The sequence below is a fragment of the Lagenorhynchus albirostris genome, chromosome 10 (genome assembly GCF_949774975.1).
Source record: "Lagenorhynchus albirostris chromosome 10, mLagAlb1.1, whole genome shotgun sequence".
Lineage (NCBI taxonomy): Eukaryota > Metazoa > Chordata > Mammalia > Artiodactyla > Delphinidae > Lagenorhynchus > Lagenorhynchus albirostris.
In genome coordinates, this window is record NC_083104.1 from 39,834,283 (window position 1) to 39,895,230 (window position 60,948).

Below are 60,948 nucleotides of genomic sequence, written 5' to 3' on the forward strand. Positions count from 1 at the left end.
ATTGAAAAATGGCAGTTTGGTATTCGTTGGGATTTTCCTAGTAGTTTTGTGTGGCAGTTCCTGGATATATAATCTATTGTATATATTGTACCCTTTTTACTGAGAAAGATCCTCTTTGGTGGTGGTGCATATAGGAGCCTTTTCCCATTTTCCATTCTATTAAACACTTGGAATAAATTTCATGTATGACTAGGATGTCAAAGAGTATAGTGTTATGTAAATTATGATTTTTCCTATTTGCTTTTTGTGTTTCCTTCTGACTGGTATTTGTTGAATAGACTGTGAGACTTGTGATAATACAAAAAATCTGGAGTTGGAGATATCTTGCCTGTGAGTCATATTAGGACCTAGACTTTCCAGAATCTATCCCCTCTGTGGTTCCATGTTAGCATTCACCAACAACTCACCTGTGTGTGATTTTAAAGCAGATGCAGAGAAGACATTCTTCAGATCATGGAGCCTGCGCACTGGGAGAGAGGCAGATACGTAGGAGCTTCAAGGACACCATCTCCCAGCTTATTTTCCAGATTCTGTGTCCTTGTAGTCAAGAGTGTCCTCAACACCACCAACAAATGTTAGATTTCCATTTTTATAGACATGTAGTCTCCCCTGACATCTTCACAGCTTACACATCAAATATCCATCAGAGTTTGAATTTTTTCTGTAAGGCTTCTTGTGTCCACTTTGAAAGTTATTTCAGTATTTTATGGTTGGAAATATTCTCTGACTCCACTCCTCTCTGGATTATATCTAGTGTCTAATATGTGTAGGAAACACTTTATGTTGTTAATAATACTAGTAAGTATGTGTTCCTGACTCACCCCGACATTCACAATGGTGCCGCTAATAAGAATGGCATGGGAGTTTGTTTCTCTGCTGCACTGTTCAGTGGCATTGGTGATCCATTGTTTCCAAGTGACAATAAGCACCTCCTTCTGTCAAGATGGCTGTGGGTGTTTCCTGTTGCTTGTAGCTGAATATAATCCCCCGATATGTTTTTTATTGTATTTTATTTTACATGATTAAAACTGTTTGAGTTTTTTGTGAAACAGTAGTTTTTGTAGTCTTTTCAAATATTTTACCAACTCTTTTTGAAGCTTTCATTAGCTAACAAATGTTGTTTTTCATTTCCTCAAAGAATATATTAAAGTACCCATTTTATGTACGAATATTCACGAAAAATATATATATATAATGCAGCCTTGATTATATCCATCTTTACATGAATGCAGTTATAAAATGTAATTTTTAATACTTTTCTGTGGATGAATGGGTCCACGAAGGTGAAAGTGCCTAGGACCCATGAAAGTGACAATGTAGCCCTCTGTCTCCCCTGCCAGCTTCCTGTCCTGCTCTGGCTGAGGTGACACAGAGGCAGAGTGACACACAGGAGAACAGGGGGCTGCAAGTAGGACCCCAGGGACCAGGGCAGCCCTGACCCTCGGGCTGAGGCTAGAGAGACCATGGGGGCTGAGGGACGAGACTTTTGGGCTCTGACTGGCAGGGGCATTGCCGAGTCAGAGCACAGGCAGTCTGGAGGGTACCCCGCCCTACTGTGCCAGCTGCTACCTTCTAATGGCCACATGGGAAAGGCTAGTGCAGAAGGGCCAGTTCGGTGCCCTCAGGGAAGTCCACTGTGTGCATGGGCTGCATTTAATTCATCTCCTCCTGCTCTGATGGGGATTCCAAGTGTCTCTCTGGGTCCCTGCACTGACAGACGAGTCGGCACTGTGCCCTGAGACTAACACACTCTAACTATTGTCTCCTGACTCTCTCACCCTCTGAGATTCACATTTGGCCCCTATGAGGTCCTTGAACTTCCTTCTCTACCTAAATGACAGACCAACCCCTTAAAGGAGATAATGTTGTTCCCAATTACAGGTAGAGAGACAGAGGCCCAGAAAGATCAATTCTCCTGCTCAGGGCCACACGGGCAGGAGAGCAATTCCTTTCAGACATCTAGACCCCTCAGAATTCTCTCCCTCTGCCCCACTGAGGCTGACCTGGAGTCCCCTGTCCCGTCTCGGGGGCCCCCAAACTAACTCCTGAGACCTCACTGGTGGGGCTCAAGGGCAGGGTCCACAAGGACCTTGCCTGATTACAGCCCAGATTCCCTCCTTGGCACAGCAGGGGTCTGGGGGATGGAGAAGCCCCTCCTTGTCCTCACTCATTCCCTCCCTCTTCCTTACCTCTTGCTCTCCTCCACTCGCTGTGTTTGGCTTCTGTGCTGCCCCCCACTGAAGTTAGTGGCCTTCACATCTGCACAAACAATAGGAAAATATTAGGAGTCATCTCCCTGGACCTCGTGGGCTCCTGTCCTACTCTGGCCACTTTGTAAAATCCTCAATGCCCCTTGGCTTACAGCACCACGCCCACCCCACTCCCCTCCTGCACCACCACCCTGGACGCCTCGGGCTCTTCTCTCTTCTCTCCACATCAGGCCCCGCGCCTGACCCACCTGGGCCGAGTGGGTGAACTCTGCACAGCTCCACCACCATCACAGGCCACGTTCCCTAGAAGCAGGGCCTCAGCTGGGAAGTGAGAGGCATCTGATTTATTGAGGAGTATTGTCCGGAGGAGGGAGGCGGAGGGGAGCAGGATAGGGCAGAGGAAGGAGCTGAGCAGGGACGTGCTCTACCCTGAGATGAGCTTCAGCCTCACCCACAAAAGCCTGGAACCCCTGCTTTAGGACTGACTGAGGCGGGGGCTGGGCTTTGATGTCGCCTCATAGTCAGTCCCCATCCACAGGCTGAGGGCAGAGGGGACACAACCCCCCAGGCATCTCCTGGGAGGCTGTGAAGGCAGCTGTGAAGGGGGCACCTGTGAGCCATTAGCATCCATATTGCACATTTCAAACAGATGGGGGACGGGGCGGGGTGGGGGGGCAGCCGCCCAGTGAGGGGGATCTGGGCAGGGCGCTCACAGCACCTGTTGCCCAGTGCCCCACCCAGGGAAACTGGCATTTCATGCCCCTGGCATTTCAGAACCAATGTGGTCAAAACTGAACAGTCACCTCCCCCACACTCATCTCATATCTACACCAGGACTCTGACCAGCCCATGATCACATTCTCAGAACCCACCCCTCGCATTGTTCAACCTGTCAGGGAGTAAACCTGCCTCATCCCCTCTGCAGTGACTCCATCCCAGTCAGCCCCACACTCTCTCAGCTTCTGTGACAACCCTCCTTCTATTCTCCCTTCCCTCCTCTCCCCTTGGCCATTGCCCTGGGGCGACACGTCCTTGCGGCTCCCTGATGATTCACCCCTCGTGAATACACATACACACACACATACACACACACACACACACACGCACACGCACGCACACATACACACACACACACTGAAGCCAGGGTGTTGGCTAACGTGGACAAGGATCTGCTCTCCCCTCTAAAATCATCCGGCTCGTTATTGCTTTTCCAGACCTGGGTCTGTCCATCTCTCCAGTCCCATCCTGACCCACCCCCTTGCATGCCTCCCTTGAGCACTGAACTGAGTGTCACTTCTCACTCTACCATGCCAGTCCCTCTGCTTGTCCTAAGCAGTTTTCTCCCCAGAGCACCCTCTTTCCCCCTTGCTGGGCTCAGGTCCCCTCCATTGCACACCCATCACACTGTAGCCATCACATGCAAATGGAACTCACCATCCAGAGTTTTACTCTCAGGGAAGACTGACAATGCTCTATGCCATTCATGAAAGTCTGTTACCTGTTTTCTCAGGGGTAAGAGGTCTAATGATCAAACAGCAGACTCTCTCACCAGTCAGTCACTGTAGAAGGCACTGACAAGGCCTCTATGCCTCCCTGCCTGTTTTGTCTCCTTCTCAAAGGTTGCAATGGAAAAAATGTTTGTGTCATCTCCTTTCTGCTATCAGTGGTCATGTATGCATGTTGAGGGCCTGGTCCCAGGCAAGGGACATATGGCCAACTCCGATGTAAAATATGAAAGGGCAAGACAGGGCTGAGGCTATAGGTGGGTTGCCATGGAAGCAGGATGGGCAGTCACGGGAGGAAATTGGAAACAGATGTGATCAGCACAGGCCCATATCATCCTGATGAGTGATCTGTCTCTCAGGTTGGGCAGTGATGTACCAGCTATGACAAAACTGATGGGTAACATTTGCTGATTTCCATGGTGGAAATACTTTCACCAAGGCCAATTTCAAGCTACCAAGAGTTTAACAACCAGCTCAGAAAAATCCTGACCACTTAACTATCCTCTGGCACAGACACAACACAGCTCCCTGGGTGTCCTCTGTAAAGTTTCCTCCCCCAACTTGCATTGATGTAGAGTGAGAAGCATGAGGTTCCTCTAACCTGCCTGAGATCAGCCCCACCTGCTCACCAAGAGAAGACAAGCCTGACAGGTAGCAAAGTAAATGCTCTGTGAGATCCTGTCCTCTGTCCCTCTCAGAGAGGGGAATCTGTGTCTTGGTACGGTTGGCCCACAAGCAGACCTAAGACAAGCATTTAGTGGAAGTAGTTTGTTTGGGAGGTGATTCCAGAAAGCACCAGCACGAGTGTAGAGAAGGGAGACAGGGCAGGACCTGAGTCAGAAGAGGACGTGTCAATGAACAGGTCACAGAAGTGGGCGACAGGGGCTTAAGCCAGCTGGGGACCTCAGGAGGAGGTGTGACATGTCTGGGAGTGGACCCCCCAAGAAGTGAGGAAGAGGAGGTATTTTTCTACCAAGTCCCCCCAATAATTGGTTGAGGCTGCTCCCTGGGTTCAAACTCCCCAATGTTTCCAGTCTGCCCCAGAGCAAAGGTCAGCTAGAGAATGGGGAGTGGGCAAGACATGGACAGTGTCTGAAACAGCCAGGCAAACAGATATGTGACCTGTGTGTCACTCTTTGTATCTCTCACACTCATGCAGAGCTCTTCACCCCAATGAGCAGGATGCTTCTTTTTAATGGTAAAAAAACATTTATATACCTTTGATCCCTAAACACAAGCTCACAGGGACTTCCCAGGTGGTCCAGTGGTTAAGAAGCCGCCTTCCAATGCAGGGCACGTGGCTTCGATCCCTGGTTGAGGAACTAAGAGCCCACCTGCCGTGGGGCAACTAAACCCGCGTGCCGCAACTAGAGAGAAGCCCACGACAAAGAGCCTGAGCACCACAACAATGACCCAGTGCAGCCAAAAATAAAAATAAACACAAGCTCACAACTGAAATCTGGGACCCAGCTGAAGAAACAGTGATGTGTCTCAATGCCAAAGGAAAAGCAAGGAGGGGTGGGCTTTCCAGAGTTAAGATTGTCAAGGGCAAGTGAAACGCTATGGGCATTGTACCTGTAGGCTTAACCCTGAGACTGAACTGCGTCTCTGTGAGTGTTTAACAAAAGCCTGGCCCCTCCAGACTGTCACCTCCATGTGAGCAGGGACAACATCCCCACCAGCACTACACACAGAGCAGGTCTCCTTAAGTCCCTACTGGGTGTTGGAGGAGGAGGGCAGAGGTGTGTGAAGGGCATGGGAGGGACCCGAGAATGGACCTCTTGGCCCTGGCCTCTCCCCATGCCCTCCTGGAAGGAACAGGGGCCTCACCCATGACTGTGTTTACAGGAGTGATCTCTCTCTCTCTCTCTCTCTCTCTCTCTCTCTCTCTCTCTCTCTCTCTCTCTCACACACACACACACACACACACACACACACACACACACACACACAAAAGAGGCTACCCGGAGCTAAGGACTCGGTCCTGGTAAGTGGGAGGAGGGGAGACAAATGAAATTGACGCCTGGAGTAAGTTGCTTTCACAAGAATTTATTTCTCAGAGTCTAGAAGTCTGAACCAGGTCAGGCAGACCCTTAGGTCTTTTCCCTGGGCTCACAATTCACCCAATTAATCTGATTATTGGGACGATAATTGGGCCATACTTCTTCCAACCTCTTAGTATCTTCCTACCCAGGCTTCTCAGTCCTCTGACACTCTGGGGCTATGCAACAGGAAGAAACAAGTTACTATGGAAAATGGGCCCAGGGTAAGACCAGAATCCTCCCCATGTGGACATCCCCACTAACTGGGTGACTTCAGGAGACTTTGGGCCCCAGTTCACTTTCTGGCTGTGACCTTTGGAGCATGTGGTTGAAACCCTACATCCACAGACAGATGAGGAAACTGGGGTCCACAGATGGCAAGGGGTTTCCCAGGGTCACAAGCCCATCCCAGCAAAGCTAGACGGGAGTAGGGGCTGAAAGCACATTACTCTAGTCAGTGCCTCTCAGAATTCAGCACAGTCGGAATCCCCTGGAGGCCTCGTGAAAATACAAATGGCTGGGCCCCAGCCCAGAGTCTGATTCAGGAGGTCTGAGTGTGGCCTGGGAATCTGCCTTTCTGTCAAGTTCCCGGGTGGGACCCCACTTAGAGAACCACTGCTCTAAGGGATGGCAGAGCCAGTCCTGGAGGCCTGGGGCTCGGGTGAGAGAGGGGCCAGGTAGGAGGGCCTTTCTCTGCCCTGGAAGGGGCAGTGGGTATTTGGTCCAAAGGATGTTCCTCAACGCACCCTGTTATTAGCTCCACAACACAGAACGGGCCACTCACCACAGTGCAAGTGATATCGAAGTTGTCCCTGATCTGAGCCAGGGTGACTGTCCCCACACACTCTTTCACCAGCTGTAAGGGGGAGGTTCGAGTTCAAACTGGAACCCCCGGACCATTGCCTCCCAGCCTCAGCCCAGGGGCTAGAAATCTTCCCCAAAGCCCCCTATTCAGCTCCCTGGGAAGCATCCACCAGCACTCTAAGCCCCCAGCCTCACCCCATTCTCCTTGAAGTCACACTGCTCCGGGGGCTGCTGGGTTGTCCTGGGGCACACGGTCTCCTTCACCGTGAAGCTCACAGGCTTTGGGGTGTCCAGGTTCTCATCCTGGTCAAGGATCAAAGTGGGGTGACTGGGCTCAAGCTCATGCTTCCTTCTCTGATCTGTCTCCCTGCCCCTCACCTAGACGGCAGCCTCTTCAGCCCCTCCTGTGTGCCTGGCCCTGGGTTTGGTGCTGGGTGCACAGGGGAAGGGGACAGAGCCCACTCCTGGACTCATGGGCACACAGAGAGCAGGAGGGGACCTCAGACCAGCTCTGATGAGAACACCTTCCCCACGGAGGGGCTGAGGCAAGTCAGGGACCACCTGCAGGGAAAGACCTTGTCACTGGAATCTCCAAGCTGAGCAGAGCCCTCCCTGGTAGGAAGACAATGAGGAACAGATGGGACTTAAAGCAGGGAAGTCACATCACAGACCGAGTAACCATCCCCCCTACCCTGGAGCTCCCAGAAAGCCCTGGAGCCCAGGGCACCTGTTCCCACAGTAGAGATGCTAAGGCAGGAAGCTCTCATGCTGGGAGGGGACCCAGCTCTGGGAAGGTTTCCTGGAAGAGGTGGGAGCCCACCTAGAGGGAGAAGTCCCTTCCTGACAGGAGGTACAGCCTGAGCAGAGGCGGTGACAGCGTGGCCAGGGCTAGCGGGAGACAGCCCCCTCCCCAGGGTCCTCCTGACTCACGGCCTTGGGAGGCGGGTCCAGCTCCAGGAGGCGGTAGAGATTAGCTTCTGAGGACCGCTCGTTGAGACGATCCACAGCATGAAGCACAGCTTCCCTGTAGCTGAGGGCCTGGGCGCTGGCCGAGGGCACCACTAGTCCCAGCAGCGGTAGCCACAGTGACCACCGCCCCAGGGCGAGGCTGGCCCTCTGAGTCTCCATGGTCCCCAAGTCGGCCTCCTCCCAGCACACAGGACCCTCCTTTATGCCCCTCCTGGGCCTGATGCAATGGCCCAACCACGCGTCTTCCTGACCTGCCCCATCCCTGATCTCCTCCCCGGCTGTGAGCTGGACTTGCCTCAGCCCCTGCTGTTGCCTCACGGGATTGCTGGGCAGTGGGAGCGGGAGGCCTCCTGTGGAAGGTGAAGAAATGGTTTCTCCATCTCCCTGACAACGTCTTGGCCTCTCCTGGGGCCCATGGGGAGTGTCATAGGCAGGGTTGCTCAAGAGCATTGAGTCCTCCAGGAGAGGGAAGACCAGGCTCTGTCTTACGTCCCCTCTGCCTCCACACTCTGGTCTCCTCAGGAATAGGGTAAAGGAGTGTATTCAGCACTCAATCTCCTCCTCTAGGCACTGTCTGGCACAGAGTAGTCATCAGTTAATGTCGATGAGTGGATGACTGTACCAGCTCCTTCTAGAGCCTTACACACCTAGCCAAACCCTAGGCAGACAGTCAACCCCACACCATCTTGTCTTTTGGGCCCAGCCCTCAGCCAGTCAGGGGCTTGGCTCCATTTGTCCCCTCTCCTGGATTCTTCTCCACTGACTTTCTCACTCTAAAAATGTCCCATCCTAAGTCCCTGCCAGCCATGGCCTATTGCCCTGGCCCCTCCCAACCAAGCCTTAAGAATAGTCATGTAGAATTTTAAAAGTTCAATCTGGGATTCCTTATGAAAAGTTCCAGCAAAGCAGACTTAAAGGAGCCTATATGGTCAGTCACTTTTTCTTGCTGTACTCATATAAATAATCAAGCCAAGTTTATTGAAACTAGACTTAATTTGCAAGCAAATTAGTCATAAGTTGGTTATCTTTGATAAAAATGGGGGTAATTTTAGACAGAAAAATTATGTTTCAGTAGAAAATTTAATATGTACTTGAGGATATTAAATACTAGTTCTGTTAATTGTCATTGAGGTTTTGTTGTCTACCTATAAACTGGTCTGCATACTGATTTCTCCTCATCTCCTCTAATATCTGGCTACAACTCTCCAAACTAATGTTTCAAATTTTTCTCCCATCCTCCTGACTTGGAATCATTGAGAACTAAAACTGCCCTTTTCCTGAAGCTATGCAGGCTAAAATAGGACACTTAATATAAATTTCAGAGAAATCACCGTAACAGCTCATGTATGGACAATCTTCATGTCTGTTGCTGCGTGGGCCACTCAGAAGCATCACCAGAGATTCAAACTGTGACCCGGGAAAATCTATTAGATTGCCACTGTCTGCCCTCACTCCATTTGAAGAGGATTTAAGCCCAACACCTAGAAATCTGGCTGCCTTCAGAAGTCAGAAATTGGGATTACAATCTGCTCCAGTCACACACCTTTGTTTTTTTTTAAATTTTTTTGTTTTGATTGTTTCCATAGAAATGCCTCTCATTAAATACCTGATTGCTTGTACTCTGTAGGCCTAACTTGGGGAACCCACCTGCATCACTGCTTCCGAAAACGAGGCACAACCTTTTAACTAAACTGATCTATTCTCAGGACTAAGAGACTGGTTTGATGAGATATGGAGCAACCTACCAACTCTGGACAGGCTCAGACCTATTTCACAGGATGGTGCCAAATATTAACATTTTCCACAATATTATGCAAATCCTTGAACAAATTCCTAGGACCCTCAAGATCACTGACCTATTATCATGGCTGAAACCTTCAAGTTTGGGCCAATGGCTCTAAACTGTATTTCAGACTATTGCCTGTATAATTATTATAAGATTTGCTACTACAGTCACTGAGGAAAACAGTATGGAGGTCCCTTAAAAAAAAAACAAAAACTACCATACGACCCAGCAATCCCACTACTGGGCATATACCCAGAGAAAACCATACTTCAAAAAGATACATGTGGGCTTCCCTGGTGGTGCAGTGGTTAAGAATCCGCCTGCCAATGCAGGCGGCACGGGTTCGAGCCCTGGTCCGGGAAGATCCCACATGTCGTGGAGCAACTAAGCCCGTGTGCCACAACTACTTAGCCTGCGCTCTAGAGCCCACAAGCCACAACTACTGAGCCCACATGCCACAACTATTGAGGCCCGCATGCCTAGAGCCTGTGCTCTGCAACAAGAGAGGCCACCGCAATGAGAAGCCCACGCATCACAACGAAGAGCAGATCCCGCTTGCTGCAACTAGAGAAAGCCTGCGGGCAGCAACGAAGACCCAACACAGTCAAAAATAAATAAATAAATAAATAAATAATTTTTAAAAAGATACATGTACCACAATGTTCATTGCAGCACTATTTACAATAGGCAGGACATGGAAGCAACCTAAATGTCCATTGACAGATGAATGGATAAAGAAGATGTGGCACATATATACAGTGGAATATTACTCAGCCATAAAAAGGAACGAAATTGAGTTATTTGTAGTGAGGTGGATGGACCTAGAGTCTGTCATACAGAGTGAAGTAAGTCAGAAAGAGAAAAACAAATAGCATATGATAACGCACATATATGGAATCTAAAAAAAAAAACGGTACTGATGAACTTAGTGGCAGGGCAGGAATAAAGACGCAGACGTAGAGAACAGACTTGAGGACACAGTGGGGGAAGGGGAGGCTGGGACATAGTGAGAGAGTAGCACTGACATATATATAATACTAAATGTAAAATAGATAGCTAGTGGGAAGCTGCTGCACAGCACAGGGAGATTAGCTCAGTGCTTTGTGACGACCTACCAGGGTGCGATAGGGAGGGTGGGAGGGAGACTCAAAAGGGAGGGGATATGGGGATGTATGTATACATATAGCTGATTCACTTCGTTGTAGAGCAGAAACTAACACACAATTGTAAAGCAATTATACTCCAATAGAGATGTATTTTAAAAAAAAAGATTTACTACTGTAATCCTATTTAGATGTGTTTCTGGGTTATAACCTCTGACTTTTAGCATATCAACTACCCAGGTAGTTAAGGTCCTCACCATCGACTCTGATGCCCAGGCATCACTTGGTGGATTGCAGTGTAAACGCTGACAGTTGATTGTTTTTTTCTTTCTCTCTTTTCTTTTCTTTTTTGTAATGCAAGTGCCTGATTTAAGCTTTGACAGCCAGGCATCCACTTCAAAGGTGGCTATCTTGAATAAACATGTTGTCAGCTGCGTGACTAGATTAAAAAAGCCAGGCCACCTCCCCCTACTGAGGGTCCTTTGTTTCAGATTTCTTTAACTGATCATTTGGGCCACTTGTTTTTTCTCTTCCTGTGCTTTAAATTCCTGCTCTTATGTTTTAAATTCACCAATAAAAAGTGAGCCGTTAGAAACCCTAGGCCCCCATCCTCAACTGCAATAAAAGCAGGACCCCAGGCCCATATTCTCTTTCTCTCTCTACCCTAGATGTCTTTGAGTGGCTCCAGTCATGCCACATAATTTCCCAGTCCCATAAATAATGAAACTTGTTTTTTTCAAAGTTCTCTGATGGCGATTGGTGAAGGGCATCGTGCAGTCATAATCAGAACCCCAAGGGCTGGTCCTGTCACAACACTGGCTGTTGATAGTCTGAGACCTGCACACAACACTGACCCTTGAGAGTCCTGCTGAGAGTACTCAGCCAAGGGCTGCCTTCCTGGAGACAGCCGGGCTCAGGCAGAAGGCCATAGTTCCCCCTTCAGGAGCCTTCGCCGAAGAGGTGCTCTCACGAGGCCCAGCTCAGTCCTAGGCCCAATTCATTTCTCGAATGTCTGACCCTCCCAGAAGGCCCACTGCCCACCCCTCAAATGGAGCTCCCACATCTTATGCTAGCAAACCTGCCAGCTCCCACAACTGCTACAGCCAACCACTTCCTTTTCCACCCTGCCTCCCTCCACAGCCCCTTGGAGAGCCAGGGGCGCATCCCAGCCCTCTGCCTGTGCACAGCCCTCACCATGTCCAGCTGTCCATCTCAGGGGCCATACCCACCAGCCAGCCACAGGGTCCCTGTGCAGCCAGCTCTCTCACAGTGAGTTCTGCCCATTGGATCTTCTGGGGTCCTCATCTGTAAGCCAGCTGACCTCCATGGGGCCTGCCTCAGTTTACTAGAGATGTACTAATAATACGGACCCTCCCAAAGCGAAGGTTTGGAGTCTCAACCAGAACTTTCTCTGATGAAGGAAATATTCTGTATCTGTGCTATCTAGTATGGCAGCTATTAAACACACATGGCTACTGAGCACTTGAAATGTGACTTGTGCAACTGAGGAACTGACATCTTAATTCAATTTTCATTAATTTAAGTGGCCACATGTGTATAAGACAGTGGTAAAGATCCTTTTTTCTTTGGTCTCTTTGCAAAATTTTTCTCCTCCTTTATAGCTCCATATTCCAAGGTGTTTGCGGCAAGAGGATCGCCTTTAACAACCCCGAAAATCTTAGGCCTTGCCCACTCAGCTCAGGACCAAAAGGAACCTCTTAGGATTTGCAGAAATTGACTGTCGTCCTGTCCACACTGACTTGAGAGGGAATAGAGCTCTCAAAGGGAGGCCTTTGTCCCAGAACCATGTTCTTCCTCGCAAGTACCGCTGACCTTCGCTCCACCCCTGCTGCGACAGGAAGGGAGAATCATAGTGCTATTGCCATTTCACAGATGAATAAACTGAGGCCAGCCCAGACCAGGATAAAGCAACTTGCCCAAGATACCAAACTACTCAGAGACAGATGTAAGGCTGAGGCTCCAACCTCTCCCAGCTTCAGCTCACCCTCTCATCCCCCTCTTCCCCTTGCAGATGATGGGAGGACAGCCAGAAACCATCTTGAAAAGGGTAAGTTCTCATGCTTACCATACATCCCAGAAATTCCACTCCTAGGTATTTACCATCAAGAAATGAAAACATTCCTCCACACAAAAATTTGTACAAGAATGTGCAAAGCAACTTGATAATAGTCAAAACCCAGGAACAACCCAGATGTCCATCAGCAAGTCCATCAAATTGCAGGACATCCATACGATGGAATGCTACTTGCCAGTAAAAAAGAACCAACTGGTGATATGCGCATCACGAATGAACCTCATAAACATTATGCTAGACATTATGATAAGTGAAAGAAGTCAGATGCAAAAGATCACATATTGCATGATTCTATTTATATGAAACCTCCAGAAAAGGAAAAACTATCGTGATAGGAAATAGATCAGTGGCTGCCAGGGGCCAGGGTTAGGAAGACAAGGTAGACTGCAAAGGGCCGTGAGGGAACATTTGGGATAATGAAAATATTCTACATCCTGATTGTGGTGATGGTTGCACGATTGTGCTTTTTTTTTTTTTTTTTGCGGTACGCGGGCCTCTCGCTGCTGTGGCCTCTCCCGTTGCGGAGCACAGGCTCCGGACGCGCAGGCCCAGCGGCCATGGGTCACGGGCCCAGCCGCTCCGCGGCATGTGGGATCCTCCCGGACCGGGGCACGAACCCGCGTCCCCTGCATCGGCAGGCGGACTCTCAACCACTGTGCCACCAGGGAAGCCCTTTTTTTTTTTTTTTTTTTTACGATTGTGCATTTTTGTCAAAGCTGAAATAATTACATTAAAACTGTGAGTTTTATGGTAGATAATTTATATCTCAGTTTCAAAAGTTTTAGAGCAGGGGGGGAAGCGCCGGCAATGTGTGGGCAATTGTTCGGTCTCCCCAGCTCTCCGTGGCCGCAGAGCCCACGCTCACATGAACTGGCCCTTGAGCCACTGAAGATGACAGAAAGGGGTGAAGGCAAGGAAGAGCAGTAGCCCTGCAGCTGCCCCCTCCCTGCCAACTCAGGAAGGCTCTGAGTGTGCCCAGGGAAGGGAGGCCCCAGCCACGCTTAGGAGACCACCAACCTGGGCCTGGGGCAAGCCCCTAGCCCACTCTGTTTCCATTACCTCTGTGAAGTGAATGTGAGGGCTGCATGGATTAAGTGGGTACTTCTCAGAGCATGTTCCATGGACTAGGGGTGGTCGCGCAAGATTCCCAAGAAAAGGGTCCCATGGTCAAAGAAGTATGTGAACCCTCCCTTGCTGTTTCCCGGAGACTCACAATACACGTTAGCTTACTAAAGGCTGTGAGAGTCCTGCAGGAAAGGAACATGTTTCACTCTGATTAACCCAAATTTCCTCAATTGTGCCCCTTTTTTCACAGAACACACAAACATCCCAGAAGGCCCAGGGCATGCCTTGGAGCCTGGATTTTAGGCTCAAAGGATTGGAATGGGCCCAGCCCCAAGTCCTCTAGGGCAGGTATTGCTCAGGGCTAGAAAGGTCTAGGTCCTGGAAACTGTCAGTGAAAATAATCAATAAGCAATCTATAATAAGAATAGAAGAGAGTTTTATTTGAGCCAAACTGAGGACTATAGCCCAGAAACCATCTTCTCAGATTGCTCTGAGAAACTGCTCCTGAGAACCGTGGCTCTCAGCACAGTTTTATATCTTCTCAGAACAAAGAACATTAAACATGTCAGGGATACATCTCTTCAAGGTTTCAAAAAAAAAAAACAGACCAGCATGTCCACAGCGAGTCAGTATGTCCTTGGCACCTGGGAAGGGAGCCTTATCATCAAAGGAGGAGTACCAGCACTGGTGTCCCAGGAAGGGAAGCATTTAAGCTTTCCCCCATCCCCCACCCCAGGACACACGGCTTGCGGGATCTCAGTTCCCTGACCAGGGATTGAACCCGGGCTGTGGCAGTGAAAGCCTGGAATCCTAACCACTAGGCCACCAGGGAACTTTAATAAACCCTAAGCTTTATTTTTAACATGGCCATTTTTTTTTTTTTCCCGGTACGCGGGCCTCTCACTGTTGTGGCGTCTCCCGCCGCGGAGGACGCGCAGGCCCCCCGGCCATGGCTCACGGGCCCAGCTGCTCCGCGGCATGTGGGATCTTCCCAGACCGGGGCACGAACCCGTGTCCCCTGCATCGGCAGGCGGACTCTCAACCACTGTGCCACCAGGGAAGCCCAACATGGGCATTCTTTACTTCTGGTCAATGTGCCCTTTACTTTAATAATTAAAACAGATATACAATGTATGTTTGATAGGCCACAAACAGGCTGTCTCAGTTACCATAAAATTCAAGTTAACTCGTGTGTAAGCCAGAATGACTCTCCCATACCTCAATATGTGAAAATTTCTTTTATCAAATCCATGAGCCCTTCCTCTATCTGCCACCCCCCAACAAGGCACCTTGCCTAATGGGGGCCTTTGTCAACCAGTCATCAGCAGGATGGCACAAGAGGCTCTAACTCAACCAGGACAGGAGGGAGCCCCAGGAACAATTTCACCTCCCAGAGGCCCAGGGATTGAGAAAGACTGGGACAGGGCAATGTTACCACAAGTCCACCTTCCTGGTCTCCAGCCCCTTCCAGCCCCTGGCACAAAGTCTTTCCTCTCCTCCCAGGACAATCTGTGAGGTGAATAGCACCCAGGTGCAAGCTGTAAGGAGGGTCCAGCTGCTAGCCAGGACCTCTGACTACCAGAGGGAGTCAGACTCACTTCTCAGAAGTTTATTTCAAACTTCTCAGAAGTTTATTTCAAACTTCTGAGAAGTGTTTACACTACTTGCTTTGTTCTCTCTTGCTAATGCCTCTGTGTGGTATACTGATCAGGAGTCATTCCTCCCATTTCCTGGAGGGGTGCAACCGAGACCAACAGTGATCAAGAGGCTGACACATAAGATAAAGGGCCAGCTGAGACTAGCAACACAGGTTTGGGGCTCCCGGCCCTGAGCTCGTCCCACCCTGAAAAAGGCTCTAGAGGGACTTCCCTAGTGGTGCAGTGGTTAAGAATCCATCTGCCAATGCAGGGGACACGGTTCAAGCCCTGGTCAGAGAAGATCCCACATGTCATGGAGCAGCTAAGCCTGCGAGCCATAACTACTGAGCCCGCGCGCCTGGAGCCCGAGAGCCACAACTACTGAGCCCATGAGCCACAACTACTGAAGCCCAGGCGCCTAGAGCCCGTGCTCCGCAACAAGAGAAGCCTCCGCGATGAGAAGCCCACGCACCGCAATGAAGAGTAGCCCCTGCTCTCCGCAGCTGGAGAAAGCCCATGCACAGCAACGAAGACCCAAGGCAGCCAAAAAAAAGGCTCTAGAAGCAGAGCCCCAGAGACTGGGGTGCATTCACTTTTTCACACGTGGCAAGTCCCTCTAGCTGCCTTTTCTACCAACAACACTCCTCAATTCAGTCCCCAAGAATATTCTCCTGGGAAACAAGTGCCCTCTGGTGGCCTCTTTGAGTGCTACACCAATGTCCACCGGGGAAGAGTGGCAGAAAAAGTCAACCTTTTCAGAAGAGAAAAGGGACCACAAGGACCTGCCTCACCACCCCAAGCCATAAATTCAGTTCATCTTCCTTGCGGGGAGAGGAGGGGAGAGGAATGCTGGTGTCTCGAGGCCCTTTCTAACCCCACTGCCTTCAGGATAACATTCACATCCTTAGTTTTCATTTACACCACAAACATTTCTCTTTCTGGCTACGAGTCAGGCTCTATGCTGCTGCTACTTGGAACAAGAGGCCGCCATGCCCCAGAAGAACTTCAAGGCTGTTCTCCCTCCCTGTGCCTGCTTCCCACCCTTGAGTGGCCAAATGGCTTCCTCTGTCATGACCTCTCCAAATAATTTTTTAAAAATTTTTTTATTGGAGTATAGTTGATTTACAATGTTGTTAAAGCATTTTTTTTTTTTTTTTAGGAGCAACTGGACAGAGGTGGAAAATCTGGAGTACGGTGTCCTGAAATCCAAGTGCAGAAAATATTTCTAGAAGGGAGTAGTGAACTGTATCCAGTGCTATAACAGATGGCTGCTGAGCAGAGTAAGACAGGCATGCGAATTGGTACGAGGTTCAGCAAAATGAAGGTCCCTGGAGAATTTGCCAGATGCCATTTCCACGGAGTCGGCAGGGTGAATGTCTGGTTGGAGTGGGTTCAAGAGAAAATGGGAGGTTGGGAGATTTGGATTGACATGTGTACACTAATATGTTTAAAAGAGATAACTAATAAAAAAAATACTTTTCCAAAAAAAAAGAGAGAAAATGGGAGGAGAGAAGTTAGAGACAACTTTTTTGCGTTTTATTATGAAGGAAAGGACTATAGCTGGAGGGGAAAGTGGGGTCAAGGGAAAGTTATTTTGTTACTAACAGGAAACATTTCACTGAAATATACTATTCATATAGAAAAGTGAACAAATCAGGAGCCTGCAGCTCAGTGAATTTCCACAAGGTGAGCACATTCATGTAAAAAGTCCTCCTCTTCCCTCTTGAGTCTGGGAACATATGTATATGTATAACTGATTCACTTTGTATAACTGATTCACTTTGTTATAAAGCAGAAACTAACACACCATTGTAAAGCAATTATACCCCAATAAAGATGTTAAAAAAAAAAAAAAGTCCTCCTCATGGCCTTTTCTAGTCACCACCACCCCAGAGATCACCAGGACCCTAATTTCTATTACCAAGGTTAAAAAGCAGGACTTTGTTTAACTTTATGCTGCGGAGTCAAACAGTATATCCTCTTCCATGTCTAGCTTACGCTCAACATCGATTGTGAGATCGATCCATGGTGTAGTTTTTTTTGTTTTCTTAAATTTATTTATTTTATTTATTTATTTTTGGCTGCGTTGGGTCTTCGTTGCCTTGCGAGGGCTTTCTCTAGAGTGGAGGCTACTCTTCGTTGCGGTGCCCGGGCTTCTCATTGGGGTGGCTTCTCTTGTTGCGGAGCACGGGCTCTAGGTGCGTGGGCTTCAGTAGTTGTGGCACGTGGGCTCAGTAGTTGTGGCTTGCGGGCTCTAGAGCGCAAGCTCAGTAGTTGTGGTGCACGGGCTTAGTTGCTCTGCGGCATGTGGGATCTTCGCGGACCAGGCCTCAAACCCATGTCCCCTGCACTGGCAGGCAGATTCTTAACCACTGCGCCACCAGGGAAGTCCCAATGGTGTAGTTTTTACTTTTCATTGCTGTATGAAAGAACCTCCAGATACCCATTCTATGGTTGACAGGCATTTGGGTTGCTCTCTGCTGGAGCTAAAACGAATAACATGGCTATGAACATTTGTTTAAGTGCTTGTTGGTGCACTTTGAACTGTACTATACCTTCTGTGCCATCTCTTGCCATCCCAGAGCCTTCCTGTGGCTTCTTCCTCACCTCCCACCTCTACCACTCACTCAACATGATGAAGACCTCTGCGTGGCCCCCTTCAGTGACTCCCTTCAGTCACCAGGATTGAACCATAGACTGGCCACTCCTGCCTTGCGGTGGCTTCTCCAGCCCCACCTTCCTGGGCCTCTCCTGCTGCATCCAGGCTTCAGTGCTGGTGCCCTCCAGAGCCAGCCTCCTAAAACACTCCCTGCACACCCTCAGTGGACATTATCATCCTTATGCTAATGAACTCCAAATCTCTCTCCCGAGTGCCAACCCCAGACAGTAGACAAGCCCAAAACTGAGCTCATCAGATTCCTCCAAGAACTGTGCCTCTTATTGTTGAAATAATGCCACCACCCACCAGGTGCTTAAGTCCTTTCCTAGAAATCATTCTAGACTCCTCCCGTTCCCTCCCCCACCTCAATGACTCAGCTATCAAAACCCAGTGAGCTCCATCTCCTTCCTCAGCTCCTAAGGTCACTCACACCCCTCTTCCCATTGTTGAGCCCTCACCCCGCTTCCCACCGCCTCGGTTCAGGATCTTGCCATTCCCCACCGGAACTATTTGGACAGCCCCTTCCTTGTTCCCCAGGCTTCCCCACTCTCCCCCACTGACCCACCCTGCAGCAATTTTCATCCACCCTCCACACCCTCCACTGTCCACAGGATGAGGCCAATCCCTTCAGCATGCTCAATCTTTCAAGAATTGTCCCCTTCCTCCCACTTGTGTCCTCACAGCCATTCCCACGAGCCCATTCTGCAGAAGTAGTATCCTCACCTCCTGGCTTCTGAGGCCTCTTTCCTCTCCTTAAAAATCACCCCACCTCACCCCACCCCGAATCACCCTTTTCCAACAACCTACACCCTCAAGCTTCAGTAGCTTTAATCTCCTTTGGGAAGTCCCCCCTCCCTTCCCACTCCAGCTTTCTGAGTCTCCATCTCCACCCCTCCTCCTAGCTCCACCAGCCTGCCCCAGACAGCATCCATTATCATGATAATGCTTTCATCACTGTAAGCATTCCTCTGTGAGACTGTATTTGGCAGATGTAAGCCTGCTGAGGGTAGGGATTGTGGCATTTTATTTCTAGCACAAGGTTTGTCCCAGTAGGCAATGAATAAACATTTGTTGAGTGAATGAACGCAAGAACAGGGATGTTGAGCCAAGTAATAAACTACACAAAACAAGAGGAATGGGAAGGAATTTTTCTGAGATTTTTTTTGGGGGGCCGCTCTGCGAGCAGCTTGAGGAATCTTAGTTCCTGACCAGGGATTGAACTCAGGCCACGGCAGTGAAACCGCCGAGTCCTAACCACTGGACTGCCCGAGAATTCCCACATTATTTTTTCATACAGCTTTTAAGATGAAAGGAGTCCTGCTGACACCATTATTAGCTTACTGAGCCTATCGGCCACTGCTTTTCAAAGTGTAGGTCACAGGCCATCATAACACATTTATTTTAGGGATTCATAGCTAGGATTTTTTAAAAATTTCAAATTTTTTCATAGCTAGGATTTTTAAGTCACAAAAATAAAAGAGAAAACAGTGTATTACAGGTAGTACTGAGTAAATGATGTATTGAAAACTTTTTGATATGTGTGTTCCAGGTCATGGGTCCAAAACGTATGGGAGCCCCTGCTTTAAGCAGTTGGGGGGTTACAGGAAAGGGCTTCAAACAGAGGGTGAGAGGAGATCAGATTTGCATTTAGAAAGAGCATTTACGGGTCAAGGGCTTGGGAGTCCAGCCAGATCAGGTCAGCAGCGGGGGAAGAACAGGCAGGTGAAGGTGCCAGTGCCTTTTCCTGCCAAGGGCACTAGGCAGGGTCACAAGTCCGGTTAGGAAGGAAAGAGAAGTAAGTGGACTTGAGGTAAGTAGAGTTGTGAGTTGCCGGCGGGCCATTCTAGGTGAATTCAGATGTGGGGCAGGAATTCAGGCGAGATATTCCTATCAGTAACGGGAATTTGGGAGTTCTCTGCCGTAACGCAGGAGGCCAAAAAAGTACTGGGGGTGGGTTTCACTGTTCAGGAAGCACCCACGAAAGAATGGGCAGGGGTGGGGGTGCGGTTTCTGCTAGAAAAGTTTGTTATCCCAGAGCAGACATTTAACCATGAGACAAGATTTAGCCTGTGCTCAGAATACCATCCTACAGAGCTTGTTACCCAGCACAAACCAGGATAAACACAAATTATGTATTAGAATAATGTGTGGGATCTCTGGAATTCAGTGGCCTTAAAAGTCATTCAGTTAAGTGGTTCCCAAACCTGTGTTTCAGAACAATTCATAGAGCTTTCTGATTATACAGATTCCAGGCAGGGCCCTACACCAAGCCTATGAAGTCAAAATATCCAAGGGAGACCAGAGAATCTCTATTTTCAAACAAGCTCCCCAAACTGGTAGCAATAAAAAAAAAAAGAGGAAATTTATCTGTTAATATGGAACCAACTCCAAGATATATGAAGTGGAAAAAAGCGAGATTCAGGACAGTGTTTATAACATGTTGTTGCCGTCTATGAAAAATGAAAAGTATGTGTGGCGGAATATGTACATGCACTTGTTAGCACAGACACAGGCTCTAGGAGACACACACACACAAAGCTGGCCAGTGATGACCAACGGGGAGGAAACAGGGTAGACAGGGATGGGAGGGAGATTTTGTCTAGGCCTTTTTTGGTATCATTTGAATTTGTCCCATGTAAATGGATTGCGAACTCAGTAAATAAATAACTAAGTAAAAGTCAAAACTCCCCAGATAACTGTAATGTAGAACTAGGATCTGGGAACCCTCGATGCTAGGTACTCCTCACCCCCACAGCATCTAAGACCCTGGTGATACAGACTTGTGGACTGCTCATTCCACCTTGGAAAGCTTTGTTAGTTCTGACTTTCCTTTTCAGTGTTAATCTGAAACCTCCAGGGAGGCTCACACTGCCTCAGGTAACCATGCAGAATAAATCCAATCTGGCTAACAGCACAGGTGGGTGAAAGAAGAATGGGCACATGTAAAATATTAAATCAGCCAGGGTTATCTTTTTCAAATATAAATGTAAACCTTTCAATTATTTCCCATTGCCCTTGAGATAAATTTGCAGAATGTGGTCTACAAGCCCCTGCAGAGTCTGTGCCCTCTGCAACAACCCCTCCCCCTCGTTCTCTGCCACAAGGTGGGGAGGGGGGGACTCCTCCCAGCCTCAGAGATTTTGCTTAGGTTCTGTCCCTCTGCCCAGAACACGCTTTCTTCCACCTCCTAAGGACTTATCCTCCCGGACACTTCCTCAGAGATTCCCTGACGGTACCACACCAGATTAAATTCCCTTCTTAAACACTCTCAAAGCAGTCACACTTTTTCTTCGCAGCATGTATTCGATCTATTATGTGCTGAGGGTTTCCCTGAATCAGGCACTAGAGTAGAGAAAACGAAAGGGGGGGGGTCCCTATCCTTTTGCGTTTATTATCTTTTTTTGAGGGGGATTAAATTATCACAGAAACCAGTGTAAACACGTGGTGCCTGGAATGTGGATGGTAACAGGGGAATGTGTCAATGACAGTATCTGACGGTAGAGCTTTCTTAAAAGGGTGGGTGTTAGCTGAGTGAAGAAGAGTATTCCAGGCAAATCTCCAAGGAAGCATTAACCCTGTCTGTTTGGATCTGGCAAATTGGTAGGCTCACAGTAGAGACTGAATGAACGAGTGAACAAAAATCGACTTGCCCCAAAGCAGAGCTAGATTAGAATTCAGACCTCTCAATTCACAGCGCAGGTCTCTTCCCTTCCCCCCAGAGCTGCTCCAGGACTTTGGAGAGCATTCCTGAGTGAATGGGGAAAAGGGTTTGGTTAAATTATTCCTTTTCTTTTGCTTTTATTTCACAATCCATGGACGCAAACCTTAAAAAAAAAAAAAAGTCATCCTCAACACTTCATCAACCTTTTAAAAAAAAAATTTATATATTTATTTATTTATTTGGCTGCACCGGGTCTTAGTTGCGACAAACTGGGATCTTTGTTGCTGTGTGCGGGATCTTTAGTTTCGGCATGCGAACTCTTAGTTGCGGCACGTGGGATGCAGTTCCCTGACCAGGGATCGAACCCAGGCCCCCTGCATTGGGAGCGTGGAGTCTTAGCCACTGTACCGCCAGGGAAGTCCCCAACAACATTTAGAAAGGAAAAACAAAAAAGGTTCTCTAACATTTCGGACACAGTTTTCATTCCAATACTTGGATTGCTGGTGGAAATGCTTCAGTATGTCAACCTACTTGGGCAAATCCCATTCAGGAAATGTCTGCTCGGGCAAGGACTTTCCATTCCTTTAACCATGAAACAAATATTGACTGTATAATTATAGTGTATGTCCATACAAAAAGTTCAAAATGTTGACCATTGTTTCTTTGAAGATGGTAGAATTATGGATGATTTTTTAAAATTATAACTATCTGTATTTTCTAAGGCTATAATTATTTTGTATTATTTGCATAATACAAACCTTTGAAAGCAAAAGCTTTTTATTTATTTTTTTAGTTGAAGCATAGTTGATTTACAATGTTATGTTAGTTTCAGATGTACAGCACAGTGATTTAGTTATACATATATACATTCTTTTTCATATTCTTTTCCCTTACAGGTTATTACAAAATATTGAGTATAGTTTCCTGTGCTATACAGTAGGTCCTTGTTCATTATCTATTTTACATATAGTAGTGTATATATGTTAATCCCATCCTCCTAATTTATCCCTCCACCCCAGCAAAAGCTTTTTAAAGAAATATTTAATGAATTTAACAGTAGGCCCAAAACAGAGGTAGTGGTCATAATCTCAACCAGACACCTAAAATAAATATACAATCTAAATAATCAAGAGTATTTGCTCTAAACATGCTATCTAAAGACAAGTCCTCTTAAGGACTGATTGCTGTACCTCTGCCTCTCTCATAAAATCATTCATTCTAGGAGTTGCCACTGGTACAGAGGATATAACAACAAATCTGGTCATCTATAAAATGGGGACAATTCCTGTCTCACAGAACTGTTTAAGAATTAAACGAATTAGGGCTTCCCTGGTGGCAGAGTGGTTAACAATCTGTCTGCCAATGCGGGGGACATGGGTTCGAGCCCTGGTCCAGGAAGATCCCACATGCCTCGAAGCAACTAAGCACATGTGCCACAACTACTGAGCCTGCGCTCTAGAGCCCGTGAGCCACAACTACTGAGCCCATGTGCCACAACTACTGAGCCTGCGCCCTAGAGCAACGAGAAGCCACCGCAGTGAGAAGCCCGTGCACCACAACGAAGAGTAGCCCCCGCTCCCCACAACGAGAAAGCCCACGCGCAGCAATGAAGACCCAACGCAGCCAAAAATAAATAAATTTTTAAAAAAAGAATCAAACGAATTAATAGATAAAGCCCTTGGAACACGGGGACCTAAGCACTACATAAGCATTAGCTATTATTACATTTACGGTATTGCTATCCCAATGAGGTGAGAAAGGGTGGGAGAGAAGGAAATGATTCTGAGAAAAGTATTATACAAGAGCTAAAATGGAGGTGAGCAAACAATGCCGAGGCCCACAGTCCAGGCCGTAGGGTTAAGTCTTGTGGTCAGCGGCTCATGGCCAGAACTACCTGTTGGACAGGAGTCAGCGGTCCAGAGTTGGGCCCTGGTGTTCAGGAGGCAGCGCCCAGTCCTTGGGTCATTCACTTCCCTCTCTCGCGATAAAATTAGGGCCTGGAGGCCCAGGGTGGGAGAAGGGCCCGGACCGCCTTCTCCACCCTCCACATTTCCTCAGTTTGCGGAGCGCGGGACGGGCGGCCGACATAGCTTTGGCCTAACGGGGGTAAGTAGTGAGTGGACTGCCGCTGGCTGTGCGAACTACACTTCCCACCATGCAATGGGTCAAGAGGGGCTTCCGGTCTCCCCCGGCGCCTCGCAGGTTCAGCTGGGAGTTTTCATTGACCTCCGAGCCACTCTGGCTCAGAGGAGCTCAGGTCCCCTCTAGGCCCCTCCCCTTTCTGAGGAGGGGTGACCTCGCGGAGTCCCGCGAGCTGCTTCCTTCTTCCCCTCTCATTGGTCCAGCCTAGCTGCCATTCCTGTGCGAGGAGGAGAACTGGTTACTGATTGGTGGATTCCGTTTGGCGCCAACTAGGAAAGGGAGGGCGGGGCATTGGCAGGCCCTAGTGAGCAGCTATTACCGCGAAAGGCCACCTCGGCAGCGACAGCCCGGGAGGGAGGTGAAGGTCGGCCTGGTTTTCAGCACTCCCGGGCTGGGCAAGAGAGTGAAAGAAGAGTGAAGAGAGTGTGAGACCGGGCCGTGGCCTCGCGGTCTAGCCGCTCTCCCTCCTAGACCTGCCCCGCTTGTTTGGATTTAATCTTCAGGTTGCCGGCGCCCGCCCGCCGGCCTCGCGGAGTGAGGGGAAGCGCTCGCGCCTGTGGCTGGCGCCTGCCGAGTCCGGACACCCGCCCGTCCTCTTCGCTTGCCCGCGGCAGCCGCGTCCCTGAACCGCGGGGTCGTGTTTGTGTTTGACCCGCGGGCGCCGGCAGTGGGGCGCGCGGCCGAGGCCAGTGCCGGCGGGGCGGGGCGGGCGCGGCAGAGGCGGAGGAAGAGGGAGCAGAATCCCTGGGAGGCAGGGCGCCGCCATGGAACTGGGCCCGGAGCCCCCGCACCGCCGCCGCCTGCTCTTCGCCTGCAGCCCCCCTCCCGCACCGCAGCCCGTCGTGAAGGCGCTGTTCAGCACGCCAGCCGCCGGGGGCCTGTCGCCTGTCACCAGCCTGACGGTCACCATGGACCAGCTGCAGGGACTGGGCAGGTGAGGAGGGACCGAAGAGCGGTGCCTCAGGCCGCTGGCCTCCCAGACGGCTTTCGGGTAGATCGGGCCGGGAAACCGGCCGGGAGAAGAGCGAGACCTGCCTGTCCGCCGCTTGGGGGCGGCCCCACCGGCGGGGGCCCGCCATGTGCACCCGCCCCCCCCCCCAGGCCGAATGTTGGGCGGGAGAGGCCGTTCGGACCCTCTAGGGCCGCCCTCAGCCCCGAGCCGGGCCCGGTAGGGGGTGGGTCTGCCCCGACTCCCCACCTTCGCCACCCCTTTCGGATTGCCCTGTGCTCTTCTGTCCCTATTCCAGGAAGCTCTTTGAAATCTCCCTCCACGCGGGAAGAGCAGGCCCTCCTAGGCGCTCACTTCCACCCTTTGCTGAGCCACCTCGTAGGAGCTTAGTATCCTGTGAGCTTTGTTTCCTTTTCAGCAAAGGGACGTGGCATTTTCTTTCCTGGCGTTTGCAAAATCGTCGCAATCCCTCGCCCCGTGCACCTTCCTGATGTCCACCCCGATGCTTTCCTAAGACCAGGTCTTTTTATTCAACTTTCCATGCCACAAATTTCCCTGCTGTTTTCCTTATTGCAAAAAATGCATCCCACCGTTTTTCTGGTGAAACTGCTTTCTCTTCAATCTTGGACGTCACATTTTCTAAATAAGCACATGTCTTTTCCAATCTCTGAAAAGCAGGAACTTGTCCTATTCACCCCTGCTCCTAGCTCAGTACCTAGAACACATGCTCTCATTTCAGGAAATACTCCAATAGTCTTCTTTGTCGTCCTGTCCTATAGTGTGACCCAGACCATGCTAACCCACTCTTTTCTCACCTCCTTTTATGCTCAAGTGCTAACTGGGTGTTCTGGGTGGCCAGGTGTTCTGTGGTGTGGTCTGAAAGTAATGATGGTTGATGGCAGCATGGCAACTTGCCATGTCATGGCCTGTCTCCTGTATGTAACCTTTTAATTATGTCCTAGAGCTATAGAGAGTGTTACTTTTCTTGGTTTCAGTGAGTATGAACAGCCCCTGGAGGTGAGGAATAGCTGTCTGCAGAGAATGGGCTCCTCCGAATCAACTGATTCAGGTATTCTTTTAGTCTTAAACATTTTTATCATGTGTCTGCCGTGTGGGAAGCAATACTTGGAATTTGCTGAAATGTGCACTTTCACCTAGAAACTTAGTTTGGTGAGTTGAGATAGTAAACAGAAAAGTCCGGCATTGAGTTACAAACACCCTTAACAACAGTACAAAGAAGCCCCTGTGGCAGTTTATGAAGAGAAGAAACGTGTCAAGTGGCCACAGGGAGGTGGTTTGTGCTTGGTGTTGAGGATGAGTAATAGTGTGAAATTAACCATACCACTCTACGTGGCATTCAGGAAATCTTATTGGTTAAAATGCTGAGTCAATTATTGGATATATAATGAAATTATTTCAGTGAGCCTGCTATGGAGAAACTGTGCCAGTGCATTTTATTGTAATCCATAAGTTCATGTTACTGCAAGGTATATTTGCACAGATGCTTTAGGTTAGGGAACTGCAAGAGCAAAAGTCTTAAAATGTAGGCTTCTTAAGAACCAGGGATAGGATTGTGGCAGTTTGGCAAGGGAGAATGTCAGGAGCAGTAACACCTAACTTCCTGTACGATTATTTAGACATCGTGGAGGAAAGGTGTGCGCTAGGCAGGCCCTGGTGGCTCTGGGCCATGCTGAGCAGTGTCTCCTCTATTCTGCTGCCGTTGGTGAGTTTAGCACCTCACTTTATGTTATTTTGTTGAAGGCAATAAATACTTGCCTTGCTTGTCAGAGAACATAATTGTATTTTCCAACCCGCTGAGTTGTGCATATGATCTGACAGGATATAAGATATTTGAAACCAAAACTATTCCAGAAAACAGGTACCTATTCTTTCCGTGGTTGGAACTCATAGAAAGTTAGCCTGGGTAACCTCTATCTGAATAACGAAGCAATCATGAGGTTTGGTTTAGGAACTTTTTTTTATTTTGATTGAAGTATAGTTGATTTACAATGTTGTGTTAGTTTCTGGTGTACAGCAAAGTGATTTAGTTATACATATATATAGTTCTTTTTCATTATAGGTTATTACAAGATATTGAATATATATCGTTCCCTGTGCTATACAGTAGGACCTTGGTGTTTATCTATTTTATATGTAGTAGTTTGTATCTGCTAATCCCAAACTCCTAATTTATCCCCTCCACCTCCTCCTTTCCCCCTTTGGTAACATAAATTTGTTTTCTACATCTGTGAGTCTGTTTCTGTTTTGTAAATAAGTCACGAGGTTTGGTTTAATTCACTCTCCTCAAATCCTGTTTTCCATGATGCTATTTGCAAGTAGGAAAGGATGAGTAGATATACTATGAAAATATTTAGACTTTTACAAAAGTTTTGGCAATCATGGAGACTCAACTTCAATTCTGTCAAAAGTCCAAGCCATGAGCCTTTGTTGATGGCCTTAAAGAAACAGTACTAGTAGTTTTATTTATTTATTTCAATGACAAAGTGGTGCATCATGTATTAAATCCTGAGAGGTGTTTTGTTTGTTTGTTTGAATTTCCCACAGGCTTCTGTCTGGATTCTCCTGGGCCCTTGGATAGTAAAGAAAAGTACGTATTCACTGCTTTTAAATATTTGTGTTTAGAAAAACTTTATTTATTTATTTTTTTGTGGTACGCGGGCCTCTCACTGTTGTGGCCTCTCCCGTTGCGGAGCACAGGCTCTGGACGCTCAGGCCCAGCGGCCATGGCTCACGGGCCCAACCACTCCGTGGCATGTGGGATACTCCCGGACCGGGGCCCGAACCCGTGTCCCCTGCATCGGCAGGCAGCCTCTCAACCACTGTGCCACCAGAGAAGCCCTAGAACGTGTATATTTTAAGAGAAGACCTGGGCTTGCTTTTTTCACTAGAAGCCCAGCGGTGGAGATGCTTATGAGAACAGGACAGCTTCAGAAATCTATTTTTCCATCTTGCCTAAAATGGGAATGTTTGACTCTCCCCTCACCCCACCAAACTATAGGTTTGCATCTGCTAATATGTATATCTCTTTACTTGCTTTATTCTCATTATTTACTTTCTGATTTCATTACAGCCTTGAAAATCCCATGAGGAGAATAAATTCTCTGCCTGTAAGTTAGTTCCCTTGTCTATTTTGAGCCAATACCTATTATCTGCCCCTTAGCTACCAGTATAACCTTGATAGTAGACCTTAATTTATACAGACTGCTTTTCCTTACTTTGTCTCATAAACATTCAAAACACTCTACCTAAAGCAACTTCAATAATGGCTACCTCTTGAGGGCTTTTTCTTCCATCTCTAACTATTAGAGTTTTATCCAACCAGGAAGGGGGTTCTTTTTATGTAAGTGATGTTATTTTGGGGTTGATTTGGTACCTAAGTCCTTGCTGAGAGGGCTGTAGATGTTGTGAAGTTAGATGTAAATCCATGTAGTGGGAACTTCTATCTTGTGTCCTCTCAAGGTGGAGCCCTAGGCACATTTACTGGTTACCCACTGCAGTGTATGAGGGGCTAGGTCTCCCCAACCCACCACCACCATATGTTTTTTTCTTTTAGAACTGAGTTTCCATTGAATTTTCATTTATGTACCTTAATTCCTCTTTTCACTTTAATAGCAGAAGCTCTTGGGGTGTAGCCCAGCTCTGAAGAGGAGCCATTCTGATTCTCTTGACCATGATGTCTTTCAGCTAATTGACCAGGATGAGAACAAGGAAAACGTGAGTGTGGCGTTAATCTACTCACCTGGGGGCACAGGTCAGACCCACAAGTGTTCATGGCTTATGGAGAAGTAGCTGGGCTGGCTGCTTCCTGGGAGACTAAACCTTCACCAAAGTCATGATGGTCTTTGGAGTCAGAAAAACTTAGATTTGAATCCTACTGCTTGCTGGCTGTGACCTTGGCTTTTTTTTAGCCTTCTTTGTTTCTTTATGAAATAGGAGTAACAGTCCCTTGTAGGATTATTGTGGGAATTAAATAAGGATAATGTAGATAAAGCATTTCAAATGGTTCCTGGCAGGTAGGAGTTGCTCAGAAGGTAGCTCTGAGTAGGAATTATATCCATGAACACTTTATCTGGAAGGGTCTGGCCAGGCCTTCCTTGCCTCTTTGTGCTGACCCTGGGATGAGTTAGAAGTTTAGGGAAATGCTTCTTGACAGTATTTGAAAGAACAGAGCCAACAAGTCCCAGGGGATCTCAGAGTAACTGAAATGGTAGCTTAGAAGGTGAGTTGGGGTGGTGCAGCCAAAAGTCCAAGAACGTCCTGGCCTGGCTGTTCTCACACCTGGCGGGGCCCCTTGCACAGAGTAGGCACCAAAAGAGTTCAGTGAATCAGCTCAGCTTTCCCAGTCTTCTTTCTCACTGTATTTCCATATCTATTTATTTCCATATCATACTTCTTATAATCTTCCAGACTTAATACTTCCAGAACCTACTGCTTCCATGAACTCTCCCAGTGATTCCTTTGGCAACTTGCAAGATGTCCTGAGGGAGATACAGAAATGAGTTCCTGCCTTGAGTGCTTAGAACACTACGTCTCCCTCTGTGTAGTACATTTAACCAAACAGTCTAATGCTATTGTACTCATGCCTGGTTTCTCTCCCCACAACCCCAGGTTGGCTTCTCCCAGGGTTGCCTGCTTAGAGCTTCATTCTGGAGGGGAAACAGCATAGGTTAAAGAGCTCTTGCTCTGGAGTTGTCCAGTCGGGTTATGAAGCCAGATCTTCGGCACATCACTTAACCTATGGGCCTAGTTTCCTCATCTCTTAAAGTGGGGATGATCGGATGGATAAATGAGCTAATGCACTGAAAGCACTGTATGGGCATGTAAATACTCTGTGATGTTAGCTGTGCTTAACAAGTTCTTCAGTGGATATTTTAGGGTAGGGGAATTATTAGTGCTATTAAACTTTAAGTAAATGAAATCATACAGTATGTATTCTATCACTTCTGGCTTTCACTCAACATTATGTGAGATTCATCCAAGTGGTTGAATAAACCAGAACGGTTTTTGGTTTTTTTTTCTCGTTTTATTGAGAAATAATTGACATTTATCACTGTAAAGTTAAGGCATACAGTATGATGGCTTGATTTACATGTATTGTGAAATGATTACCACAGTAGGTTCAACTAACATCCATCTTCTCATATAGATACAATAAAAGGAAAAGAAAGGAAAAGGGGAAACTTTTCTCCTTGTGATGAGGACTCCTAGGATTTACTCTCTTATCATCCAGAAGTGTTAGCTATAGTCATTATGTTGTCGTTAGTTTTTTTCCCCATTGCTTTTAGTATGGAAAGCAGTAACTTTAAGTGTTTTCCACTTAATTATCTCCTATTGGTAGGAAGAAGATGGAAAATATAAAGCCCTCTTTTAAGTTTAGACTGAAAAGTTTTTATTCCTATTCAATTATATTGAAATGAAATTGCTTTCGATTTTAGAAAGTTTTTTTTATTTGCGATACGCGGGCCTCTCACTGTTGTGGCTTCTCCCGTTGCGGAGCAACAGGCTCCGGACGCGCAGGCTCAGCGGCCATGGCTCACGGGCACAGCTGCTCCGCGGCATGTGGGATCTTCCCGGCCCGGGGCATGAACCTGTGTCCCCCGCATCGGCAGGCAGACTCTCAACCACTGTGCCACCAGGGAAGCCCTAGAAAGTTTTTTTTTTTAATTGAAGTATAGTTGATAGACAGTTGTTGATTTAGTTTTTAACTTACAGTGTTTTGTGTACCTGGCAGATACTCATGTGTTTATTAGGAAATACAGTGTTTGTGGTAAGAGAAAAAAGTGCTGTATTAGAAGTTAGCTTTTGACAGAATCTTTGAAATTCTTAATTACACAGATCCAGTATTGGAATTAGATCAGAAATGGGTTTGGAGGCAGGTGATCAATACCCACTCCCTTGCTTGTTTCCTGAAGCTATAGCTGAGACCCTAGAGCTGGTTTTCATAGACAGTGGATGATGTCTCAATTTACCGTCTTGCAGGAAGCCTTTGAGTTTAAGAAGCCAGTAAGACCTGCATCTCGAGGTTGCCTGCATGCTCATGGACTGCAGGAGGGTAAAGATCTCTTCACACAGAGGCAGAACTCTGCCCCAGCTCGGATGGTACGTGCTCTGGCTTTCATAGTCCTGGGAGTTTCTGATGGGAAGAGATGAAAGCACCCTCTTTAACCTAGAGTTGAAGCAGTAGCTCTTGCTGTCTTTACCTTGACTTTGTTTTTTGAAACTAGACTCACATTTTTCGTGTTTCTGCTGTGTCTGGAGAGCAGACAGGCAGAAGCAGAAGTGAGAGGTGATATGTTTGAAATATTGGACTTGAGCAAGGAATATTTGACCTTGTCAATTATGGGAATTCTGCAGGCGTCCTGGGTCATTCTTCTGAATGTATGTATGGTGGGATTGTATGTCTTACTTCAAACTTGTCTTTTACGATGCGTCCTGAATGCTGAGAGGTACTTCCCAGAATGATTTTGTTTGAAGAGAGCACTTGTCTTCTTCCAAACTTGGTTTATTAAGAACTATTATGTATACCAGTGAACCCATTGCCTATCAGGCTACTTGACAGTATTTGGGGCCACTTGTCCCACAGTTATTTACTTGCCAGAGACTGTCATTACTTCCTAATTTCCTACTGATGATCTGACAGATAGCTATGGACTAGAGAGGCCCAGCTTGAGCAAAATGACCACATTTGGTTTCCAGGTTTTTCTGGGAACTTGCATCTGAAAATACAGCTTTCCAGTCTGGCTTAAGGTCTGAGGTTCAGGTTCAGCTAGTATCACTACTCTGTCTAGCATTTGCACAATGCAATTTATGTTCTCCTGTCTTTAATCTTCATAAGCCTGTGAAGTAGCTGGAATTACCCCACTTTACAGATTGGGAAAGTATGGTCAGGGAGGTTGGGTGATTTGCCAAAGGACACAGATAAATGAAGACCAGAATTAAACAGTCTGCTGATTCCCAAGTACACAGTAACCCTCTGAGAGCTGGGTATCCAAAACTAAATATCTCTAGTGTACACCTGAAGAACACAGCACCAGGGTTTCCTGTAATCACTTGGCCATCCCTAATTGTAGGTGCTGAGGGTACAAACTGAAAGAAAGCCAGTGCTAAGCGCAATGGTTTGGCTTTTGATCATGTCAGAGGGTATTTCTTTCTTTCTTTCTTTTAAAAATATTTATTTATTCATTTGGCTGCATTGGGTCTTAGTTGAGGCATGTAGTATCTTTGTTGTGGCATGTGGGATCTTTTGTTGCGGTACATGGGGCTTCTCTCTAGTTGTGGCATGCGGGCTCAGTATTTGCAGCGCACAGACTCTCTAGTTGTGGCACGTGGGCTCTCTAGTTGTGGTAAACGGGCTCCAGAGTGTGCGAGCTCAGTAGTTGTAGCACGCGAGCTCTCTAGTTATGGCACGCGGGCTCTAGAGCGTACGGGGTTAGTTGCCCTGTGGCATGTGGGATCTTAGTTCCCGGACCAGGGATTGGGCCTGAGTCCCCTGCATTAGAAGGCGGATTCTTAACCACTGGACCACCAGGGAAGTCCCAGAGGGTAGTTCTTTTGTATCCTTGCTTTTAGTCTTTAAGCACCATCTATATTTCCTCATAATGGCTCCTTGGTGCAGGAATCATGGAGGAAGAATTAGGTCCTGTCCAGAGATTGTCATTTTCTATAGCATATCTGCACCTGGGAACGCCAGAAGCTGGGTTACAGAAATTGGTATTATACCATAGGGTGAGCCTTCAGTCGGTGCTGCCCCATGATAAGAGTTACCTGCTCCTAGGCTCTGCTGGCTGAAAAACTGCCAGTGTGCCCAGGGTGTGCTCAGGTACACTTGTGGAGGATGAGAGGCAACCCAGAACTTGTTTTATATTGTGAAGCAAAGCTAGTGCCTGAACCAGAGTAGGCCAGCTGCAGAGAGGACCCCTAGGTGAGGTATCTACTCAGAAAACCAGAGGGCTGCTTGAGGATTAATGCATTCATACCCCAAAGAGATTCGTTGCTATGGGAGAGAAAAAAATCTATCTCTGAACTTTTTTCCTGGCTTTGGGAAGTGCCTGGAAAAGAAATAATTCATCATCATCAATGTTTTTATTAGCAGTGTTTATCTCTAGATGGTAGATTTTTGAGTGGTTTTTATAAATTTTCTATACTAAATATATATTCATTTTATAATGGGGGTTTTACCTGAAAAACAAGATAGTGTTGCTTAATGAGATATACTCTATATTTTGACTCCAGGAATGGTCTCTCTTAGGGAGAGTATAGTGGGGAGAAAAGCTTGGGCTTTGTGGTCAAACAGGTGAGCTGTGTGACCTTGGTAACCTCTCTTAAGCATTGGTTTCCTGATTCGTTAAATAAAAAGAACAGGATTAACTACCCTTAGTGTATTGTGAGGCTTAAATGGGATTATACATAAAAGGTTATATCCTAGTGTCTGGCACAAGTAATTCCTCAGTTAAAAGTGAGCAACTGTCATTTAAATTCCAGTTCCAAGTCTAGGATGGACTTTCTTTGTTGCGGCATGCGGGATCTTTCGTTGCAGCTCGCAGGCTTCTCTCTAGTTGCAGCACATGGGCTCCAGAGCACGTGGGCTCTGTAGTTGGTGACACGTGGGCTCTCTAGTTGTGGCGTTCTGGCTTAGTTGCCCCATGGCATGTGGGATCTTAGTTCCCCAACCAGGGATCCGAACCTGTGTCCCCTGCATTGGAAGGTGGATTCTTAACCACTGGACCACCAGAGAAGTCCCTAGGATGGACTTTCTAGAACTTTCTTGACTTTATATCCCTCTGTCAGAACTGGAGTTACAGAAGCATTCTCTAGTCCATTCTGTGGTTTCCATAGAGACTTGGTATCTTCTCACCCTTCCTCATTTTAGCAGATAATCACTTTGTCACAACCCCCATGCTGATCCCTGTTCACCAATTATGATCCTCAGAAAAAACAAACCTTGCCCTTCACAAGAGGCTAGCCCCAGATCTCACTGTAAGGTGAATTGCTCCTGGGGAGTGTTCTTTGTAAAGGCTACTTGGCCTGACTCTACTCAGAACTGTGTGTGGACATCAATTCATTTATAATCTTAGGTTTTCATTTTCCTTTGATTAGAGCTGCTAAAACTTCTTACAAAAAATATAATATGTTTTCCTCATAAAAACTAGTGACCCATCCAAGGAAGTCAAAGCTAATTATTTATTAACAAGCCATGAATTCTGTCTTGTAGCTTTCCTCAAATGAAAGAGATGGCAGTGAACCAGGGCATTTCACTCCTTTTTTTATGCCCCACTCCCCTGTGACTGCCACTTTGTCTGATGAGGATGATGGCTTCATGGATCTTCTCGATGGAGAGAATCTGAAGGTACTATGTGTGTGTGTTTTCCCATCCATTTTACTGACTACCCTGGAGAGAAGTCATCTGAAAAGGAACAGTGATCCCCCAACTGGCGGATATTTTTATTCATTTGTTGGGAATTTATTGAGACTCTGCTTCTAGCCTGATTAAATCCTATGGAGGAGTTCAAAAGAAGACACTGATGTGATTCTTCTTACCCTGAAGGAGCTGACAATCCATTTTTCTGGCAAGAGATATGAATCAGGAACAGTGGAAGAATAGCTGCCACGTGGCGTAAAGCTGAGGAGAACAGGGTGCCTCCTCACGGTCCCTCAGGGGCATACCTTTAGCTATGCTCAGATAACAGGACTGTTAAGTGTTACTCTTTTCTGACCTTAAAATGTTGGGGACGGGGAAGGGGGTGAACATTAGAATGCTTCCTATCCAGGTCTTTCTGGTATTCTGCAGGAAGAATTCTAAAGCATTTAAATTAATGTTGTCTCTGCTGGACCTTTGTGACGCAGTTTTTCTTTGTTTAGAATGATGAAGAGACCCCGTCCTGCATGGCAAGCCTCTGGACAGCTCCCCTTGTCATGAGAAGAACTACAAACCTGGTAAGTCCCAGTGTGTCTAGAGGGAGCCACAGGAATCAAAATTGTTTCTTTTGAGATTCTGTGGTTGGGTCTATGGGCCTTTCCCTTGACTGGTCGCTAGTGTTTCCTGGTGTTAATGCACACTGTTTTTTCAAGTTTGTTTGGAGTTGTTTTTGTTTTTGTTTTTGTCCTCATTGGAGTGTGAGGAAGTCTGGGTAATATAAAATGCATGCAGTTCTTGTTTTTATAATTTCTAGTTCATCTCAACTGTTCTTGGTCAGTTAATGTCTTTTCTATACAACTCTGACCTCTCTATTAACTTCTTTAAGATCACTGGATAGTGCTGGAAAATATCTGCTAAACTGAATTTAAGAGACTCAGTTATTCTCAAACTCTGTCAGATTTGGTATCAGCTTAGATTTTAACTGACAGCTTCGTGGGTGAGCAGTTTGTATCTGACAAGGAATTTGATCTCAGGCAGCAGGAATAGAAAGACTTCTGCTACAGGTACCATCTGTACCCACCCAGCCGATGGCTCTGTAGCAGATAGCGCTATCCTTCCTTAGGAGTGTTGACTGGAGAACCCTGGCCCAGAACAGAAAAAGGAGATGTTAGCCCTGCCCTGTTCTGATGGGGAAGGAGAGGACACACTGGACTACCGTATTGTTTTACTTTCCACAGCTGAGAGAATGTGGAGAGACTGGAGCACATTCAGAGAACACCCAGTAGAAGGAGGAGACTCAGACTGTGATAGATATTATGGACTGGTTGAATAAGTTGGGACAGAAAGGCTTCATTTGAAGAGGAATTAATTAGTCTTTTTTTTTTTGGCCTCACTGCACGGCTCGCAAGATCTTAGTTCCCCAACCAGGGATTGAAAGTGCCGAATCCTAACCACTAGACTGCCAGGGAATTCCCTGAAAAAACCTTCTCAATCTGAAGCCATTAGTCTGAAGACTGTTTACTTTTTTGTTGTTGTTTGTTTATTACTTTTTTATATCATTCTCATTTATTTACATTCCTTAGCATCAGCACACTTGGCAAACAACAGTAACTCACAAAATCTCTCTCTCTCTCTCTGTCTCTGTCTCTGTCTCTCTCTATCTACATATATATATATTTTTTTTTTTTTTTAAATACCCACCTATCTATATAGACTGTAGGCTTCTGTTTCCATCAGGGACACCTTCAAACAGTCAGACGCAAGGCTGTGCCTGTACAGGAACATATCCTCATTTATGCAAACACCTAGGGAAAGTGAGATAGTATCACAATACAAATACAGTTACACACCCTTAGGTATACATATAAACTGATAAGTATATGTGTGTGTATATATATATATATTTTGTGTGTGTGTGTGGTACGCGGGCCTCTCACTGTTGTGGCCTTTTCCGTCACGGAGCACAGGCTCCGGACGTGCAGGCTCAGCGGCCATGGCTCACAGGCCCAGCTGCTCTGCGTCATGTGGGATCTTCCCAGACCGGGGCACGAACCCGTGTCCCCTGCATCGGCAGGCGGACTCTCAACCACTGCGCCACCAGGGAAGCCCTGATAAGTATATTTTTAAGTATCAGTGTCCCTGAACTATAAATATGGAACAAATGAACTACAGTCTTGAAGCCACTTACACATTATAGTAGATTAATGTGCAAAGCTCTGAGGGAATAGGCTACCCCAGTACAAATGTTATGATGAAATTTACTAGGTCCTTTTGAAAGACAAAATTATATACAGCGTGAGAATGCTTAGGAAATGGCTATCAGTTTTATAAGTTGGATTTAAAAATCATGAATAGTATGTGTGGGCCCTTCACAGTGGGGGGTTTCCTTTCACAAACATAGTAGACTCACAATTGCCAGGGGCTGAGTTGGCACTGGGGTTTCTGCCCTTGAGGAGCTTACAGTTCCTCTGAGATCCTATTGAAAGCAGTAAGCCCTCTTCCCAAAAATGCTTCCAGCTCTCTTAGGTAAAAAACAACAACAAGACAAAACTGACCTTGCTTTTCTGAACAACATACTGTTAAAATAAACTTCAGAAAAATAAGGGGGAAATCCTTGGTCTCTAGGAGAGCCAGTGTGGGAGTGACACACTTGCTGGGTGACTATCAGGAACATTTCAAAGAAGAGGCAACACTGAAATTTTGGTATCAGCTTGAAAGGGAGTGGTTTACAGGGTATGAAAGGGCATTCAGCACAGAAGGAAAAGCCCTGCCAAGGAACACTGAGTTGTGAACGGGCTGAGATGAGTTTAGAGAGCTGAAGTCAGACTGTCTTTACCCCTAGTCAGGTGGGCTGCCCTCAGACTCTGAGAAATTAGTCTTTAAAAGATCAAGTACTATAGCACATCTTCGTGTATTTCCTTTGGCTTTGTAAGTCTTGAGTTAAAATGCTCTGGTACAGGGATTCCCTGGTGGCGCAGTGGTTGAGAGTCCACCTGCCGATGCAGGGGACACGGGTTCGTGCCCTGGTCTGGGAAGATCCCACATGCCGCGGAGCGGCTGGGCCCATGAGCCATGGCCACTGAGCCTGCGTGTCCGGAGCCTGTGCTCCGCAACGGGAGATGCCAAAACAGTGAGAGGCCTGCGTACCACAAAAAAAAAAAAAAAAAAAAAAAAAGCTTTGGTACAATCCAGAAAGAAAACAAACAAGTAGAGAGAAGGACTTTTGAACACAGTTTTGAAGGCACCCCTGCCCCCTGCAAACTTAGACTCAACTCTATTTTACCACCTTAACTGGCTCTGATTTATAGTATAATCCAGCTACCGCACACCCTTCTGGATTAAGGTGGGCTGTTAAAGCCTGTTCAAGCTGTTCCAGCAAAGTGCAAGTAATAAACTAGAAGGGAAGAGGAAACCAAAAATGTGTCCCTGGCTGGAAGGTAACAGTTATTTGACGCTTAGGACCCTGTGCAGACAGTAGGCTTTTGAGGGCATGGATAGTCTTCCTCATTTCCATATAATGTCAGCTTTAGAACATGTTCATTGAACACCAGGGACTTGGTGTCTACAATGTGCCAGGGACTAGATAAATGGACAGTGTCTGTTTCCTAATTTAGGATGGATCAATCTTAAACCATCCCAGGAAGTCCTTGATCTATTCTCTTTACCATTCAAGTGAGTGTATGTTAATGAAATACATTAAATGGGTCTCTTTCCCCACCCCCACCCCCACCAAGGGCAATCGTTGCAAGCTGTTTGACTCCCCTTCCACGTGTAGCTCCACCATCCCGTCAACGTTGAAAAGACCAGACCGATCGCAAGAGGAGTCCCCACGTGGAAATAGGAAGCGGAGGAAGAGCGTGGCTGGGGCCAGTCCCGAAGAGGCAGCTAGTCCAAAGAAGCCCCAGGAGGTTAGTTATGCAGGTTCTTTTTTGCTCAAGGACTGTGATATTGTATCTTTCAGTTCTAAAATGTCCATTTGATTCTTTTTCTTTGCTGAGACTTGCTGTTCTTGTTTCTCATTTGTTTCAATCATGTTCATAATTGCCTGTTGAAGCATTTTTATAATGGCTACTTTAAAATCCTTGTCAGGCAATTCCAACGTCTGTTTCTGGTGTGGCTTTCTGTTGATTATTGTTTCCTATTCAAGCTGAGATTTTCCTGGTTCTTGGTATGACAAGTGATTTTTCAGTTATATCTATATTCTTTGGATATTATGAGGCTATGTAACTCTTCTGTTTTAGCAGTCAGTCCTCTGGTACTGCAGGAAGGTGGGGATGGAAGTTCAGGTTCCCTTGATATGCCACCTAGGGTGGGGCAAGCCTCATGTTTGCTGGGCAGGATTGGGAGTTCAGGCTCCCTTCTAGGCCTCCGCAGACACCATCCCAGTGGAGTAGAGATTGGGACACTTAAGTACAGCTGGGCAGGGGTGGAAGTCTAAGCTCCCTACTTGTTGGGCCATGGAGTAGGGCCATAAATTTTTTTCCTTGATGTTAGTTTTAATTTTTCTTGTGTCCTGTTCTATGTAGATATATAAATTTCCCACTACTTTAGGTTTGTCTCACAACTTTGATTGTAGTGTTTTTCATTGTCAATTAGTTCTAGGTATTTTAGTTCTTTTATTTCCTTGTGATGAGAACTCTTAGGATTTATTCTCAACAACTTTCATATATACCATACAGCAGGCTTAACTGTAGTCATCATGTTGTATATTACATCCCTGGTACTTATTTATATTATAACTGGAAGTTTGTACGTTTTGACCACCTTCCTCCAATCCCCCTCCCCCACTGCCTGCCTCTGGTAACCACAAATCTGATCTCTTTTTCTATGAGTTCGGTTTTTGTTTTGGTGGTTGTGGTGATGGTTTGTATTGTGTTTTTTAAGTTTTTTCATTCCCCATATAAGTGATGTCATATAGTTATTTGTCTTTCTCTGTCTGACTTATTTCAGTTTCACTTGGCATAATGCCCTCAAGGTCCATCCATGTTGTCGCAAATGGCAGGATTGCCTTCTTTTTGTATGGCTGAGTAATAATCCATTGTGTGTGTGTGTGTGTGTGTGTGTGTGTATCACAACTTTGTTATCCATTCATCCGTCAATGAACACTTAGGTTATTTCCATTTCTTGAATATTATAAAGAATGCTGCTCTAAACATGGGGGTGCAGATATCTCTTTGACATAGTGTTTTCGTTTCCTTCTAATATATTCCCAGATGTGGAATTGTTGGCTCCTAGTTAGTTCTGTTTTTGATTTTTTTTTTTTCTTTTTTGTCTGCTTGCTGCACTGCACGGCAGGTGGGCTGTTAGTTCCTTGACCAGGGATCAAACCCATGCCCCCTGCATTGGAAGCGCAGATTCTTAACCACTAGACCTCCAGGGAAGTCCCTATTTTCAATTTTTTTGAGGAACGTCCATACTGTTTCCCATGGTGGCCATCCCACTTTACATTCCCACCAATATTGTACAAAGGTTCCCTTTTCTTCACATCCTTGCCAACACTTGTTTCTTGTTTTTGTTGTTGTTGTTGTTGTTGTTTGTTTTTGGCATCACCATGGGGACTGCGGGATCTTAGTTCCCGACAAGGGATTGAACCCGGACCCCCAAAGTGAAAGTGTGGAGTCCTAACCACTGGACCGCCAGGGAGTTCCCTCTTTTTTTTTTCATTTTTATTTATTTACTTATGGCTCCGTTGGGTCTTTGTTGATGCGCGCAGGCTTTCTCTAGTTGCGTCGAGTGGGGGCTACTCTTCATTGTGGTGCTCGGGCTTCTCATTGCGGTAACTTCTCTTGTTGCAGAGCACAGGCTCTAGGCCCACAGGCTTCAGTAGTTGTGGCTTTCAGGCTCTAGAGCGCAGGCTTAGTAGTTGTGGCACATGGGCTTAGTTGCTCTGCGGCATGTGTGTTCTTCCCGGACCAGGGTTCGAACCCATGTACCCTGCACTGGCAGGCGGATTCTTAACCACTGCACCACCAGGGAAGTCCCCATCTTTTCTTTTCGATGATAGCCATTCTTATAGTCATGAAGTGATATCTCATTGTACAACAGTTTGATTTTCATTTCCCTAAACGATTAGTGATATTGATCATCTTTTCATGTACCTGTTGACCATTTGTGTATCTTTAGGGAAATGTCTATTCAGGTCCTTTGCCTACTTTTTAAAACCAGATTATTTTAAAGATGCAGACGTAGAGAATGGACTTGAGGACACGGGGAGGGGAAGGATAAGCTGGGATGTAGTGAGAGAGAAGCATTGACATATATATACTACCAAATGTAAAATAGATAGCTAGTGGGAAGCAGCTGTATAGCCCAGGGAGATCAGCTCGGTGCTTTGTGATCGCCTGGAGGGGTGGGATAGGGAGGGTAGGAGGGAGATGCAAGAGGGAGGGGATATGGGGATATATGTATACCTATAGCTGATTCACTTCGTTGTACAGCAGAAACTAACACAACATTATAAAGCAATTACACTCCAATAAAGATGTTAAAAAAAAGATTGTTTTTTCGCTATTAAGTTGTATGGATTCCTTATATATTTTGGATATTAACCCCTTATCAGATAATATATTTTGCAAATATTTTTTCCAGTTCTATAGGTTGTCTTTGCATTTTGTTGATTTCTTTTAATGGGCAGAAGCTTTTTAGTTTGATGTAGTCTCAATTATTTTTTATTTTGTTGCTTGTGCCTTAGGGGTCAAATCTAAAAAAGTCATTGCCAAGACTCATGTCAAGGAGCTTTTTTCCTGTGTTTTCTTCTAGGAGTTTTATGGTTTCCTGTCTCACATTTAAGTCTTTAAGCCATTTCAAGTTATTTTTTGTGAGTAGTGTAAGATAGGGGTCTAATTTCATTCTTTCACATGTTTATATTCCGTTTTTCCAGCATGATTTATTATTGAGAAGACTGATCTTCTCTTCATTGAGCATTCTTGGCTCCCTTGTCAAATACTAGTTAATGGTATTTATACAATTTATTTTGTAAACATGCACTTTAACTTTTCTTGTGGACTTGCTGGGTCCTAGGCTAGGCATGTGTTTAGCTTTAGCAGACACTGCCATATAGCTTTCCAAAGTGGTTGTCCAGTCAGCCCTCCGTATCTGGGGGCTCCGCATCCATGGATTTAACCAACTTTGCAATGCATTCTTTTTTTTTTTTTTTTTTTGTGGTATGCAGGCCTCTCACCGTTGCGGCCTCTCCCGTTGCGGAGCACAGGCCCCGGACGCGCAGGCCCAGCGGCCGTGGCTCACGGTCCTAGCCGCTCCGCGGCATGTGGGATCTTCCCGGACCGGGGCACGAACCCGTGTCCCCTGCATCGGCAGGCGGACTCTCAACCACTGCGCCACCAGGGAAGCCCCTGCAATGCATTCTTACTGAGCACTAGCTGTACTACGTGTCATTTTATATGAGCATCCTTGGGTGTCCTGAAACCAATCTCACAGATACCGAGGGTTGGCTGTACTCAGAACAGTGTGTGAGAGTTCCAGTTCTTCCACATCCTTACCAGTAGTATCCGGTGTTGTTCATCTCTTTAACTTTAGCCATTCTGGTGAGTGTGTAGTATCTGATTTTAACTTGCATTTCCCTGATAGTTATTTTTCTTGGTCTTAGATTTTCTTCTCTATTACTCAGCCAAGTTTCTAGCCCATATTTCTATTGGGTTGTCTCTTATTTGTGGGAATGCTTTATATATTCAGAGATGAATCTTTTATTGAGATGGATGCATATCTGCCCACTCTGGCTTGCCTGTTCTTACCTAATCTTGTTGTTTTGATGTACAGAATTTCTTGATTTTTTTTAAAACATGTTTTAATTTATCAGTCTTTTTATGTTTCGTGTTTTTTGTGTACTGCTTAAGAAATCCTGCGACTTCCCTGGTGGTCCAGTGGCTAGGACTCCACGTTCCCAATGCGGGGGGCCCAGGTTCAATCCTTGGTCAGGCAGCTAGATCCCACATGCCGCAGCCAAGAGTTTGCATGCCACAACTAAGACCTGGTGCAGCCAAATAAATAATATAAAATACACTAAGTGTATAAAAGAAATCCTTACTTCCCCACGATTAGCCCTTTTGATGTGTCCTTTGAAATATGAGTGCTTCCTTGCTACTAATGACAAAGTGTTCCAGGTTTATCTTGTACATTTCTTGTCCCAGCCTGGAGTCAATCAAAAAGCTCTGGTTTCTTTTAGTGGAAAATACAGTTGACCCTTGAACAACATGGGTTTGAACTGTAAGGTCCCCTTATACGCAGATTTTTTTCAATAAATACATACTGTGGTACTGCATGATCTGTGGTTGGTTGAATTCGGGGATGTGAGATGGTGGCCCTAAACCCCGTGTTGTTCAGGGGTCAGCTGTATTATTTAGAGAGCACACTGACCTAAGGGCTACTTACTGCAACCCTGGAGCTTCTCAGTGGGTAGAACTAAGAAATACTTTTTTTAGACTTAGCCCTAATTTTAATCCTTTTTTTTTTTTTTAAAAAAAAAAAGGAAGTTTCAGAGCAGTTCAGTTAGAATTGAATTCAGTTCAAATAACAGTATACCTAGTCAGTAACCCATATTCTTTTTTTCACTCTAGATTCAGTCAAATAAGAAAGGTATCTTTTTGCTAAATATGGATGTTAACATTTCAGTCTCTTCTTCCTGACATATTCCAGGTGAATGTTTTCATAAGTTCTGTTCAGAAGCCTGGCCTCATTCTCCACCTTTGATTTGTTACAGATTCTACATCAGTCTTTATGCCTGGTATCTTCCCCAAAAGGGACCATTGAGAATATTTTGGATAATGACCCAAGGGACCTTATAGGAGACTTCTCCAAGGTAATTGCACGCAGAACTGCTCTGTGACGCAGGATTGGCAGGGGGTACCTAAAATGCCCCCCTCAGCCTTCCTCCCTCCCTGAAGTGGTTCCTGGGGTTCCCCCACCCCACCCGACCCCGCCAAGGGGACGCAGTTTGAAGTTTGTTTTAAGATAAGGAAACACATTCATGATCAGGTGTATCTCAGTCTCTGTGGGACTATAGACCTTACTGATGCTGGTCAGAGGTTTCAAGTAGGGAGCCACCCACCAGCCGCCTTGACACCAACCCAAAGACCAGGCTCTCTGGGAACTGTGTTTGTGATTATAAAAGCAGTACTGCAGAAAAGTGTAAAGAAGCAGAAATAAACCTCTAGCCTCACTGTATATAAGTCTGTATATCAAAAGGTCCTCTTAGAATGTCCAGGATTGAGACTAAATTTCTCCATTGTCCAGAGGAGCATGGCCCTAGAGGGAAAAGGCCCTCAGGGAGGTCCAGAGGATGGTCTGCTGATGGCCTCATACAGGTTGGCTGCCTTTGAGCTGTGGTGAAATGTGACACATTCCTGTGTCAGTAGTAGCTTGTTTAGCCACATATGACTTGAAGGTCCCCAGACCAGTCTTTTATGTATTAATGTAGCTAACATTTATGGAAACACTTATCATGTGTAAGGCAAAGATTCCAAAATGAGACACAGTTCCTTCCCTCAAAACACTTAACATACGGTCAGTAAGACATCATGCCACATAGACATGTACCACATGTATCACATGGTAGATTGAAGTAAACATCAGTGCAGTGAAAGCAGCAGACTAAGAAATAAAAGGGTTGGGCTTCCCTGGTGGCGCAGTGGTTGAGAGTCCGCCTGCCAATGCAGGGGACATGGGTTCGTGCCCCGGTCCGGGAAGATCCCACATGCCGCGGAGTGGCTGGGCCCATGAGCCATGGCCGCTGAGCCTGCACGTCCGGAGTCTGTGCTCCGCAATGGGAGAGGCCACAACAGGGAGAGGCCTGCGTACCACAAAAATAACTAACTAACTAACTAACTAACTAACTAAATAAATAAATAAATAAATAAGAAATAAAAGGGTTGTCTCAGTCTCAGCTAGGCGATTGGGGAAGGTTTGGATCTGGGCTAGATATTTCAACCAGGTGGGAGAAATAAGTGGATTAAAAATAGAAGACAACAGGGAGGGGGAAGGGTAAACTGGGACGAAGTGAGACAGTGGCATAGACTTATATATACTACCAAATGTAAAATAGATAGCTGGTGGGAAGCAGCTGCATAGCACAGGGAGATCAGCTTGGTGCTTTGTGACCACCTAGAGGGGTGGGATAGGGAGGGTGGGAGGGAGACGCAAGAGGGAGGGGATATGGGGATATATGTATACGTATAGCTGATTCACTTTGTTATACAGCAGAAATTAACACACCATTGTAAGGCAATTATACTCCAATAAAGATGTTAAAAAATAAATAAAATTTTTAAAAAATAGAAGACAGTTCTAGTCTGAAGGGAAGAGCAAGCCAAGACCTGGGTGTGGTGTATCCTTGCTGGTAGAAGCTTGCACCTGAATTGAAGCTGTGGTTGGTTGTGTTTGTCATAATGACCCCACACATGGCCACGGGATTGGGTGAGCACTTGACTCGGCCAGTCCGCCCTAGTGAGTAATTACTGATGTGCCCGTCCTTCTCCCTCAAGGCTGGGCCCAGCCTCACTCATTCCACCTCCAATGTCTAGCACCATGCTGGACATAGCAGGTGCTCAGTAAACAGTGAAGTCATTCCTCTCTGTGTCCTTTATGTGCTGCACACAGTCTGGCTGCTGAGGTGAGGGTTCCTAACAAAAGCGGGAGAAAAAGGAAATCACCTGAGGTTTCTGTATTCAAGTCTGGCTTACTTGCTGGCTAACCTTGGACAAGGTACCTAGCTTTGACATATGGGAATGGGGATAATGTGCCTTATAAGTCTGTGTGAAAATTCAATGTCAGGATATTAATGAAGTGGCTAGACAAGTAACCAACATATTCTATTAGATTAATGTTTGTTTGTTTTTTTTTCAAGCTGACTCTTACCAGGAAGGCAAGCAATATAAAAATGTTGCATTTTTAAGCTTTTGGATTTGCTAAGTATTTCTCTCTCTCTCTCTTTCTCTCTCTTTTTTTTTAAGTGTTACCTCTTTCATACAGTTGCTGGAAAGCATCAGGATTTAAAATACATCTCTCCAGAAATTGTAAGTCATCCTTTTGGAACCTGCCACACATGGAATCTACGTGTTCCTGGCAGCCAGAGTTGATTCTCCTTGGCTCTCTCTCCACAGATAGCGTCTGTTTTGAGTGGCAAGTTTGCCAACCTCATTAAAGAGTTTGTTATCATTGACTGCCGATACCCATATGAATATGAGGGAGGCCACATCAAGGTATGGATTCCTGAGGCTTGTGGGCGAGCCCTGCTGTTGTGGGAGGCATAGCAGGAGCCCTGGACAGCATCTGTGATTTTTTTTTTTAAAGGCGGAGGTGACACCTGGCTGCTCATTATAATGCTCACATGCTGGTTATAAGAATTGTAAAAAGAAGCAGTGGGCGTGAAAGGCATTTGACTCCTGGTGCACTGAAAGAATGTTCCCTGGTCTGCACTAATCTCTACCACACTGTACGGCAACTGCTTCCTGTTCTGTCCCTCACACCATCACCATCACCATCACCATCACCATCACCATCACCATCACCATCAGGGACATTTCTAAATGGTACCCACTGACTTTTAAGCCATGCCTGGACATGAAGCCATGAGGAGAAGCCAGTCTCTGGCAACATGTCCCAGTCTGTGCCAAGCCTAATGATACCTCTTACATTTATAGTTGCCTGGTTAGTTGGGTGTTGGAACATACTTTCCCAGGAAGAAAGTAATTGGTTGTGCCCTTTTAATCTTTTAACCAATAATATAGTGTTGAAATACGGTAAGGAGGTACTTTAAATACAGTGTTAGTGTTTGCCACTGTCGTGGCCGTGAAAGTCCCGGGCATTCACAAATACCACTCATACAGTGCACACAGTCATAACAGAATTTGAGGTGCCCATTTGAAGACCAGTCTCGAAGAATCATTACTGCGAGTGTGAAACATGAGTCTCTTGGTGCCTTCACAGGGTGCAGTGAACTTGCACATGGAAGAGGAGGTTGAAGACTTCTTACTCAAGAAGCCCATCGTACCTACGGATGGCAAGCGTGTCATCGTGGTGTTCCACTGCGAGTTTTCTTCTGAGCGAGGCCCTCGCATGTGAGTGGGCTCCAGGGCATGGCCCCCATGGTGCTTTTGTGGGACCGCCTGTTGCACATCGAATGTCATTTCCATGCCTTAGCCTACACACATGGTGTGAAAATACCTAGTTTTGTAAAAGTATCAATTCACGTGTAACAGGTATTCTCTCAAATCCTTACCTGTTTTGCAGTCAGTTGATTTCATGAACAGCTTCCTGGAGTGTAGTTTATAGGCTGCCCTAACAGTTTCACAGTAGTCGTCGTGGAGGGCTTTCTGGCTTCCCCAGTCCAGCCTGTGACACAGGTGTTCCCTGTGCAACATCCCCCGAGGATCTGGCCTCTGCTTCATCACCCTCACTCCTGAGTTAGTCCTGGCTACTGCTGGGCATGGCCTACTGTCCAGCCTTCCTTTATATTGAATTAAACTCTGGCTCTTCCAGTTTCCCCCACTGTCCTTATTTCTACCTATGGGGCTACTGTTCTCAGGTGACATCCTTCAGGTACAGTGTGGTTGCTCCTTATGCAAATGCCAGAAGAGTGTCATATCCTCTCTGCAAAACTTGATGTGATGCTCTTGAACACTTGTCAAATCCACGTTTGCAAAGGAGTGGATTATGTTACCTTCAAGTTATTGCCACGTTAGAGTTTAAAAGAAATGCCCCTGCCCCCCCATCCCCACCCCTTATTAATAAGAACTTCTGTTAGGGCTTTGGTGACTAAGGCCCTGTTATAATTTACTACAAAGATAAGTTTTATACCAAAATAAATGAAAGTATAATTACAATAAAATAACATCACTTCAGATTTAAAATAATACTCTGATGCTCTAACAACATCTTTCCACACTCTCACTAATGGTGACAGGACTGGTTCTGAAAATGTGGTCAGAAGTGAGTGGTGGTATTAAAAAGCTAGGGGGAGGGCCAAACAGCTGCCCATCTGTGCTAGTTCCCTTCAGAAAGGACTGCCAGCCTGGACGTGTCAGGGGCTATTGAGGCAATGAAGTTACAGCAGTGAGCAAACAGGACTGACCTGCCGCAGGGGAGGTCCCAGTGGAGAGACGGAAGATGGTTGTGACAAATGCTGAGCAAACAGGGACAGAGGTGGCAGGGAGCAGTGCAGCTTCACTAGGAGGTTCCAAGAGAGACTTTTCTCATGGGACTGGGTTCAAGTTCTTGTGCCACCTTTTTATTTGGAACCATTTCACGCTCAGAAAGAGTGCATGCTTCCCCTGATTTCATCGACTGGTGATATTTTGCTGCATTTGCACACACATAACTACAGGAGTATACAGTACACTACACAATAGTCCATTTTAGTACAGGATGCAAGTAGGTGCCCTGAGACAGGAGCAAAGCTCAGAAGGAAGTAAGGGAGAGACACTGGTCGTGGAGGGTGGAGAATGCAGAGGGAAGCTGGCTGGGAAGCTGTCACCGAAGATTAGGTGCTGGTGGTGGCAGGGAAGATGCTGGGCAGAGATCAGTTGCTAGGGCTGTTTAACTTGAAAATTTGGGAAGAGACCATCTACCTGCCAATACGAGGCAGTGGCACTGGCTCTGAACACTATTCCTGAAGATAACAGGTGGCCAGGAAATCACAAGTCAACACTGATTGTTTCCAAGAATGAAGGTAAAGTTGGGGAGATGTGTGTAAGGAACACTGCTTTCACTGTGTAGAGCTAACCATGCTTTGGCTTTCCTTCCCCTTTATAGGTGCCGATATGTGAGAGAGAGAGATCGGCTTGGTAACGAGTACCCCAAACTCCATTACCCGGAGCTATATGTCCTGAAGGGCGGATATAAGGAGTTCTTCCTGAAATGCCAGGTAAGATGGACTCTCTGGAGGGCGGGGGCCGCCCCTGCACCCAGATGTCTGGTGGTCATGGGTGTTTCTTGCCAGGGGTCTGGGGATTTGCCCCGCACACAGAAGGGCCCTAGAACCTGCTGAGCAGAGCCTTGCAGCCCCCGGCAGGGAGGACGCAGGAGTGTGCTTATGAAGCAGGTGTGCCCTGACTTCGTCCTGTCTTCCCGCCAGTCTCACTGCGAGCCCCCCAGTTACCGGCCCATGCACCATGAGGACTTTAAAGAAGACCTGAAGAAGTTCCGCACCAAGAGCCGGACCTGGGCCGGGGAAAAGAGCAAGAGAGAGATGTATAGCCGTCTGAAGAAGCTCTGAGGGTCTCAGTGCCAGACAGCAACAGCCTGAGCCTCCCTCCCTACCCCCCTCCCCTCTTTGCTACAGAGAAACTGGAGCAAAGGGGCCAGCCATGTGACATTTGGAGAGAAGGCCTGAGGCTTCCATGTCTTAAACCTACCTCCCACTCTCCCAGGGTTGGAGCCCAGAGCATCCTGCTGGCTCTTCTGTCCCTGTAAGTTGTCCTCCTTCTGCAACAGGACGGTCTGCCAAGGCTGTCACGTGTCACAGCACAGTTCCAAGCACCAAGTCAAGATGTTCTGACTCCTCATCCCCCACAGCTGGATGAGCCGCCTGGGCCTCGTTGGGCAATGGCCTTCTCTCCTGAGGGGGGAGGGGTAGGAGAGTCCGAGTGGAGAGAAGACTCACAAATGCTGCTGGCCAAATACCAAAGACGGCCTGCAAAGGAAAGGTCTTTGTGGGATAACCCATATCATTAATTTATTCAACTTCATCAGTCACTTTCTTTTCTTTCTTTTTTTGTAATCAACTCCTGGAGACTTTTATTTAACTGCTTTAAGTTACAATACTGCCATCCTAGGTGGGGTTTTATCATCCCAGGGACTACCTCTGCCTTTAATTTTTAAAAAAAAAGAAAAAGGGAGGGGGAAGAAGGACATGAGTTGTGGGACAGAGAACTAGGCACTCTGTCACCCCCAGGAGGTGCTGCAGTACTGGGGCTGCTGCTATTAATATACAGCCAAGGACTGAGATACTGGTGGGAGCAGGCCCCAGACTCAGGCTTGGCTACAGGACATAAGCTAAACCTCCCAGACCTACCTCGAAGGCCCCTGAGATCTACTGGGGTGACCCTGCTCGCTGTGATGTTGCTTGTCTAGGAGTCACGGTCAGGAAAGCACTTGAGGCAGCTTCCATTGGGCCACCCCCAGGTCAGTGTTGGAACATGGTAGAGCAGGTATCCCAGTGTAGGCGGGCAGGGATGGGGGGCTCTGCCAGATAAGAGAAGGGAGTATATATTGAGTGTCTTTCTTCTATTACTCTGATACTCTTTGATTGCTTCTATTTTAATTTTTTAAAAATAGTCATTCTATGAGTCAAGGAGTATCAAATCAGTGTTGGCTGGGCCACCCAAGGTTGGGGAGAGGGGCTGGAAGCCCTGGGCATTAGAAGGGAGTGGGTGCTGGCAGAGATGACTATAGAATGTGTTTCTCAGGAGGCGGCGTGGTGGATTTTGCAGGTAAAACTTTGAGTTTATCATGTTTTAATTTGAGGGACAGGGAGAGATGGATCATCACCCGTTGCCCCTCATCTCATCCCACAGAAGTAGGGGTCTCAAAGGAACACCTCCCAAGGAGCTGGGGCTGAGTTGATTGATTCTAGACAGGCCTGTTTGGTTCCTGCTCATCCCCACCCTTAGGCGCTGGCTTCCTCACCATCTTTGCTCCATTGGGGTATAGCGAAGTTTTTCTTATATAGCAGATTCAGTCTCCCCTCTTGCCCTGGCTTCCTGTTCTGCAGGCAGGGAGAGAATCAGTGATACTGGAGATGACTGCTTGCTGTGTTATGGGTTTGAGTTGCATTTGACTATAAAACAATCTTGTTAGAAAAAGTATGTGGGGAGGAGGGGAGCAGAGGGAGAAGGCCTCTTCCCCCACACACATTGAGACACATCTTAATTAGTCTGTAATCTTGTTTGTAGGGATTCTGTTGGTTGAATGCCTGAAAAGGGAGGTGGGATGGCCTTCAGAATGTACCAGCTTAGTAACACTGGTAACCAACTGTTGCAGGCTCTGAAAATAAAAACAATCTTGAACCCATGCTCTCTGCCTACTTCATAATGTATTTAAAGGGAATTGTGAGTCCCTTTAAAAGTTCTGGGACCACACTTGACTAAAACCAGAGGCTGGGGCAGTGACATTTCCTTAAGAGGCCAAGGAGCTGTCATGTGGCCTGGCGTCAGGGATGGCCAGATGATCTTCCGTTATTACTCTGAGTCCAAAAACAAACTTGTGATTCAGGTTGATTTACAAGATGCAATAGGGGAATGAAAAGCCTGCCTGAACCTCTGACATTCTCTTACAAGATGTATTAATTCATAGGATTGAGCAACATACCAAAGGAGGGACCACTGTAAAGGAGATAGGAGTTTCAGTTGTGTTCTGAAGGAGCCAGAGAGGATACTGCAGAAGGAAATCAGGCAGATGGTGAGTCACGGGCCCACATGCAACCAGAGAAACTTGGACCTGTAATACTGGGGGCTATTGCCAGAATGGATACCAGCTGGAACAAAAGTGTATTACAAAATAGAGTGGTGCCGAGATAGCAAGTAATATGTGTTCTCTTTTGGTGGTGGGCTGTACCACGTGGCTTGTGCGATCTTAGTTTCCCGACCAGGGATGGAACACAGGCCCTCAGCAGTGAAAGTGCGAATTCCTAACCACTGGACACCAGGGAATTCCCTCAAGCTTTATTTAGACATAGTCCCCTTCTGATTTGCCTCTATAGTAGAGGCATTATTCCAGCCTTTAAAAAAAAATTATGAGACAATGTGTGAAGAAAGGAAGTCCCCTGTGATACCAACCTCCAGTGAGTGTTACTGTTAACGTGCTCATAAAGATTAGGAGGGGAGAGCACTATCTCCTTCATCTCCCCACTTCCTCTCCCAGATGGTTTATTAACCCTTCCAAAGAGACACTGCATGTCTAAGCACAGCCACCCTACTCTCCATTCAACTTTTGTCACACCATTTTTTTAAACAGTATATATATTTAGGTATATATACATGTACGTATATAAAGAGAGTTATGTACAATATATAGAGGTGATTTTCAACTGCATATAAAATCACATGGCTGTACTCTGTTTAACCCATCCCATATTACAGTACCTTCCCAAAGACAAGACTCCATATTCCTAATGAGAAGATTCGAAAGTTTTGATTAGTTAGACCACAAACTAAGTTCATGGCGGAAACAGCTAAATATCTACTATAGCTATAAATATATTATTTGTACACATTTAAAAGCATATAAATGTTAATTTAGATATGCTGCTTTTTCTCAATCTTTCAGAATGAATTGTTATTTAAACTCTTCAACATCTATTTCTGTATCATGGGCTATTTCTGTATTGTATATTTGAGGTGATACAGTACTTTTCTAATTCATTTATGAAAAACTTTATACCAAAACCAACTATCCTTTCTTGTAATTAGGGTTTTTTCATTTGTCACGTCAGTGTATATTTAGGACTTCTACAAGATCAGTACCCTTTTTTTTTTTTTTGCCGTACGCGGGCCTCTCACTGTTGTGGCCTCTCCCGTTGCGGAGCACAGGCTCCGGACGCGCAGGCTCAGCGGCCACGGCTCATGGGCCCAGCTGCTCCGTGGCATGTGGGATCTTCCCAGACCGGGGCACGAACCCGTGTCCCCTGCATCGGCAGGCGGACTCTCAACCACTGCGCCACCAGGGAAGCCCCACTACCTTTTTTAATCATGAGGAATTTCAAACATAAAAGTAGAATAAGAAGCCCCTTTTCTGCGCATCACACAGCTTCAACATCTACTCAGAGCAAGTCTTGTTTCTCTTCTTCACCTCACCCCATTTTGCTTTTTAAATTTACTTTGAGGGAATTCCCTGGTGGTCCAGTGATTAGGACTCTGCATTTCCACTGCAGGGGGCAGAGGTACGATCCCTGGTTGGAGAACTAAGATCCTGCAAGCTGCACGGTATGGCCAAAAATAAATAAAATAAATTTATTTTGAGCAGGTAATACTTCTGGATTATTGCCAAAGCTAGCTGGTCTCCTCTCTGCCCTGTTGTTGCCACAGTCACCTTGCTAAAATGAATAATTCATTCAAACCATTCTTCCTTGAGAATTTAGTGTTTCTTTGCCTATAAAATGAAACCTGAACTCTAGCCCATGTGCTAAGATATAACCCCAGCCTTATTTGTGTTCATCTTAAGCTCCAATAACAGAGTGGTATTCTGTTTTCCAGAATGCACCCTGCCCTCTGAACCTTGCTTGTTAGAGCTGGAAGCCTGCCATGCAGAAAGTTTACATTTACTATTAAAAAAAAAAAAAAAATTAATGGGCACCCACAAGGTTGAGGGCTGGTTAACTGAAAACCGTCAGCAAGAAAACTCATTAAAAAATTTGAGGACAACTGTGTGCAAGGCATGATCCCTTGGTTCAGATCAGAATTTTTAAAGGACATAAGGTTGTATAAAAAAATTCAACACTCATATTCCGCACACAGCTTAAGAGTAAACAGCATGGCTGAAGCCCCCTGCCTACCCCAGCTTGGTTATAAACCCTCCAGTCTTCCTGCATCCTCCTCAAGGTAACCATTATCCTTCACTGGCATGACTGTTTCCTAAGCAAGAAGATACAGAATAGTTTTTCATGTTTAAAACTTCTACATAAGTCTCTGCATTTTGTGCGCATTCATCTGCAACTCTGGTTTTTACTACTCTGCTTCTCACACTAAACCACATGAGGGCAGTTTGCTCCAGGAAGGTCAAAACATGGGTCAATAGTGACTCTCTGGGCCAACCACTCCAGGGGACGAAACTGCAAGTAAGCCACTTCTCCTTCTCTGGGGCCTTTTCTCATGGATCACAAAGGGCATTTGAAGTAGATGTTTCCCTGTGGCCACCCCTGTCCCAACATTCTGTGGCTCAGGTACTTGGATGGCCCTTTGGATACCCCAGTACCCACTTCAGGATCTACTGGGAAGAAGTACCTCTGTGGAAGAAGAGCTGGTTTTTTACGTGCCCATTCAACAGACATTCGAATTGTTCTAGGCACTGTAGATAAGGAGGTGTGTGAGATGCAGGTTTTCCCTCAAGGAGCTCACCAACTAATGGGAGGAGGAACTCCTTAAAGATCAGGAGCCCTTGGGAGTAACACTTGCATGTAACTGAAGCTAGGATAAGAGGCAGGTTCAAAGGAAATGGCGCCCAGGAGGAGTGGCAGGAAGCACACCACAGAAGTGACCATTAAGCCTAATCTCGAGTAGAAGTCTCAGGAGAGAGAGGGCATTCCTAGAAGAAGGACTAAATGGTACAAAGGTGACAGCATACCCTCATGAACGTAGGTGAGGTAAGAATGAAGTTTGGGGGTCAGGGGTGGTAGAGAGGGACACTCCTTCAATATGGAGCTGAGGGGTCTGCTTCAGGGATCTCTGAGAGCAGGACTTCTCAGACTTAGCAGAAGAAACACTTGGGGAACATGTTAAAATGTAGGTTCTGGACTTCCCTGGTGGCACAGTGGTTAAGAATCCGCCTGCCAATGCCGGGGACACGGGTTCAAGCCCTGGTCCGGGAAGATCCCACATGCCGCGGAGCAACTAAGCCCGTGCGCCACAACTACTGAGCCTGTGCTCTAGAGCCAACGTGCCGCAACTACTGAAGCTTGCGTGCCTAGAGCTCGTGCTCCGCAACAAGAGAAGCCACCACGATGAGAAGCCCTCGCACTGCAACGAAGGGTAGACCCCGCTCTCCGCAATTAGAGAAAGCCTGCACACAGCAACGAAGACCCAACGCAGCCAAAAATAAATAAAATAAAATTTTTTAAAAATGCAGGTTCTGATTCTGTAGGGCTGGGACCTGAGATTCTGCATTTCTAACAAGCTCCTGTTGCTGCAGGTCCTTGGACCACACTTTAAACAGCCAGCTTGTGTGAAGCAGTACAGTCGCTGATGGCAGGGTGGAGGATAGCTGGTTGGTGAGGAATGATGAGGGCATTGAAGAGAAGGGCAGTGGGCATGAGGACCTGATGAGGGCTGGGCGGGAGGGAGGGAGGGAGGGACCTAGGTTCCTAACCTGAGGAACTGGGTAGACCCTTGACACTTAGAGCAAAAAAATGCAGGATGAAAGGAAGTATCTGTACTGAGGAACTATATAAAATTACCAGCCTAGATTCTTCACACATGTCAGTGTCATACACAACCAAGAGGCTAAGGAACTGTTCAGATTAAGGAGACTCAAGAGACATGACAAGTAAATGAAATATGTGATCCTGGATGGGATCTGGGACCAAACAAAAAGTGCTAGATAGGACATTTGGGGACAACTGACCAAGTGGAAATATAGACTATTGATTAGGTTAAAATATTGTCTTGATGTTAAATTTCCTGAATTTGATAATTATAGAAGGATATCCTTATTTTCAGGAAATAACACACTGAGGTTAAGGTTAAGGACTATGATGTAACCTACTTCCAAATGGTTTCATAAAAAAAAAATGTGTGTGTGTGTGTGTGTGTGTGTGTGTGTAACAGAGACAACAGAGAGAGGAGAAAGCAAATGAGGCAAATGTTAAAAAATAAATGACTTGGTAAAGTGGGTAGGGGAGTTCTTTGTACTATTCTTGCAGCTTTTCTGTAAGTATGATATTTCAAAAGAAAACATTTTAGGAGGAGGGGACAGCAGTGCTGAGCTCCTCCTATGTGGACAGGGCTGGTTTGGACAGTGGACTGTCCAGATTCCTGGGTGGTCAGGGGATGAACGTGAGGGAATTGCTCTGGAGAAATATCCAGGCTGGTGACAGCAACTTGTCCCAGGCATGCAAATGGCAGTTGAAGGGACAGGTGGAGAGAGGTCCCAGTGGGGGAGGGGACCCGAGGGAAGGGGAGCTGGAGGCGGGAGGGAGGTCAGATCTCTGGGAGAGGGGGAAGGAGAAGGCGTGGAGCTGCAGGCCAAGTGCCCTAGGGAGGATCACAGAGATAAGGTAAACTCTGCTGCCTGTGGCCGGAATGTCTCTGAGACCTTGATGAAAAAAGGCTGCCCACACTGGGGCGGGGCGGAGGAGCAGCCGGAGCTGAGTGATCTCGGGCAGTTCTCAGCCCCTTGTGACTGTGACCTGGCGGCAGGGGTGGGAGTGGGGATTACCTCCTCGATGATTCTAATATCTTAAGACTTTGGCCTGTCTGATTTCCAAGTGATGATGCCTGGAAGTAGTGTAAAGCCCAGTCTAGGGCTCCCTGTTTGCACACTCTCAGGACGGAGCTCAGCCCTTCCGGGGGGCGCATCACCTTCCAGTGATGGACAAAGCGGGTCAGGTCTTCGGGCAAAGTCAAATAGCCCACCCTGGCCCCTCCGCCCAGATTTTCTTTGTTCTCTCCTTTCGCCTCGAGGAGCTTGCAGGCGCGACCACTGCAAGAACCGGAGTACGCCACCAGGTGGCGACGGTGCCCCAAGGTTAGCCTCCTCAAGCATCTGCCTTCCAGCCTCTCTTCCCGGAATCAGCAACTGGGAGGAGTTGGGGGAGTCCGCGGGAGCCCCGCACCGCGACCTGCCTTACAGCTGCATTCAAGGACATCCTGCCTGCCCCAGTGCAGGCAAAGCTGTGGCTTCTTTTTCAGGCTGCAGTTCCCAGTAGCCTAGTTTGAGCGTGTGCTTCATGTACCACAAAGCAGGGGCACCAAAAAGGGAAACAAAAAGAGGAGGAGGGGCTTCCCTGGTGGCGCAGTGGTAGAGTCCACCTGCCGATGCAGGGGACACGGGTTCGTGCCCCGGTCCGGGAGGATCCCACATTCCGCGAAGCGGGTAGGCCCGTGAGCCATGGCCGCTGAGCCTGCGCGTCCGGAGCCTGTGCTCCACAACGAAATAAGAAATAAGAAGGCGGGGACTTCTCTGGTGGTCCAGTGGTTAAGAATCCGCCTTCCAATGCAGGGGACGCAAGTTCGATCCCTGGTGGGGGAACTAAGATCCCACATGCAACTAAGCCTGGGTGCCGCAACTACTGACCCCGTGTGCTCTAGAGCCCGCGCGTGGTAGCTAGAGAGAAGCTCACAACTAAAGAGAAGCCTGCGTGCTGCAACGAAAGATCCCCAATGCCACAACGAAGATCCCGCATGCCGCAACCAAGACCTGATGCAGCCAAAGAAAGAAAGAAAGAAAGAAGGCCTATGTTCAAATCCTGGCTCTGCCCTTAGCTAGCTGTGTGACCCCTGTGTGACTCTCTGGACTTCAGAGGTCTTATCAATAAAGAATGGGCTTGGTTAGCACCCCCATCCCTCCAACCCAGGACTCCTCTCCCATTCTTGCACTCATGTTCTCACCTTTGCTGACACCTCTGGGGAATGCCCTTCTTTTTCCAGAGAATTCATTTATTCTTGTAAAAATGAGTAATATAATTATTGAAATTTAAAACTCAGTTGATAGGTTAAGTTACAGATTAGACCCAATTGAAAAGATAATGCACTGGAGAAATGTGCTAGGAAATTATTTAGAATGTAACTGTAAAACAGTATTTATCATACACTGATCAGGAGAGTAGGAAAGAGGTGGAAAGAGAGAAGAAATAAAACATAATGGAAAGGTCTCTCTACATCAAATTTGAGTCCCAGAGGAAAGAATAGAGAAAATGGAGGAAAGTTAATTTTTAAAGAAAGAGTGCCTGATGAAAAATTGGCATCTACAAAATCAAGAAAACCCCTTGAATCCTAAGCAGAGTAAATAAGAAGAAATCTGCTGCTGGGCATGTAATGTGGGCAGAATACCAAAGACAAAGGATCTTAAGCACACACTGAATCAAAGACTAGAGCCCTTAACACAGGGACAACACAGCAGCTCCTCACCAGCAACAATGGGAGACTTAAGACTCTGGGAGGCCGTGCACAACGCGTTGAAAGTCAAGTTAGAATGGTGTAACTGGCAAAACCAGCTTGCAAGAATGAGAGTAAAACAAAGAGAATCACAGATAAACAAAAGAAACGAGTTCCCCACCAAGAGAACTGAACTAGGTGAACTTCTAAAGGATACACTTCAAAAGCATGGGAAAGGATCCCAGAAGGTCAGTAATGTAACAGGGGCCGAGGAAAAGCACAATAATAAACATATAGATGGGAGTGTGGGAACAGGGTAGGTGGGCATTGCTGGCTCACATGCCCCCTCTAGGCTGTGTGCTCCAGAGACCGGGGACTATGAATGAAAAACAGACAAACTGACTCTGAGGGTGCCCCACAGCATCATAATACTTCCATTCAAAATCCACTGCAGAATCTGCACCACCCTATTCACTGGAGATTATTACTAGGGTTATTTCCAGAGAGAAGACTGGTCAGGTTAACCAAGGTAGCTCTGACATCTTTCTTTCAAGATATTTTTTAAGTGGTGTGTTATACATTATTGCAATCTTCAGTATTTTTCAAATACAAACAAGCAAAAAAAAGTGTTTTTATTTTGAAACCAAAAGCAGTGAATCTGGGGATCCAACAGTCATTCAGTGCTTATATTCATAACAAACACCCATGGCTTCAGGTTACAAAAAACAAAGGCTTTGAGTTGACTACAAAAGAAAAGCCATCCTCCTGAGCCTTGTTTTAGTGTTTTTTTCTACCAATTAAAGGACATCTGGACTTCCCTGGTGGCGTAGTGGTTAAGAATCCGCCTGCCAGTACAGGGGACACAGGTCCGAGCCCTGGTCCGGGAAGATCCCACATGCCGCAGAGCAGCTAAGCCTGTGCGCCACAACTACTGAGCCTGCGCTCTAGAGCCCACAAGCCATGACTACTGAGCCCGCATGCCACAACTACTGAAGTTTGCACACCTAGAGCCCTTGCTCCACAACAAGAGAAGCCACCGCATTGAGAAGCCCACGCACTGCAATGAAGAGTAGCCCCCGCTCACCGCAACAAGAGGAAGCCCTCGTGCAGCAATGAAGACCCAATGCAGCCAAAAATAAATAAATTAAATAATGTTTTAAAAATAAATAAATAATAAAAGACATATTTCTCAAAATTTCAAAAGTAATGCATGTTCACTGTAAAAAATAAAAACAGCATGGAAATGCTGATAAGTCTCATTGTCCTTCCCACCCTTCTTCCTAATCCCACATCCCTCTGAAGAGAAAGCCCCTGTTAACTTTGTCATGTCCCTTTCTGGACACTTTTCTATGTATTTATAATATATGATATGTGGTACATATGGATATGGATGTGTCATTTCTATTTAGATACACATACACACATATATCTTTGTATAAATATATGTATATATACACATTTGCATATGTGTATATGTGTGTTTACATATATATTACATGTGTCTATATATATATTACACAAATAAATATGTGTAGATATATGGATGCATACATGCATCCATATCTATATGTCTGTATCTCTGTCTGTCTGTCTGTCTCTCTCTCTCTCTCTCTATATATATATATATATCAATTTTTTTTTGATATGGCAATTTCACTTCTAGGAATTTATCCTATATAAATACTTACATGGGCTATATGTAAAAGAATGTCCACTGAAGTGTTATTCATAAATATAAAAAGCCAGACATATATTATATCTATGTGTATATACATAGAGAGAGAGAGGAAAACAAAGTTATTTTTCTGCTGAAGTGCATATCTAGGAGGTCTTGCATGTCAGAGTGCGCAGCCACGCTTTATCCGTGGTAGCAGCCCAGGCTGCCATATGCACACAGTCATCACTCAAATGCTCCCCTAGGGCTGGATGTCTAGATTGTTTACTTCTTTTTTTTCTTTTTATATTTACATGTGATGCTTCAGTGAACATTCTTGTACATATAATTAAGTGCAAGTACTTATGCAAGATAATTTCCTAGAGGTGGAATTACCAGATCAAGCGGTAGAGACTTTGACATTTTAATCAGTGTAGTCAAACTGTCTTCAACGCAGCCATGTCCATGTCCACTTCCACCCACTGTGTAGGAGCGTGTTGAAGGCCTACCTGGTTTCCACGTTGCTGTCATCCTTCTCTTGGTTGAATGCTCTCCCCCACGAAAGTGGGCTACTTGCCGTTTTCCAAACACCACAGCCACCTAATGTTTGCGTTCAGGGCACTCACAGCACCACCCCACAGAACACTTTCCTGGGCCAAGTTTGGGAAACGCTGTGTTAAACAATTTCCACCTGCTTTCCTTATTGCAGGGCTTCTCCGAATCCTTCACCTGCGGCACACATTTCAGGAGAGGAGAGAGCATTTTACAAACCTATTTACCCACAGAGCCCTTCTTCCATGGAGCTGGGTTCCTGAGGACTGGTTTTGTGGATGCTGGTTTCTCTCCTGTGTGGCTATTCTCGCTAGATTCTCATGAGGTGGGGTTGCCTCCATTTCAGGGATGCAGACACTCGTGCTCATCGATGGGTGAGTCACTTTCACTTACTTGGCCACCAAACAGCAGAGGTGGGAGTAGACGTTTGTGCTTCAGGTTCCAAGTCCAAGACTTTTTCCTGACTTTCTCCTACTACGTCCAAGCCCCCTTCCTAAGACCATCAGTTCTGGATCTGGGCTTCAGCTTCTTGAGCCCAGAAGCCACCTCTGGGTGATTGCAACATTGCTGAATTCCTGTGAGACTTAATTTACTAATTTATGCAGGAAGCCCCACTTTCCTTCTCTTTCCTGGGCTCGTGATGGGTCCTAAACAAATGGTTCTGAAGAAAGGGAGAAGTTGGGACCACTTGATTTAAGTTTGAAGAGGGAAGTAAATTGCGCCTGCACCTGGGCGGAGGACACCTCCTGGCCACTCATGTTACAAGGATGCCAGGTCTCTCCCTGTACACGCACAGGTGTTTTGTTTTCCTGAGCCCCAGTTCTAGATGAGTTAATGCTGTGATTCAGTTGAGGTTCCGTCTCAGCAATTCTGAGCCTGGGAGACACCCTGTCTCTCCCCTACTCCCTGCCCCACACCTACCCTGCACCTGGAAGGCGAGGGCAGCTGGGCTGGTGGAAGCTGGGGCTCCTCACCTGCCTGGCATTTGCCGGCACCCAAACAACTGGGTTGGGGGGGGGAAGCATGACAAGCCTTGGCAGCTGCCGAGCTACCCAGGCAGGTAGGGAAGGAGGCCATTGGGGGCTGAAACAGGGTGTGGCGACAGGTCTAACTAAGAGCTGCAAGTCCTGCCCAGACATCCGGCTGTCTCGGGAGGCCGGGTGTGCTGACAAGTGTGGGCTGACCCGGAGCCCAGGCCACTGGGCACCTGATGAGCAGTGCTGGGTGAGGGAATGGGTGGATGGAAAGCTCACATTCATTATCTGCAAAATGCGGATAATAGCAGGGTGGTTTCAGAATGAAATGACAATACATATAAGGAACTTAGAATAGTTCCAGCAAGTACTCAAAAATGCCAGGTCTGACTGTGGTGAGTCCAACACAGAGGGTCCAGTTAGTTCATCTCTTATCCTCCACAGAACTCAAAAACAACAGACAAAATCAAGAGAGCAACAAAAATCACCTAACACCGAGTCTTCAGGAAACCCCATAATGGAGTGCATTTTGTAGATGGGTAAACAGGCCTGGAAGGGCTGTGAGTCACCACAGATAACACCTGAGGCTGGCACATAGCAAGAGGACCTGGTCCATACCCCGGCTCAGGCAGAGCTGGTTCCTTCCCTCCCTCCACCCTCTCCTTAAATCCAACACCTTGGAGAAGGCTGCTGAGGCAGGAGAAGCTGAGGTTCACACAGGAAAACACGGCCCTGAGAGGTGGGGCGGCGCCGACATTCCTTCCTTCACCAGACCCGTCCTCACTCCTGAGCCCACCTCCCACTGCCCTCTCCACTTACTGCCCCCCCTCCGTGGGGTCACCTAGGCCTCTCCTACCCCAGGAAGTCTTCCCCCAACCCTGACTCAGCTGCCTGCGGGGCTCTGGCGGCACTCCCACGCTGGGCGGCCCCATGGAAGTGGAGGGGCCTTCCTCTTCTGAATGACTTTGGTGAACCAGAGAGACTGGGAGTTACTTCCTGAGGTGTTGG

At 46.7% G+C, this 60,948-nt stretch overlaps 2 protein-coding genes across 11 annotated transcripts; one reads left to right on the plus strand and one right to left on the minus strand.

The window, feature by feature from the left end:
• Positions 1–5,763: 5,763 nt before the first annotated feature.
• On the minus strand, positions 5,764–8,346 carry LOC132527056 (cathelicidin-5-like). 2 transcript variants are annotated; one of them, XM_060162051.1, is made up of 4 exons: positions 7,492–8,344; positions 6,757–6,864; positions 6,542–6,613; positions 5,764–5,936 (listed from the first exon to the last, which is right to left on the minus strand). In XM_060162051.1, exons 1-4 carry the CDS (start codon positions 7,978–7,980, stop codon positions 5,835–5,837), a joined length of 771 nt encoding a protein of 256 aa, XP_060018034.1. In that variant the 5' UTR covers positions 7,981–8,344; the 3' UTR covers positions 5,764–5,834. The 2 variants fall into 2 exon arrangements, with proteins under 2 accessions (XP_060018034.1, XP_060018033.1); XM_060162050.1 differs by having other exon boundaries at positions 5,801–6,613; positions 7,492–8,346.
• Positions 8,347–24,049: 15,703 nt separating this feature from the next.
• Positions 24,050–57,885, plus strand: CDC25A (cell division cycle 25A). 9 transcript variants are annotated; one of them, XR_009542823.1, is made up of 16 exons: positions 24,050–24,612; positions 25,623–25,696; positions 27,193–27,235; positions 27,719–27,755; positions 28,261–28,362; positions 30,628–30,747; positions 33,860–33,994; positions 34,507–34,581; positions 37,738–37,911; positions 42,720–42,818; positions 44,968–45,030; positions 45,118–45,216; positions 45,944–46,074; positions 47,768–47,879; positions 50,309–50,413; positions 57,564–57,885. XR_009542823.1 is itself a non-coding variant. In XM_060162062.1 (15 exons), the coding sequence occupies exons 1-15, from the start codon at positions 24,443–24,445 to the stop codon at positions 50,312–50,314; spliced, it is 1,440 nt and encodes a 479-aa protein (XP_060018045.1). In that variant the 5' UTR covers positions 24,050–24,442; the 3' UTR covers positions 50,315–50,949. The 9 variants fall into 9 exon arrangements, 8 of the variants coding, with proteins under 8 accessions (XP_060018045.1, XP_060018039.1, XP_060018041.1 ...); XM_060162062.1 differs by lacking the exon at positions 57,564–57,885 and having other exon boundaries at positions 50,309–50,949; XM_060162056.1 differs by lacking the exons at positions 50,309–50,413; positions 57,564–57,885 and adding an exon at positions 48,090–50,149 and having other exon boundaries at positions 24,056–24,612.
• Positions 57,886–60,948: the final 3,063 nt, after the last annotated feature.

Coding starts and splice junctions, on each gene's coding strand:
- LOC132527056 (XM_060162050.1), bottom strand. CDS start 7,980: ATGCTCTTGAGCAACCCTGCCTATGACACTCCCCATGGGCCCCAGGAG. Junction 6,865..7,491: donor TGGACCCGCCTCCCAAGGCC/GTGAGTCAGGAG, acceptor ATCCTTGACCAG/GATGAGAACCTGGACACCCC. Junction 6,614..6,756: donor GTGACTTCAAGGAGAATGGG/GTGAGGCTGGGG, acceptor TCCCCCTTACAG/CTGGTGAAAGAGTGTGTGGG.
- CDC25A (XM_060162056.1), top strand. CDS start 24,443: ATGGAACTGGGCCCGGAGCCCCCGCACCGCCGCCGCCTGCTCTTCGCC. Junction 27,236..27,718: donor CCCTTGGATAGTAAAGAAAA/GTACGTATTCAC, acceptor ATTTCATTACAG/CCTTGAAAATCCCATGAGGA. Junction 45,217..45,943: donor ATGAGGGAGGCCACATCAAG/GTATGGATTCCT, acceptor GTGCCTTCACAG/GGTGCAGTGAACTTGCACAT.